The sequence below is a fragment of the Rhododendron vialii genome, chromosome 12a (assembly GCF_030253575.1).
Source record: "Rhododendron vialii isolate Sample 1 chromosome 12a, ASM3025357v1".
In the NCBI taxonomy this organism is placed as follows: domain Eukaryota; kingdom Viridiplantae; phylum Streptophyta; class Magnoliopsida; order Ericales; family Ericaceae; genus Rhododendron; species Rhododendron vialii.
In genome coordinates this window covers 16,140,827-16,209,505 of record NC_080568.1, presented here as the reverse complement: position 1 = coordinate 16,209,505, position 68,679 = coordinate 16,140,827, and the positions used below count along the sequence as shown (strand labels likewise).

General features: G+C 42.1%; 1 protein-coding gene across 1 annotated transcript; it reads right to left on the bottom strand.

Moving 5' to 3' along the window:
• Positions 1 to 38,080: 38,080 nt before the first annotated feature.
• LOC131309500 (uncharacterized) lies at positions 38,081 to 66,406 on the bottom strand. The gene is made up of 8 exons (XM_058336123.1): positions 66,393 to 66,406; positions 66,229 to 66,238; positions 65,856 to 65,999; positions 61,285 to 64,254; positions 59,774 to 61,200; positions 58,887 to 59,638; positions 50,015 to 50,722; positions 38,081 to 40,443 (listed from the first exon to the last, which is right to left on the bottom strand). The coding sequence occupies exons 1-8, from the start codon at positions 66,404 to 66,406 to the stop codon at positions 38,081 to 38,083; spliced, it is 8,388 nt and encodes a 2,795-aa protein (XP_058192106.1).
• Between the last annotated feature and the right edge of the window lie 2,273 nt (positions 66,407 to 68,679).

The following is a 68,679-nucleotide window of genomic DNA, read 5'->3' as shown; positions in this document are numbered from 1 at the left end:
CATCATTGTTTTAAAAGTCGGCCGTCTAATCGGTACTTAAGTACTAGGTGATTTTTTTTCCGCCCGACTAATGCCTAGGAATTTTTAAAATTGTCGGTTGGTCGATAATCCAACAATATTGAATGATTGATTTGTTGTACCAAGAAAATAGTAGTTGATTGTGGACGTACCATGTAATTTGAAAAGGTGAATGTAGTTACATAGTGGTTCGGAGTAAAAAAGGTATCACTAATAGGTTTTTTATTTTTGGAGTGTAAAAAATTCAATTCATATTCAAATAGTATACAGAAAACAAACTAAACACAAATAAAGTTACGGTGAAATAGAAAATCCTGCACTAGGTCTATGCAGGGCCGGCCCAAGGGATTTTAGTGCCCAAGGCCAATAAAAAAAAAGTGTGCCTTTAAAGAGATTAACTTAACAATTTTTACAGCAACAATCACAAGAAAGCCAAATCAATATAAAGCTCTACTAATCTTCCGTGGCAACACTAACCGGTATAGTCAAAAGCACTCTATACGCATTCCATGCATTTGGGAAAGAGTCCGCCATAAGTTTGATAAAATTGAGCACTTCAATTGGTTTATGCACTCCTCTTGGCAATACTTGTTTCAAGCATTTCGACTCCATAAACAAATCTCTCCCATCAATATTGGAAGCCCCGCCATGCTTTAAAACTTCTTCAAGATTGGTACAATGATTTTTCAAGCATTCATCACTCAAACTTGCCTTTTCCAAATCAAACAGGAAACCAAATTTTCGTGTTCTTCAACTGAGCTTTGTACATTTGCGTTACTTGAAAAGAACTTTTTAATAGCTCTTTTTTGAGAATTTATTAATGCTTCTGTCTTTTGCTTCTTTATTCTTTTTTGATGACCAGATAGTTGACGTCTAGGCATGAAACACCTAAGTAAGAATTTTTTTTTTTAAAAAAAAAGGCTTATAACATTATTATTAATGATGCACTAATTGGTAATCAGATAAATAAGATATTTTTAAATTTAAGCACACCAACCAATGTCAACTAAATCAGCACAAAACTAAGCACTACCAGTCAGAGCTCTGCATTTAACAACATATGTACAATTACAAATCTAAGCACCACCAGCAGGGCTCTGCATTTAACAACATATGTACAATTACAAATCTAAACACCACCAGCCAGGGTTCTGCATTTAACAACATATATATAATTACCAATCTAAGCACCACCAGCCAGGGCTCTGCATAATAAGAGAATACTTACAAATTTGAAGCCTCGCAAGTCGCAAGCGAATGGGAGAGAGATATTCTAAGACTCCACAGTGTGTAGTATACTAGTATATACTTGTTCTGCATTTCAATTTCCAATAAGCTTAAACATAAATCAAGTGGAGAATAAAAAAAAGCCATAATATCACTATCACTACTCAACTGAACTTAGAAATAATAAAAAAAAAAGCCTATAAAATTATTAATATATAAGCCTAGATAACAGTACAGCTTTATCTCGATAAGTAATTTAATTTAATTTAATTCCTTCCATCTAGAAAATAAATCCAATTACCAACGTAACCAACCACGTTAGTAGTCAGAAGCCTTAGATGTAGGAGTAAAATATTAGCTCTATCAATGGGAATCCAGACACATTAGCGGCTGACCACGGTTACCCAGTTCACTCATTCAGTCATTTGCCAATGATTCAATGAAGACTTGAGAGTTGAGACCATAGTTCTGAATACCGTTTCGGACAGAGTACCGGTTTTCTTACTGGTACGGTACGTACCGGTACCGGTCAGGTACCGGGTACCGTTTCGGATTTACCACAACTACAATATATATAATAATTATATATAATTATAATTCAAAAAAATTCCTCATACCATGAAATTCATCATAAAATATCTATATTAAGACAACAAAATTCACCATTTGGAGTCCAAAATCAAACATTGCAAGTGTATAAATCGCACAGAAAAATTCTATTAACAATAATACTTGTCATAAGACGTTGTTACTGATTCACGATCATAATAAATAAATTGTTGTTGGGATTTTGGTGTGAAGTCATAAAACATTGTGTTTGCCTTTTTGTTCCACATTGCTTAGTTACAAAACTCTTTTCCACCTTAAATGACTTTGCACACTAGTGAGCTTGTGAATGAAAACCCAAGGAGAGGTCTCGCGCGCTCGGGAAAATAGACCATGGCCGAATGCAATTTGGAAAAACTGATTTGGAAACCAATTAACCGGGAACGCGTCACGGGTTATTCGCGCGCAGGGGGGGTGCAAATCCGGGATTTTGAGCCTCGCGCACGTACTATAGATAAGCCCATGTTTTGCTAAATTTTTTTTTCCTTTTCCTGTTTTTCCCCTGCCGTTTTGGTTTTTTTTTTTTCCTTTTCCTTTTTTTCCCCTGCCATTCCTCCCGGAAAACAGCCTGCAAAATTTCGGCCGAAACTAGTGAAAACCACATCTCGTCCGGTATTTTCCGAGATTCCCGGTACCGACCGGTAAGGCCCGGTATTTACACCGGAACGGTATTGGGGGCTGGTGGTACCGGAATCTTATAAATCCGGGATGTACCGACCGGTACGGAACGAGATTCACAACTATGGTTGAGACCGACCGACAATCAACAGGACAAACTAAGACTTACCTCCTCCCCATCCCCAATCCCCATATAAACAAGTTCTTTTTCATGTGCAAAATTGCCAAAGAACAATATATATATATATAGAGTTAGGTTCCGGTGAGGGATCCCTCATTTTATTAAAATGCGGGACTCTCATTCCCGATTGAATTTCGATGATCCGAGCCGCTCAAAGTGATCAGAACGTGATTTTAAGGGTCCCCGCTAGAAATCAGCAAAAAAATGACCGGAAAGGGCTTCATTCGAGCAGTTTTCATTGAACGATTCAAAAAAAACTGTTCGGATGACGCCCTTCCCGGTCATTTTTTTTGCTGATTTCTCGTGGGGACCTTTAAAATTACGTTCTGCACACATTGAACGGTTCGGATTTTCAAAATTTGATCAGAAAATGAAAGTCCCTCATTTAAACAAAATGAGGGATCTCTCACTTGAAAATTTCTCTCTCTCTCTCTCTCTCTCTCTCCCTCTCTCTCTCTCTCTCTATATATATATATATATATATATATATACACACACACACACATACAGTCAGTTTCAAATGAGAGAGTCCTTATTTTAGTTAAAATGCGGACCTCCTCATTTCTCCCACTTTCCGATCGAATTTCGATGATCCGAGTCGCTCAATGTTAAAATACATACATACATACATATACATACATACATACATACATATACATACATACATATACATACATACATATATATATGGCGAAAAGAAGGGAGAGAAACCTGTGGACGGAGAATGAGCGATTAGGAGATGAAACGAGCGCAATCGAAGAACTGGATCAGGATGATGAGCCGATTTGGTGGTAGTTCTTCCAATCGTTCTTTTGAATCTTTTGTTCTTCCTTCTTCTTTTCTTCGTTTCTTTTTTTTTTTTTGGGCAAAACGTGAGACAGAGAGGAGAAAAGCGGATAAGGGTTTGAATTAAATGGACCATTTAAATATTTTATTTACAAAAATGCCACCGAGTGTTTTTTAGGCCTCATTGTATTCTGTGGGTCACAGCCGGTTTTAAATTGAAATGAGCCTTTTTTTTTCTTCTTTTGGGCCAAAAAAGATTTCTACTCAAGCCCAAATAAAAAAAATGGTAGCGTGCCCCTAAAATTAGGCCTTTTTGGGATGCCCAAGGCCTAGGCCTCTTGGGCCTTGGGATTGGGCCGGCCCTGGGGGTAATCATTATACCCCATGGCAAGTCATTCAAGCCCATACTTGTCATCTTTAATCCTTTACCCTTTGGTCCATAAATGCTAGGGAAATTTTTGACCATTGGTCATTGATTATTAAGTTGCCAATAAAGCTTTGATTTGACCATACAAATCATGGGTCAAAGAATCTCATCATTTTGCTTCCAAAACTAGTTAACCTAGCCATGCATGCATGCAACCCTAGGATTTTAGCTTTAAACCTAATAATCCTAGACTTACTTCCCTAGACACACACATATATACTCTTTTATATATATATATATATATATATATATATATATATACCAGAGAGAGAGAGAAAGAGAGGGAGAGAGTGTGTGTGTGTGCAAACTTTGGACACTTACACAAGCTACCTTATAGCCTTAAGCCTATTTATGACCATTTCTAGTCTTCCAAAGTACAAAGTTAGCCAATGATTTTGTGTTTCCTTGCAAGCAACCTCCCCATAGACTTGACAAGCCTTAAAACCCTTCGTAATTACCTAAGTCATGGCCTAAGATGGATGTGACATTGCTTGGCATGCTTGGAAGGCTTGCCATGCTTGAAATGACAAGTCCATGGAGCAAAACCCATGGGGTAAAGAGAGGAGAGAGAGGCCGGCCATGGGGGAGAAGGAGGAGCCCAAGTTTTGCTATAAATAGCACCCCCCATTCACCATTTCAACTCATACCTTCATCCTCCAACTTCTCCCTAGAAAAATCTTGTATTCTTACTTTGTTTTCTTAAGTTCTTGAGAGCTACCACCAAACCACCTCTAAAACCATCCATAGATCTTTAAGTAGTCTAGTTTTAGTAACAAAGTTGTTTCTAGGAAGAGAAAAGCCATCTCTCTTCCTTTCGAAGCACTTCGGAGCCGTTACGCCGCCAATCCGCAAAACCGACGATCAAATCTCAAAACCGACCTACCGCCAAGAAGAAAGGTAGAATCCCTAGTCTACTAACTCTACGTATAGTATAAAATCATATGTTGGAAGGTAGAATGTCCGTGAGTTCAAAGTATAACTTTCTTGATCGTTTTCTCTAGAATAGATAAGGTTATCTTTCGTTTATATTGTTTGAAATGCATGACAGTTAACGAACTTATTTTTGCTAATGGAGGTATAAGCACGTTAGAACAATCGATTGGTAACTCCGAATAAACATATGTTGTTTAGAATTTCTCAAAAAGTAAGATAGAACGATTTTCGAAAAAGAAGATTTTAACGCTTGATTTGAAGTATTCATATTTTGATCTTTTCAAGCATGCTTAGTAATATTGAGTTGGATGATCTTGTAAGTTTAGCTTCATGATTTCAAAGAATGATTTATGTTTACCTTTGTGAATGTTTACTTTTATGATAAGTCCTACCGCGGAGTCTATGCATGAAAACGAGACACGAAAATCGAGAAAGTTAGAAACATGACACCTAGGGTGTGATTAATAAAAAAGCGTGTTTTTGAAAGGGAGAAATGTTTTGGAAACCACAACGTGGCCGGACATGGTAGCCCATTGTGTGGTGTGTGTTTTGTGTGCCAATGGGACCCCAGTGCGGCGGAACCATTGTGAGGATACTCGGGAGACCGGAACGGCGGAACCGAGGTTGGATGTGTAGCTTGGTTATCCGCGGAGAGGAGCCAATGCAATGTGTGCCAATGGGAACCCGGTGCGGCGGAACCATTGTGAGGATACTCGGGAACTCGGAACGGCGGAACCGAGGTTGGGTGTGTTAAAAAACAGATTTTGAAAATGTTGATTTCGTAAACGGAAAGTGAAATGGTGACACGGTTTACGAGATGTCGCGTAGGAGGAACTCATAAATTTTGGACACCAATGTTAGTTCGGATAATGAATGCGGATGTGTCATTGTTTACTAGCTTGCTAGATATGCATGTTCTAAGTAGAAATTGTTGAATTTTATGGTATATTGTTGTTAAGTTAAGGTTAGAGGGTTAGGTTTTCTATTGAGCCTTCGTAGCTCACGGTGTTACCTTTGGGTGACCCTGGCATATTATATTGATGGCGACGCCGGTATAATGTGTCAGATCTTATAGATGAACATGGTGAATTTTACACCTTGGAAGCGTTTGGAGCCAAAGAGCTGGCCAGAATGGAAGAAGAAGCGGAGCAGTAGATAGAAACCCTAGTCTACCCTCCTTTTGTTTAATAAAGTACTCTTGGGAGAATTATGTTGTAATATTGAGCCAGAGTCTATTTAAATTTTCAATGAAAATGTCTTCTTTAACGTACCCAAAAATTGGGGGCGTTACAAAACTTAAATTTTTTTGCATGTTTTATAATTTATATAAACTATTATGTAGAAAATAAAATTTATTTGCAGTTTAAACCTATACGAGAGTGTAAATATCTATTCCCTCCGTTCCTAAATAAGTGTCCGATGTGCAAACTTAGGTCTTTAAAAAAATACATTTGTTTCGTTAAAAAAATTAATTTTTTTTCACAAATCAATAGATGGCAATAAATTCTATTAGATTGTGGAAAAAAATTAGATTTTTTAACGAAAAACATGCATCTTTTGTGAGGTCTAGGTTTGTGTGTCGGACACTTATTTAGGGGCGGAGAGAGTAATATTTTGATTTTGTTAAGACTCGTAAACAAGTCGAGTTTGAGTGAAATATAGGGAAGCATTGGCTCGTCAATTTTTTTTTTGAGCTCGAGCTCGACTCGAGTTCATTAAAGTACTTATCAAATGAACTTAACATTTTTAAGCTTGGCTGGATTCGGCTTGTTTACTGCCTCAAGTACTATCGCAATTGTTTTGACTTCCCCAAGAGTATTGGTAATGGGGTATTTAATCACAAAACCTTGTGACTTGTGAGGTCACATGTTTCATTTCTAAAAAACAAAATATTTCAAACTTTGGGGTTGTTAGAGGTTCACCCGATTGTTAACTTTTGGGCTACGAAATTAGTCGAAATGTGCTCAAACTAGCTTGGACATCTGATTACTAAGAAAAAAAAATCATTTCCCCCCCCCCCCCCCCCATGTGGTGGCCTCAAAACACAGCTTAGATATGGTTGGGTTGATGCCTTATTAGAGCATTCACAATGGAATAAGCAAAATAAAAAATTGTTAATGTTTGATAAAAAAAAATACTTATATTGGAATAATCAAACCTAGCAAAATCTTAAGAAATCATCAAATTTTGGCTTTTGAATAATCAAAACTAATAATATTTTGCCAATAACCAAATTAAGTGGACCCCACCCTACACAAGTTACTACAACCCGGAGGCCACCTACTCGGGCAACAAGCGCGTCATAATTGGTTGGCTGAAAAAATTGGGTGCACGTCCAACGCGCTTTCCCTCTCCTCTTTCCTCTGGGTTCTCTGCTTTCCTCTTCTATATTCTCATCGTTGCTTTCTCTTTCTACCACAAATTGAAGGTCGTCTCTCTTGATAGACGGGAATCCAACTCACCATTGCTTTCATTTTCCTTGTTTTCCTTCAATTTTCTGATTCCATTTGGGTTGGAGATTGTGAATCCATAGTTTGATTCTCTGTTTCCATTGAAGGATGAAAGAAGACAGAATAGCTGACAATGGTAGTAGGCGTGAATGAAGGGGAAAACAAGGGGACGAAACAGCGGGAAATTTTTTTGGGATGAAATAGGCGTGAATAATTTGGAGGGAAGGACAGCTGGCTTAGTTTTGATTATGGACAAAAAATAATTAGTGTGGAACTTAACATTGTTAATTTTAGCAACCTCTATAATAAAAATTCATAACATTTTATTTCGTATTGTAACTTTTATACTAAAAATTCGTAACTATATGCAAGCGCAACAATGAAATTACTACGGATAAATTTATTTACAGCTCAAAGAATTGTTAAGATTTCTGTTTGTAGCGGACTCGAACTACAGTATGTAGCAAAATGATGAACAACAAAACCATATGGGGAATTGGCAATAAAGCCAAGCCATTCCAATAGTTTCTCTCATTCCAGGCGCCATCCAAATAAAAGATTAACCAATCACTAAGGCTCAGCTTGAATGGCTAGAATCTTGAGGAGAAATGAGAATGTGACATTATACTTCTATAATTCAGACGTTTGGAAGGAATAAGAATATGAATGTGATGTCACACTCTTAGGATTCCCATGTTTGGGAGAGACATGAATAGGATTGTGATTCCTGACGACACATCTGTTCAGAAATTACATTACCGGATTGAGTGAGAATTTGATCCCTCCCTTAGCCCATGAGAATCTTTGATTCCTAGCTCAGTCCAAACTGGGCCTAAGGCTTACTCGGGGAATCGGGATATCCAGGGAAGTTTCCCATAGAAACTGATCCTTGAGACCCCATAACTCTCTCTATCCGAGAGAACCAAGAAAATACCTTTTTCCTTTTTGGTAGATGATTATTACAGTTGTTAACACAAATCATCTTTAACGGACTAGTTATAGTGATCTCAATTTACATAAGAGAATAAATCCTTTTCACTGGTGGTGTAAAAGCAGGGTTTTTCATCGCCGGTTTTTTTTTTATTTTACCGTGTTTTAATTGTTAATCTGAATTGTTCATTTTGTAGACTCCACATAATAATGTATTGACACAAAAAATGAACTTGATTGGACATTGATAGAGTATCAAAAATTGAACTTTGCTTTGCAAAATAGACAGTGTATCTTTATTATGATTGACAGAATTAAATCGTCCATTTTATAAATCAAAATTGAAATTTTGATAGTATATCTTTTGACTTCCGATCAAACTGATTTTTTGTATAGCAATACTAGACTACAGGTCTAAAAATATGAACGGTTCGGATTACAACAATAGACGCTCAGTGGGGTTCAGAATGGACGGTGGTGAAAAAGTGAAATTTTACACCGGCGATGAATAAAATTTATTCTCTTCATATAATAGTTAAATTTTACAAAAATTGCTCCAACAGACTGACGAGGAGATGTTTTGTTATTCTACTTTTTGGCTCTTTACATTTTGGTTATTGACTTTTTAGCTTTATGAATTTTGGTCATAATATGTCTTGAATACAATAAATTGTTTAGGAGACATGTGCAGAATAAATTCAGGTTTTTTTGTTAGTCAAAATAAAAAAAGTGGAAAATGAAAAGTCAAAAATCGCCTCTACCCCTACTTTTTTACTTATCTTCTCTAAACTCAAAATATAACAATTCATTTGCTAAAATGAGTTCTAAGCCAAACACTTAAAATGCAAAAATGGATTAATGAGAATGTGGAAATGGGGGAACCAAACAGGCCCAACCAACGATGGGTTGGTATCACTTTAGTTATAGTGGGTGTTTACTTTTTGACTTTTCATTTTTAACTTTTTTATTTTTTGGCTGTTTGAATTATGGTCAAAATGTATTTTGAATCTGATACAGTGTTTGAATGATATGTGCAGAATATGTTTTGCAACATGATTAGTATTTGGGAGATATGTGCAAAATCTATTATGTAGGTCTTTTTGTTAACCAAAATGAAAAAAAATTGAAAATGAGAAGTCAAAAAACTCCTCCTACCTTCTTTCTCACTTCTCTTCCCCTTTCTTCAAATCTGAAAAATCACTCTGGTGGAATGAGTTCTCTCGTTCCTGGCCAAATGGCCAAAATGCAAAAAGGAGAATCGGAAAATGGGATAACGAGGCGGCCAAACAGGCACTTAATAGGATAAATTTCACTTACCTCCCCTAAGGTTTCTAACAATGACAGATGTCTCCCCTTATGTTTTTGAAGTTGCACGTACCTCCCCTGTCAGTCTTGTTGGCGGGTAACTTCTGTTAATGAAACTATTAATTTACATTTGGGTTAAATACCTAGACACCCCTCGAAATTTACCTCTTTGTCTCACTCATCCCCTCTTAAAATTTCGCCTACTGCCAGACCCCTTCATTAAAGTTTTCTTTTGGAGGACCTAACTCCGTCGGACGGAAAAAATGAAAAGACCATTTTGCCCTCACAGATATATTCTACCCACATCCAAGCTCATTACACAATTCTCTCTCTACAAATTTTTCGTCCAAATCCCTAACTCCATTATCGACCTCCATTTCTGCATTAACGACCACCATTTCTAGAAACCCAACTTCGGCGACCACCACCAAGCCACTTCTCTCTCTCTCTCTCTCTCTCTCTCTCTCTCTCTCTCTCTCTCTCTCTCCGTTTGGTTTTGATTTCAAATAAAGGTGATTATAATTGGAATGGGTTTGTTAACGACTAATTTGTTGGTTTTGTGGCTGCCAAGGGAATGAGGATGTGGCTGGAAATGGAATCTTCTTGATTTTTTTTTAAAGTGGATTCACTAAATTTGTCGATTGGGTGTTTTAGCATATACATACATACACTTATATTTTGTATTATTATTACTGTAGCCTATAAGTGTATATCTATATATGTATTTATAGAAGCGTAAGGGGTTACAGATGAGATCGCTACTAGTAAGAAAGGTGAACCTTAATCATCAGCAGCGGCGGAGAGCTTATCTACACCGGCGTGGGTGATCGTGGTGGTTGCCGATGTGGTGATTTCGGGGGGAAGAGAGAAATAGGGGCAATTTCGAAATATTTTACAACTTTTAACTGAATCTAGGTCAAAATTTTAACTGTTCTACACGGAACCTTGATGGAAGGGGTCTACGGGACAAAATAACTTTAATGAGGGGGTCTTTCCGTAGGTAAAATTTTAAGAGGGTGTGAGTGAGACAAAGAGGTAAACTTCAAGTGGTATTTAGGTATTTAACCCTTTACATTTCTACCCCTTTATTGACCTCTCTCTCGAGGTTTTTAATAATAATAGATACCTCCCCTGGAAAAAAAAAAATACTCCATTCGTCCCTTTTTTAGAGTGCAATATTTCATTTTGGGTTGTTCCTTAATAAGTGTCCGTTTTGTAAAGTTAATGGGTAAAAGTTGGTGCATTTTCTATTTTGCCCCTAAAAGTGGATTCCATTTTGAAAAGTTAGTGAGTAAAAGTGTAATGATGGTGTCTCCATAGAAGGTAAATAGGAAAAGTGGAGGTAAAAGTTGATGTGAAAGGTGTAATGATGATATTTTTTTTAATAAGCTGGAGTTACGAAGCAGGACACTTAAAAGGGGACGGAGGGAGTAGTCTTTTCTTTTGTAATTTCTTACACTTATTTTATTTTTTTTATTTACTAACAAGTCAAAAAAATTGATCGAATATTGAACTAACATGTTATCAACTCTTATAATTAGACCCACACATGATTTATTTTTGTGAGAAGAAATTGATATTTTTAAATATTTAATAACTTAAACTACATATTAAGACATCTATATTATTGCAAATTAACAAGTTATGCACGGCATTATTTTTATTTTTGTCTAAAATGTGTTTCTCTTTTGTCTCATTTTCTTTGCCCGTGGCAACTAAATTGGTGCTCAAATGAACGGGTTCTATTTTTTCTTAGTTAAATCTTACAAATGGGGCCATAATACCTTTTTAACCAACTGCAAGTTGAATAAAGACTTCAAATAATTGCATTGTTTTGATTCAAGTATTTTGAAGGATTTTTCCCCATGGATATGCTTGTTCCCATGTTTTACGGGTAATATCAAAAAATAAATCAACAGGTGCAAAGAAAAGCATCAAAACTTGCTTATATGGGGCCAAAACATCTAGAAAAAGTCAAAAATTTGTATTTAGACCTACATATGCATTTGACTTTAAAAAATAAAAATAAAAATGGTAGAAAAAATGCTTATACATGTATATTTAAAATTAATGTATGTACTGTATGTGTTTAATTTTGAAGACACGCATGCAGGATATGTATAATAACTTAATCTCTTTTAAATACTTTTGATTAGGATTATGAGCGTCTTTTAAATTGAGTCTAGAAGGGCATTCATGTCATACCATCATTCTAAAGGGGTAAAATTGGAAATGATATGGATTTAATAGCTGATGTAAGTAATTTCTGTTACCGGGGGAGGAAGGTAAGTGCAATTTCAAAACGTGAGGGAAGGTGTCTATCATTGTCACAAAACTAAGGGGAGGTAAGTGGAATTTACCCTAGTTAATAAATAATGTTCACTACATGGAAATTGTGTTTCTTTCCCGGACTCGGGGGCTCTGCTGCCTGGTTAGGACAGCAGCCCCAACCCACCCCTCAAAACTACACCGTTTTGAGGAACTGGGTCGTTTGGTATGGAATGATGGAAATTTTCCCTTCTATAATTCTTTTAGGCCCCGTTTGATAAGAGGTTTGAGGGTTGGGATTGGAGTATTAATCCCATGGAAGTATTAATACTCTATTTGGTAATAAAAAAAGGTTCGGACTATTAGTCCATTGGGATGTCCAAGTTGGCCAATAGGGGGTATTAGGAATACCCTCGGGCCATGGTATTCATAGTCCAATCCCAACTCCTTCTCATTACCAACCATTTCTCATTACCAATTTCTTCTATCAATTCAATCCCATCATCTAATTCCATCTCAAACAAACATGATATTAATAATTCTATTATCTAATCTCATCTCAAACAAACATACTCATTATTAATCCCTTCTCATTAACAGTCACACCCTTGATTTTCAACATAAATAAGTATTCCATTCCAACAAAAGATCCTCGTATATCATAGATATTACCCAAAAGAGTTTTCATCTGTTTAGCTTTACAAATAAATTCCCAAGTTAAAGGAATGACAACATTGGCACACTGGCCCCAAAATAAACTTAAATACAAATATGAACAAGTTGTTAAGTTACAAACGGTTTAGTTAAAAGGAAATCATTGAATGAATAGTTACAAACCCATCTTTATCAAAAGAAAGTCAATTACAAAAATGATTAAGTAACTAATGAATTTAGCTTCCAAAAGTCTTTCATTTCCAATCATGCGATACATGCAAGCTATAGTCCAGCATTTGAACCTGAAAAGAAAGATTGGGTTGAGCTACACTAGCCCAGTAGAAATTTTTTTACCTATACTATGTGCAAATATGTTGATAAGTGCAAAGAAGATGAAGACAAGAAAGAAAGCTCAATCGCTGGATAATAATCGCTCAAGAGGATGCCAACATTTCAATACAATTGTTCTAAGACAAGCAATTATCACAATATGCCACATTTTTCACAAGACATTAACAACTCTATAACCTCGACTTGACTCACTATCACCAATCTTCACCATTTGTATTCCCACCCCTTGCATTACAATATAGCACCACGAGGGTTACCGTATTACCACCCTTGCGTTACGGTGAACCCTAACCATTTGGGTCACCGTATTACTACCCCTTGCGTTATGAGTCCCACTTGAGTTTACGTATTACCACCCCTTGCGTTACGAGACTTTCTAAACCAATCTCCGACCCAAAACAACTACTTCCTCACCCTATATGCAAATCAAGACTTCCCCATGATCTTACCCATACATGAGCCACCATGCGATATGCCAACAATGTCACATTTATGCTACAAACATTTCCAAGTAATCAATCAATCGATCGATAAAATGCATTTCAATACGGTTCTAATCAAGTAATCTCTTATTCGATCCTTACTAATGGGGAGGCCAATGGGACAAGGATATCATCGATTAATCATAGGGAATCAATTGAGCACACTTGAGATAGGTTAGGAGGTGTCAAAAAGGTGTTAGAAGTGTTCGGGGTTCAAAACAATCGACGCGGAAGCAACAGGAGCAAAACTGGACTTAAGGTTCCTGGTATCGATACACTTTAAAGTTGTATCGATACAACATAAGCTGTCCAGAAAGATAACCTTTTGGTATCAATACAACACATAATGTGTATCGATACCACAATGTTTCGAACAGCGATTCTGCAGATTTTCAAGGACAACCACAATACAACAACGGATGATCCGAGGCACAATTTATACACCAAATCAACATATAAACACATAAAGAAGGCAAAGAAATCCCTACCTCGCGACGAAAACCAAGATCTATGAGATTTGAGCGAGCCCTAGCCTCTTTGAACTTCAAAGCCTCGCACCAAGCTTGACCCAAGCATTTCCGAGCTCAAGAATGCGATGGGAAGGTCGAAGGGAGGTTGATTCTTGAAGTTCTTGAGAGAAGGAGTGAGGTTTTGAGTGAAGGAGCGAGAGAGAGAGAGAGAGAGAGAGAGAGAGAGAGAGAGAGAGAGAGAGAGAGAGAGAGAGAGAGAGAGAGAGAGAGAGAGAGAGAGAGAGGGAGAGCACGGTGGAGAGAGAGAGAGAGAGATACAAGGGGATATTTATCTCCTACCACTCACACCCACTATATATACTCACATATCTCTAAATCACACACACGCCATATTAACCACCAAACAAGTCATATTTTCTCAATTAGACAATTAATAAGCATTTCAATAATTAAAATTTTATGAGTCTCTACATTGACAATCCCTTCTCATTACCAATCTCAGTCCTAATCTCATCTTTTTACGAATCTCATCCATCTATTACTATTATCAAACGAGGCCTAAGGGTTCTCATTGAAAGCCTTAGAATCAAAAATTAATTATGACTCTTTAGAATAAAATGATCAGAAAAATAAGATCTTTGCACTGGTTCAAACGGATTAAAAATTGGAACACTTAAATTTTTTTAGACAGTTTATATATTAATAAATTAAGTATTCCAATTTTCAATCTTTTTGAACTAGTGCGAAGATCTTTTTTTTTTTGTTGTCATTTTATCCTAAAGGATCTTAATTAATATTTGTCTCTAGAGCTTTCATAATTAAATATCTGCTCTTTATTTCTATGATTCTCTTAGGGCTCTTATTGAAAGCCATAGAGTCAAAAATTAATAAATATCCTTTATAATAAAATGATCAAAAAAATAAAATCTTCTCACCGGTCCAAACGTATTGAGAATTAGAACACTTAATTTTTTAACCATATTTTTTAATATATAAACAGTCTAAAAAAATTAAGTGTTCTAATTTTTAATCCGTTTGAACTGGTGTGAAAATCTTATTTTTTTTTATCATTTTAGCCTAAAGGGTCATAGTGAATTTTTGACTCTTAAGACGTTCAATGCGAACCCTAAGAGAATGATAGAACAAAAAATTTATCTTGTTTCCATCGTTCTATATTTCAATGCCCAAACGATCCAGTCCCTCAAAACGGTGCAGTTTTGAGGTGTGGGTAGGGGTTGCTGTCCACAACCAGGCAGCAGAGCCCCCAAGTCCTTCTTTCCCTCTCTCGAAACGAAAGAGAAGCTAAGTTTTATAAGGAGATAGCTAAAAGAGTATTGTTTGTGGGTTTTTTTTTTGGTCAATCGATAGAAGAAATCATTTCATCATATATAAAGTACAGAGTATAAACTTGGAGCATTACATTAATTGTGAGAGTCCACGAGACAACCAAAACCAACAATTCAACAACAACAACAACAGAATTCATGTAATCCCCAACCATTGGGGGTATGGGCGAGAGAAGATTGGAGACAGACATAACTTTTGGCAATATGCTCAAAGTGGCTGCTCTCAGATTACCATTGAAACAGTGGCCCCCCTATACAATTCGACGAATCCATGAAATAAATGAGTCCATTATAGAGTAAAAACAGAGAAAGAAAAGAAAAGATTCGAACTTTTGACTTCTTAGTGAGATGCAAGAGTCCTGGCCAACTGAGTTAACTACAGTTGGTGTGTGCATTGAAAGAGTATTGTTTGTGTGTGCATTGATAAACCACTGAATATATGTAGTAACTTTCAAAAGAGCAATGTTACGGCTGTAGGGAGGTATTCCCGAACAGGTGCAAAATGAGCCCGAGCACGGTCAACAAAGGGTCAACGCACTGTGGACCACTGATATAAGAAGTCAATGGTCCAGAGAGGTTGTACGATTCTCGGTACAATAACATGAGACGTTATTGGACCAGATACAAGGAAAATGACATGAGATGCCACTATTCATAGAAACTTGTTCGGCAAGAGAGAGCCGAACAAGTGGAGAGTTCCTTACAAAGGATATGGTTCAAATTGTTTCCTTAGGACCAGTAACACGTGAGGTAATTGGTCCAGGCCATCTGTTCGGCCATGAGATGGCCGAACAGAGAGAGAAGTACTATTTGAGGGAACATTCCGGAAGAGTCCAGAAACAGTGGTATTCCGTTAAGGAATAAGATCCCGAGAATATAGGGTCTGAGAAAGATACCCAATAAGAATGGGATGTTCGGTCAGTAATGGAAAAGAATCCTAAAAGGACTCTTTTCCATAAATTGATAAAGGAAACGAGAATCCTTGATATCATGGGTTTCCTATACGAGTTGGGAATCCTATGGCAATAGGGATGCTTGGGCACCAAGCATCCGAATGTCTATATAAACAGAGCAAGCCTAGAGGTAAAAGGTACGCAATACACTGCAATCTTATTGCTTTCCTACTGATAATTAGGGTTTGATCATTAGTACGAAATACTAACAAAGGCATCGGAGGGCCTTTGCCACGAGAGGCAAAGGTGCGCTCACTCCTTGTCTGTTTTGCAGGATAAGGGTTTCTCTGACGAATTAGGGTTACGTTCAAGAGGCACGAGGAGCCGCTGCATTCCAGTGCTGTTCAAAGCACTACTTGAATTTATCCACCTACAATTGGCGCCGTCTGTGGGAAACGAAAGAGTTCCCTTTGAAATACGACCATGGTGGAAGTAGAGCCAGTAACGCCACACGACCCGAAGGATGTGCTAATTGGAGGAGGGGATAAGTCTCCACCCGGGGCTCCGAGAAAGCCCGAAGGAGGACACAGAAGGACCACGAGTAAGGGCCACCCCCTTACTATCCATGGCAACTCCAGAAATAGAGATGGAGAGACGGCATCGAAGTCCACGAGAAGGACTAAATCCCATCGAGGGGATGAATCGATTGCACACTCCAGGAGTATATACCGTAGCGAAGACGTTCTTGATAAGAAGAGACAAGAAATCGAGGAGTATGCTCGTTTGATCAAAAAACGAGAACATGAGATCAGAGAATTAGAGAAAATCAGAGAACATCCGGAGGACTCTGGACTATCTCGAAGAAATTCTAGAGGTAGTGAATACGCTCTGGTGCAGTATCAAAAGGCTCCTTCGCGAGGAAGGAGGAGCAGAAGCAGAAGTCTGACCCCGAGGCGACATAAGACTTCTCCATGAAAAGGGAGGAGCAGGATCCGAACACCCGAGCGAAGGAGGATATCTCCAAGAAAGAGGAGAAGCAGAGGTCGGAGTTCTACCCCCGAAGAAGAAAGGAGTAGAAAACATCATAGGGACAGGTACGAGAGACCTGATTCCGATTGGGAACGAATTAGGTCCAAGAAAGGACCAGAGGATGAAGCCATGACTGCACGGGAAGCAGCACGGAAAGCACTGCAGAATATAGCATCTTCCCCTTTTGCAAGAAAGTTACAGGAGGCTAGATTGCCGACCAGGGTAAAGCACGGGACATTCATCCTCTACGAGACAGATGCTGATCCCGTGGCCCATATACAGCATTACCAGCAAGCGATGTTTATGCATGAAGGGGATGATGCAATCATGTGCAAGATGTTCCCGTCGAGTTTGGGGAAGGTTGCTCTGTCCTGGTTCCACAAACTGGGCTCGCGCTCCATCCGAACATGGGTGCAATTGGCCGAGGAATTCACTGCACGGTTCTTGACGAGCAGGAAAGCTCCCAAAACCTTTGAGAGTCTTTCTTTTATGAAACAAGGAGAGGACGAGCCGATCAGGACTTATGCAAAGAAGTACTGGGAAACCTTCAACGAAATTGAAGGATGTAGTGAAGAGTACGCAATAGCCACGTTCAAAACGGGTTTACCTGTTCGGGGGGAACTGCGTAAGTCTCTAAACATGAGTCCCGTGCAGACATTGGCAAAATTAATGGAGAGGATTGAGCAGCACGCCAGGAACGAGGATGACATCCTACGAGAGGATGGAAAGTTGGCCGCCGAGCAAGTAAAGGGGCCTATAAAGAAAGTTGACAAGCCAGAGCCCAAAACTTATCGTGAAAGGAAAGATTATGGGCAGGCGAAGAAAGAGCAGTACAAGGATAAACAAGCCCCGGATCCCAAGTCATTCTTTTCAATAAACACGGTTTGGAAAGAGCCCATTTACAGGATTCTTTATCGAATAAAGAATCAACCATACTTCAAATGGCCCCCAACTCTTGGTGGGAATAAAGATGCAAAACGTGCTACGAATCAGCACTACAGTTACCATAAGGACTGGGGTCACATGACAGAGGACTGTGAGATGTTTAAACGACATCTTGATGATTTGGTCTCACGAGGTTACCTTAAAGAATTTATCCAAGAAGATTCCAAGGATAAAGACAAGGCAATGGAATTGGATTACGAACAGATTCCAAAAGGGGTAATCCATATGATACATGGATTAGCCGAACCTTATACGAGAAATGAGGTGAGATTGCTTCAGAGGCAAGTAAAACATGACCAACATGTAATGCAGTTGGGGAAGAAAAGAGGGCGCGACGAAAGGGCAAGTAACGAGGGCATAGTTTTTACAGATAAAGATCTGGGAGGAGTCCAGGTACCTCACAATGATGCTTTGGTCATAACCCTACGAGTTGGGGAATATGATATGGAAAGAATCCTGGTGGATTCAAGGAGTTGCACCGAAGTGCTGTACTATGATGCATTTAAGAAACTGGGGCTCACACAAGAAGATTTGGTACAATCAGTAACTCCATTGGTCGGATTTGGAGCAGGAGCAGTTTGGCCGTTAGGCAAGGTAACTCTGCCTGTTCGGGCTGGGACAGTGGTGCTACGAACCGACTTCTTAGTGGTGGATGTACCGTCTTCCTATAACGTGATTATAGGAAGGACATGGTTGCACAAGATGAGGGCAGTCTCTTCAACTTTCCATCAGATGGTAAAGTTCCCAGGGTCTAATGGGATTGAGCACATCAAAGGTAACCAAAAGATAGCTCAACAATGTTTGGTATCCATCTTTAAAAGAGTCCATAATGCCCACCATATTAATACTGTGGAAACTCCGGATCTGCCGACCATTGAGGATATCGGAAAAGACCCAACCGAGAGGGTGGTTGAGGATTTGAAGAAAACACAGATCAACGAGACTGATCCTGATAGGTATTTTCTAATTGGGGAATCACTGCCAGAAGAGGAAGAAAATGAACTGATTAGTTTTTTGAAAACTTATGTCGATGTATTTGCTTGGACACCAGAGGAGATGCCTGGGGTAAATGCAGATGTTATTTGCCATCACTTGAATATAGATCCACAGCATAAACTGGTCATTCAAAAGAAACGAAGGGCAGCCGTACAGCACGTTGACGCTGTAATCGAAGAAGTGGATCACTTGTTGGAAGCCAAGGCAATAAGGGAAGTTTATTATCCAGAGTGGCTATCAAATACTGTTGTCGTCAAGAAAAAGAACGAAAAATGGCGCGTATGTGTTGACTTCACAGATTTAAACAAGGCGTGTCCTAAAGACAGTTTTCCTCTTCCAAGGATTGACCAGTTGGTTGATGCAACAGCGGGATATGGACGGATGAGTTTTCTCGATGCATATCGAGGATACCATCAAATTGCAATGTTTGGGCCAGATCAGGAGAAGACGTCTTTTATTACACCACGAGGGTTGTACTGTTATAATGTCATGCCTTTTGGATTGAAGAATGCAGGGGCAACGTATCAGAGACTGGCGACCATCATGTTTAGAAAATTGCTCGGCAAAACTATGGAGGTCTACATAGATGACATGGTGGTAAAGAGTAAATCTGGGCAAGGCCATATTGCAGATTTGAGAGAAGCTTTCGAGATTTTGAGGAAATACAAGTTGAAACTCAACGCCTCGAAGTGTGCGTTTGGAGTCGGCTCTGGAAAGTTTTTGGGCCATCTTGTAACTCTAAGGGGAATAGAGGCAAATCCCGACCAGATAAAAGCCTTACAGAATCTGGAAAGTCCTCGGACAACGAAAGAAGTCCAACGATTAACTGGGATGGCAGCAGCTCTTAATCGATTTATTAGCCGATCAAGTGACAAGTGCAGACCTTTTTTTCAGTTATTGAAGAAAAGGGAAGGGTTCGAATGGGGAGCAGAATGTGAACAAGCCTTTCAGGATCTAAAGGGATATTTGGCCTCTCCTCCCCTTCTTTCGACTCCAGAAACAGGTGAGTCTCTGATTTTATACTTAGCTGTTTCTGAGCATGCTGTAAGTGCAGTACTTTTAAGAGATAAGGGATCCGAGCAAATCCCAGTTTATTATGTGAGCAAAACTTTGTTAGATGCCGAAACAAGGTATTTGCCCCTCGAGAAATTGGTCCTAGCACTAAGGACAGCAACTAGAAAATTGCCACATTATTTCCAGAGCCATAAAGTTGTGGTCTACACCGAGTTCCCATTAAAATCACTGCTCCGAAAGGCAGATTTCTCGGGAAGGATCTCAACTTGGTCCGTTGAGTTGAGCCAATATGACATCGACTATCAGCCGCGCACAGCAATCAAAGGCCAGGTGTTGGCAGATTTTGTGGCAGAGTTCTCACCTACGGTTGCACCTCTGCCTCCTACGAGAAAGGAGTGTGAAGCAAAGTCTCCTGTAACGAAGAAACAGGCGTTAGCCGAACAAGATCCCCTGGAATGGAAGCTGTTTGTTGATGGGTCAGCTTGCAACACCGGTTCGGGTATTGGAGTTGTGCTTTTACCCCCTGAAGGGTCAATGTTAGAATTATCTGTTCGGCTAGGGTTCAATGCATCAAATAATGTGGCAGAGTATGAGGCACTCTTAGCTGGTTTGAGAAGTGCAAAAACCCTAAAAGCTGAACGAGTTAGGGTGTATTCTGATTCACAGCTCGTGGTCCATCAACTGTCCGGGCAATATGAAACCCGGAGCGAGAAGATGGCGGCATATGTACAGGTGACCAGAGATCTACTTGATACCTTCGAAAGGGTGTATATTGAACAGATAAGTTTTGGGAAGAATGCTCATGCAGATTCATTGGCATGGTTAGCCGCAGCTGTGCCATCTGAGTTTAAAAGAAAAATAGCCGTAGAGTATTTGGCTGAGCCGAGCATTGGCAGAAGTGTAGAGATGGTCTTGGACGTGAACCAAGGACCAAGTTGGATGGACCCAATAGTGGAGTTTTTACGAGATGAAGTACTCCCTTTGGACAAAAAGGAGGCACATAAAATCAGGACCAAATCTGCTCGGTTCTGGTTATCCCCAGAGGGAAAACTATATAGGAAGTCTTTTACAGGACCCTACTTGCTTTGTGTGCATCCTGAGATGGTGCAAAAGTTCCTCCACGAAATTCACGAGGGGACTTGTGGAAGCCATGCTGGTGGTCGGTCCATAGCCCACCGAGCAATCACCCAAGGGTATTGGTGGCCGTACATGCAAGAAGATGCTAAGGTGTACGTAAAAATTTGTGAGAAGTGTCAGAAATTTTCACCAATGATTCGAACACCAGCCGAGGACTTGGTGCCACTGACAAGTCCCTGGCCGTTTGCTCAATGGGGAATGGACAAAGTGGGTCCACTACACAAAGCAACTGGGAATCGAAAATTCCTATTAGTTGCAACAGATTACTTCACTAAATGGATTGAGGCTGAGCCGTTGGCCAAGATTACTGAACCTATGATAGAAAGGTTTGTGTGGAAAAGCATCATAACTCGCTTTGGGGTACCCTATTCGTTGATTACAGACAATGGGTCGCAATTTCAGAAGAAATTCAAAACTTTCTGTGCCCAGTATGGGATAAGAAATTATTACTCGACTCCAGCCTACCCTCAAAGCAACGGACAAGCAGAGGCTTCGAATAAAACAATCCTTGATGGGATTAAGAAACGTTTGGATAAAGCAAAGGGGAAATGGCCCGATGAATTGCCATTGGTCCTATGGGCATACCGAACAACGCCTAGGAGGTCTACGGGAGAGACCCCCTATTCATTGGCATATGGAACGGAGGCTGTTATTCCATTGGAAATAGGTCTGCCGACCAACAGGACCACTTTGGTTGAAAGTGGAGGAAATGACAGAGCCTTGGAGATTGAGTTAGACTTTGCCGAGGAACGACGAGAACGGGCCTTGGTGCACTTGGCCTCATAGCAAGAGCAGCTCATCAAAAGTTATAACAAGAATGTACACCCACGAGAGTTTGGTGTTGGAGACCTTGTGCTACGAAAAGTGCTCGGCAATACTAAAGTGGCTAATGAGGGAAAGCTAGGGGCAAATTGGGAAGGCCCATATCGAGTTACAGAAATCGCGGGCATTGGGGCTTATCGATTGGCGGACTTGGACGGGAACCCAGTGCCAAGACCTTGGAATGTCCATAATCTGAGAAAGTTTTTTATATGAATAAATTTTTATTTTTGCACATCGTGATTGTGTGAGAGTTACGAATAAAACTCTCTTATGTTCTATTTTTGTTATTTTAGCTACAAAGGGTACGAGTAACGCCCTCTTGAGTTTTACAGTTTATGAATGATCGTTACTTTCTTAGTATAAACTGCAGTTCTCGTGGTATTTGTTTTAAATATGAATTACGAAATTGGTTTCCCTCATTCGTATTGGGGAGCAGGGTATAGGATATCCATTTAAAGTACGTGACACTTGAACACAAGTTCGAAACACTTGTGTAAATTTCAAACATTTAAGTACGTGAAACTTAAAACAAAAGTTTAAGTACGTGAAACTTAAACTCAAGTTTAAGTACGTGAAACATTAATCACTGCTTATCAACTTTTAAGTACGAGACACTTGAACGCAAACACAAGTACGAAACACTTGTGTGATGTTCTAAGTACGTGACACTTAGAGTGTGAGAACACTTGTTTGGAATTTAAGCCATGAAATATCCAAGTACGAGAAACTTAACATTGCATACGAATACATGCATACAAACATACGAATATATGCACAAACAGTCCACAGCATACGAAAATATGCACAAACTTGGAAAGCATACGAATATATGCATAAAATACGTGACACTTTAGCCGATAGAAATATGTGGATTAAGTATCTTGACAGGAATCATTCAAAACACAGATATAAAGAAAGGCAGAGCTCATTCATCTTCTGTGAGATCTTGGACAGCAGCAGGAGTAATTATAGGAGCTACTGGAGCAACCAGCTCTTCTATGGGATTTTCATCTCCAAGTTGACCATCACTGACTTCCTTTTGGCCAGGATTGGTCATATCAACTTGAGGCTCCACTTCAGACGCAGGTTGCTCAGCAGACACGTTCACCTCCTGCTCATCATTCATCTCTTCTGCAATATCCTCCTCTTGACTGGCAGCACTGGGTAGTTCAATATTGGTCCAGAGAGGAGATGATTCTGGAATCTCAGCTTTGGCAAGGTAAGCTGTCCAAGAAGCCACCCAGACTTGGTCTTGTATCCCAGGCATTTGGCTTGTGTAACTTTCCGTGGCCACCTTGATCCCTTCGTTGTATCCCTTCTCAAATGCAGCTTTGGTCTCATTCTGACTCGCCTCGAGTTCCTTCAGCGTCTGATTTAGGCTGTCCATAGTCCCCTTCAGTTGTCCCTTTAAACCATCAGCCACTCCCAAGGCTTGGTTTCTTTCTCTCTCAAGCCTGATGATGGTGCGTTGAAGCTTGTTGTTCTCACCGACCAGTTTGGCACGTTGGGGCTCAGATTGGCTGAGTTTTTGAGCCATGGCCACCATTTTTTGCATCACCTGGAAACGTTCAAAACAGTTAAACAAACGCTATGGTATACTATGGTTTACAAAAGTGAAATTTTACCTTGGCATTGTGAGACATGAATGAGCTTAGAAGGTTGTCAGGCGAGCTCGCCACCTCCTTCTGCATATCTCCTGGCAGCAGAAAAGCTTGAGACAAGGCAAGGGCAGTGCCTTCTGACTCAACACTGTCCCGAGCAGTGATAGCTCGGTTCCCGTGTGAGAATGGAGGAGCCCAGAGGGGAGCAGGTGATGAGGAGGATGTAGGGGGTCTTTCTTGAGTTTCCTCCACTCGTTGACGTTTCTCACGGTGAAGGGCTTCAATCTCTTCAAGGGAAAATCCTGGGGGAGCATCTGTTTGAGTTTGAGGGCGACGACCACGACCTTGAACACTTTGGCCCCGACCACGACCTCGACCAGGAATGGTGAGGAGGCTGCCCAAGTCAATCGGCTGGTTCATCTCTGAAGTTGAGAAGGTACGGCCGCTGGAAGACGAGTTGGATGTCGAACTGGAAGCTTCCTCAGCAAGAGGGATTGGTTCGTCAGAGATCGGAGGTGTCCGAGAACGCCTTTCTTCTTGTTCGGGAACTGGTCTTGAAGGGCCAGCTATTGCAGGGGTATCAGCTGCTCGGGTTCGCCGATCAATAAACCCACCGTATGAAGCTTTGTAGCTGAGAAGCACTTGAGCTGCTCTTGCTCGGCCTGCAAGGTATGTCCCTTCGCCGTTGAATGCAAGTACTCGTCTGATATCAGCTACGTGAACTTGTGGGGTTATGATGTTATAACCACGGTTGATATTTGATGCTGAAACAAAGCACAAGTAATTAGAAGCACGAAAAAGCTCTCCCTATGAAAAAGGACAACACATATGAAACTAGGGAAAAGCACTAACGTGGGCTCCCGAATATGTGAGGGGCATGAAAACCAATCACTTGGTCGTCCTCATCTCTGGGTTCGAAGTTGCCCGTAACGATCAGAAAGTCATCATCATCCCCTCGAGCAGAGTCAGGGAGTTCAAGGACTAGCTTTTTTCTAGAATCCCTACTTTTTAGATAATAAGTAAGGGCATCCCCAGTTCTGGAAATACTGTATAGATGGTGAATATCATACAGGCCTAGCGAAGTCCCTAACATTTGGTTTAAGGTATTTATGCCCATAACTACCCTGAAGAAATTAGCAGAAACCTGCATTGGCGAAAGCCTGTAATACGCTAAGACTTGGCGGAGCAGAGGGGCTAGGGGAAACCTAACTCCGCCTTCAACGACGGCTACTACTGGAATATGAAGGGTGTCAAAATCGAAGCTTTCACGAATGGCATCCTCAGGAGCCAAAACAGTAGCTACGTTGTCAGGAATCCCATATCGAGCTCTAAAACTAGCCATGGTTTGAGGAGTATTACAATGTCTACGAAATCTCCCCATTACCAGAAAACCTTTTGGGGTTCTTTGAAGTATAAAGAAAGGGGACGATGAAACCCTAACGAAAGATTGTGAACAATCTACCAAGAGAAAAAGAGCAGTAAGGAGAGGAATGATGACTTACGAAAAATAGTCGATTGAATCCCTAAAAGCAGAAAGGAGGAGGTCTTGAAATGATGAACAGAGCTTCAATGGCAGGTAAACCTTGAAATCGCCTCTTTCTGCTGAGGAAGTCTAAGAGAGAGATTGAGATTTTTGAAAATGGGACGAAAACCCAAAAATACCCCAAAAGTGGGTGGCGTACGTGAAACGTCATCCCAGACGCCGTTTGAGCGTTCCGTTTTCCCATAAACACGTCTGTTCGTATTTAATGAAACGCAATACGATGATCGACGCGTGTAAAGGTTAGGGCTAAAAGCCTGTGACGGCCACAAGAAAAGATGATTTTTTCTTAAGCAAAGTGATGAAACATTGCACCAATATGTGAAATAGGGTGCAGAAACAAAGTGAATTTGTTCGGTTAAAAGCTTTACTCGTCATCTGAGTAAAATATAAACGAGCAAAGCTGGGGAGCAATTGTAGGGAGGTATTCCCGAACAGGTGCAAAATGAGCCCGAGCACGGTCAACAAAGGGTCAACGCACTGTGGACCACTGATATAAGAAGTCAATGGTCCAGAGAGGTTGTACGATTCTCGGTACAATAACATGAGACGTTATTGGACCAGATACAAGGAAAATGACATGAGATGCCACTATTCATAGAAACTTGTTCGGCAAGAGAGAGCCGAACAAGTGGAGAGTTCCTTACAAAGGATATGGTTCAAATTGTTTCCTTAGGACCAGTAACACGTGAGGTAATTGGTCTAGGCCATCTGTTCGGCCATGAGATGGCCGAACAGAGAGAGAAGTACTATTTGAGGGAACATTCCGGAAGAGTCCAGAAACAGTGGTATTCCGTTAAGGAATAAGATCCCGAGAATATAGGGTCTGAGAAAGATACCCAATAAGAATGGGATGTTCGGTCAGTAATGGAAAAGAATCCTAAAAGGACTCTTTTCCATAAATTGATAAAGGAAACGAGAATCCTTGATATCCTGGGTTTCCTATACGAGTTGGGAATCCTATGGCAATAGGGATGCTTGGGCACCAAGCATCCGAATGTCTATATAAACAGAGCAAGCCTAGAGGTAAAAGGTACGCAATACACTGCAATCTTATTGCTTTCCTACTGATAATTAGGGTTTGATCATTAGTACGAAATACTAACAAAGGCATCGGAGGGCCTTTGCCACGAGAGGCAAAGGTGCGCTCACTCCTTGTCTGTTTTGCAGGATAAGGGTTTCTCTGACGAATTAGGGTTACGTTCAAGAGGCACGAGGAGCCGCTGCATTCCAGTGCTGTTCAAAGCACTACTTGAATTTATCCACCTACAACGGCTCAAGATGTACTGTACTCGGAAATGATTCTATACACATCTGTATCCGCATTTATATTTGAATATTTATGTCGGTATCATTTTTGCTTTCAAAATGGTACAAGATAATGTGACTTTCATGAGTCAATTAAATCCCCCCAGATGGTAACTTAAAGGATTTTTGTTAGCATGAAATGGATAATATAAACACTCGTTTTGTTGCAAAAGGGGTGGGGGATTAGGTCTAGGTCCTTTTCACATTCAGCTGGCCGACAGAAGTGTTGGAAAAATGTATGCATATTAATTTGTTGGAAAATTATATGTATTACAATTATATATTTATTTTGATGATTGTCAGAGAATCAGATTAATTATTTTGATGATGTTTTTATATTTATCGCCAAGTCATTTTCGGACTAATTTTCTCAACCTTGTAAAATTGCTTTAAGTCTCCTGAATTCAAAGTTTAATATCTTCAAAGACTTAGTAAGCTCAATACATGCTTTAAACGGAATTATTCAGATGAATTTTTGAGCTACAGGTTGACGAACAGGATGACAGGCCGGCTGTCTGAACAGAAGAGGTTGTCAACCGGACTTCACTGGATGACAGACTGGTTGAGAAAGTGGACGACCTTCCGGACGACCGGCAGTATATTTTTTGCAGATTTTTGCAGATCAGTAAAATCCCAATGGCTATATTTTTCCAAAATTTGCTCTCCAACGGCACCAGTAATTTACTAATGGCTAGTTGGTGGATGGATCACTATATAAGGATTGAAGAATACATTGATGAGTACCAAGTCAAGCACAATCAATTCATATCATTCCAAGAGCAAATTCTCCAAAGATCAAAGCTTACAAATCTCCTTGTTCTTCCATTTTCATATTTTTCTTGAGAGAAATTGTGTACAAGTTGTGAGCGATAATATTTCATACTTTCTCCACAAACTTGTAAATCCTAAGTGAGTGTTTGAGTCAAACACTTGAAAGCTTAGAAGACCAAATTCGGATTGAATTTGGGTGTTATTGTTTTTGAGAGCTTTCGGAGAAAACTCTTGCGGATGCACTAGCTCCTCGGGAAAGCTAGGGGATAAGGTTGTTGTAAGCACCCGCAAGACTTACTACTTGTAATCTTTTTGAAGATTAGTGGAACCTTCAAGTAGTTGCTTGAGGAGAAGTGGACTAGGCCGGACCGTGGATAAATCCGGGCCGAACCACTATAAACGGGTTCTATCTCTCTAACTCTCTCTTTTACTTGCTTGTATTATCTTGAATATATTGTTAGAGAATAATTTTTAAATTGGTAATTTCTTTTACAACCCTATTCACCCCCCCCCCCCCCCCCCCCTCTAGGTTGTCTTTTTGGGTAACAAGAAGATTTTGGAGATCCCATAAACATGATCAACTTTGGTGTAGACACCCTATTCTGGACTGTCCAGATTAGTTTACTTACGGTCTTTGATTTTCCAATGATGATTAAGGTCAAGAACATCCCGAGGTTGTTAGTGTGTTTGAACTTTGAGCGTTCCGAACCTCATTTAAACCCTTTCGAACCCCTTTTCAAATCCTTCAAGCCAGAACTGAATGGCCTCAGTAAAACCCTATTGGCTTAAGTTGGCACTGTGTTGGCGTGCGCTGGTAAACTGCTACGTGTCAGTCATCGACCATTGACCGGGTTTTCACTGGCGCATGCAGGTACAGGAAGGGCATACGCCCGGTCAAAGCCAATCAAATCACATTTATTCAACCACGTGCATAAGACTTTTGAGTCACCCCAGTACGCTGTACATTCCTCTGATGATTGTACACGGGCAAAGGATGTTCCCCCCTCTCTCTTACACCTTCCATCAATTAGTCCCATGCATTTAATGCATGTGATGCTCCCTCTCTAACCCAACTAGCCCTAAACCAGTCTTGTGACCACACCTCCTCTCTAACCCCTTTGGCCTATATATACCCCCTTGCATTTATATGCAAGGGGTGAACCACCATAAAATCTTTAAGTCTTTCTTTTTCTCATTTTTCCTTAGTTCTTTGCTTCCTCTTTCTTTCATCCATTGAAAGAGCAAGCAAGGGTCTTTCTCTTATATACCACAGCATCCTTACACTCATCATCCACCTCTCAAACCTCAAGTTCAAAGCTCAACCCATCATCAAACTCAAAACCAAAGGTATACCACATTTTGTAAGCTTTTTGTTCTGACCCCTGAGGGGGGCTGGCAGGGTCAAGGCTGGTAATCAATACCAGTCCTGGCCCTAAAGCTAGTAAGGTTTCAAAGATCGTGCATAGCCAACATTGGTGCACGCCAGTAAGTTCAAGCCGTACGCCAGTTATGGCAGTACGCGCAGTACTGGCGTGTGGATCAATGTTTAACTATTTTCTGCTTTTCTTTCTATTTTATCACCTTACTGCATGTTAAAAAACCAATTTATTGCTTTTTGTATTTAGAACTGTGTAGTTGTTTATTCATTTATTTTGCTTTGGAATGTCACTGGGGTCCTTCTGGTCATGTTCCAGAGCCCAGAAGATGCAAAGCCAAGCATTGGACAAAGAAGTATAACTAGCATACGGTCACCATTGACTGGCGTACGGCAGTAAGATCTAGTCCAGTGGCTGGCCCTTGCATGGCAACTAGGCCTTGGCCTCTGTTTACTTCCCCACACTGTTTATGGGGTGTTCTGTTCATTTTATGTCTCTAAATATATTTCTGCTATCTGTAACTACTTAATATCTGCTTTATAAACTGCATGGTTTGTCCTGGGTGTGCACTGGTCCTTTCTAGAGCCCAAAGGGGTTGAAAATTGAAGCTGTGGGTTTAGGTTTACCGGCACATGCCAGTCCGGGTGTGGTGTACGCAGGTCATCTCTGTATGCAGTGGCATGGCCAGTGCATACAGGTTTATTCCTGTGTGCATTATTCCGGATCAGCGTGTTCTAGTTTGTTTAAAATGCTCACAGGTGCTTATTCTCAATCTATTGTGTTTTTAGATAAATCATCCATTACATTCTATCACATTACAAACTTGTCATCATTTTAATTCCCTTTAATTGTTCCCCGCCCTAATTGGCTAAAAAAATGATTAATGAGAGAAAAATGCAAACGTTTTTATAAAATGCCCGAGTAGAGACCGATCTTCGGATTGGGCGAAAGGGAAGCCATAAAACCCTTCCCCTCTCGTAACTTGGCTCCCGAACCTCAGATATCGAAGGTGACGACGGTCCAGTCTGCAAAGCCTTTTTCAAATCAAAACGTAACAAACGTTTCAAGTTCGGTTCCTTGGGTGCTTCACCGCTAAAACCCGAGTGGCGACTCTGAATTGTAGCGTTTCGTCGCGCTTTTCCAAAAAAGGTGCACTCGATTTTATACATAAATAAAATTTCAGGGGCTTGTGCCCACATTTGGGTTGTTCCTTTCTCGTATGTTTTAACATTAAAAAAGCACTCCAACTGATAAAATTTCCAACAAAATTTTGTTTAAGTCAGCAAAACCAGCTATTCAATAGTCTGGTGTTAATCGGCATTTATAATGTCAAGGTGACAAATTTTGGACTTGTATTAAAAGGGAACTAGCATAAAACCCGTGCTATGCATGGAAAAGATCCATGAACCCGTGTTATATTAGTGATTTGATTGATAGAACCATTTTCATTCTTAAGTGAAAATCTTGACATATTTGAACTCGTGCTATACTAGTGATTCGATTAATAAAGCCATTTTTATTCTTTAACTAAATGGTACCTAAAAAAGAAAATCTTGAATGAAAAATATTGTGGGATAATGGTATATGAAAATGTGATTATGTCATATAACAAAAAAATGCACGTGCAAGCACAAACTTTAAAACTGTTTTTCCATCTCCAAATTTTAGTCCAGCAACCAAAATTGTGTACTTGAAAATTAGAATAAAGTAGTTTTATGCTTAAATTTTGAATTTCCTTCTAACTAATTAAGGATCGGAATTGCAGCACAGTGATGTAAGCTCGTGCCCACCCACCACTAATATCAAAAAAGATTAAAAACTCTATTTGTTCTTTAAATTGGTGCAAAAATATTTGAGACATTAGGCACATTGTTCGTGAACGAATTTGCCCATTTCATCAAGCTAGTGATTTTGTGTGCTCAAAGAGTTTACTTTTATTTTCATGACTTTTTTTTTTTTTTGCAAATCATTGTAAATGTATATGTAAACGTGTTTCGGCTCCGAAATGGCTCAAAGACTGAGCGGGCGTGCCAGGACTTGTCGCGTCCAACGTAAAGGACTGAGTGCCCCTTTTCTGGCTTCTCAACCGTGAAGGCGATAGTGCTGCAACCTAAGGGCTGGATTGCAGTGAAGGTCCGTGGTTTTGCCTCTACAAGCGAGGACTTATTAATTTCCTTACCGTGTAAGAAAAGAAGTAACAACGTAAGAATAACTTTATTATATCGTAATAATAAAGTTGGGGGTACAAGAGAGATAGGAATAACTTTGTTATGTCGTAATAACAAAATTGGGGTACAAGAGAGATAGAAATGAGGGAGAAATAAGATAGTTGTTTCGCTGAGAAGGTGTTGGTATCAAGCGTTGAGCTTGATTGGTGTGTGAACTTTTTTTTCTTCTTTGCTTCTAGTATTTATCGGCCACGGCATTGCATGCAAAAGGATTTGCTGGCCTTGTTCTCGTGATGACACGTGTCCCATGTAACTCCTCCACTTGTGCATTTTATGGGATAATGGGCAGTTGCTGTAAGTTGCCCATGTAATTCTCTTTATCGTGGGAAGTTACTGGGAGTTGACAAAGATCATGGGCCACCTCATTCTCTTTTTCTGTGGGCATTAACGAATAATAGGCTAATTTGACTACGTCAAATAGCCATGTGGCAGCCACTCCCATTTCTTCGTTCTTTTGCTCCTCATGGGTCTTTATCAGATTCAAAACAAATGATAATGGGCCTTGTGAATACAAAGCCTAATTCACTGATTGGGCCTTGACTTGAACTTATAATTAATACGACCCATGGTCCCTGATTTCAAAGCATAACTAGATTGGATTAAAACTAATCGGGTGTAGGGAGGTATTCCCGAACAAGTCCAAGAAGAGCCCGAGCACGGTGAAGTAAAAAGTCAACACACTGTAAACCAGCGACATGAGAAGTCAATGGACCAGAGAGGTTGTACGATTCTCGGTACAGTAACACGAGACGTTATTGGACCAAATACAAGGAAAGTGACATGTGATGCCACTGTTCAGATACATTGTTCGGCAAAGAGCCGAACAATGAGGAAAGCATATGGTCTCCATTGTTTCTTAAGGACCAGTTACATATGAAGTAACTGGTCCAGGCCATCTGTTCGGCCATGAGATGGCCGAACAAAGAGAGAAGTCCTATTGAAGGGAACATTCTAGAAGGGTCCAGAATCACCGGTATTCTGTTAAAGGGTGAGATCCCAAGAATATAGGATCTAAGAAAGATACCCAACGAGTATGGGATGATTGGCTTGTTATGGAAAGAGTCCTACAAAGATTAAGGAAATAAACTGATAAAGGAAACGAGAATCCTTGATATCCTGGGTTTCCTATTCGAGTTAGGAATCCTAGGGTAACACGGATGCTTGGCCAGCAAGTATATGCAAATCTATAAATATGAGGTAAACCTAAAGGCAAAAGGTACGCAATACATTATTTTCTGATTGCTTTCCTACTGACAATTAGGGTTTGATTGCTAGTACGAAATACTAACAAAGGCATCGGAGGGCCTTTGCCACGAGAGGCAAAGGTGCACTCACTCCTTATCTGTTTTGTAGGACAAGGTTTTCATTGACAAAATAGGGTTACGTTCAAGAGGCACGTGAAGCCGCTGCATTCCAGTGCTGTTCAGAGCACTACTTGAATTTGTCCATCTACAATTGGCGCCGTCTGTGGGAAACGAAAGAGTTCCCTTTAAAATACGACCATGGTGGAAGTAGATCCAGCAACGCCACACGACCCAAAGGATGTGTTAGTTGGAGGAGGGGATAAGTCTCCACTCGGGGCTCCGAGAAAGCCCGAAGGAGGACACAAGAGGACCACGAGTAAGGGCCACCCCCTTACTATCCACGGCAACTCCAAAAATAGAGATGGAGAGACGGCATCGAAGTCCACGAGAAGGACTAAATCCCATCGAGGGGATGAATCGATTGCACACTCCAGAAGTGTATACCGTAGCGAAGACGTTCTTGATAAGAAGAGACAAGAGATTGAGAAGTATGCTCGTTTGATTAAAAAACGAGAACATGAAATCAGAGAACTAGAGAGAATCAGAGAACATCCGGAGGACTCCGGACTATCTCGAAGAAATTCTAGAGGCAGTGAATACGCTTTGGTACAGTACCAAAAGGCTCCTTCACGAGGAAGGAGGAGCAGAAGCAGAAGTCTGACCCCAAGGCGACATAAAGCTTCTCCACAAAAAGGAAGGAGCAAGATCCGAACACCCGAGCGAAGGAGGGTATCTCCGAGAAAGAGGAGAAGCAGAGGTCGAAGCTCTACCCCCGAGGAGGAAGGGAGTAGGAAACATCATAGGGACAGGTACGAGAGACCTGATTCCGATTGGGAAAGAATTAGATCCAAGAAAGGACCAGAGGATGAAGCCATGACTGCACGGGAAGCAGCACGGAAAGCACTTCAGAATGTAGCATCCTCCCCTTTTGCAAACAAGTTACAGGAGGCTAGATTGCCGACCAGGGTAAAGCACGGAACATTTATCCTCTATGAGACAGATGCTGATCCCGTGGCCCATATACAGCATTACCAGCAAGCAATGTTTATGCATGAAGGAGATGATGCAATCATGTGCAAAATGTTCCCGTCGAGTTTAGGGAAGGTTGCTTTGTCCTGGTTCCACAGATTGGGCTCACGCTCCATCCGAACATGGGTGCAGTTGGCCGAGGAATTCACTGCACGGTTCTTGACGAGCAGGAAAGCTCCCAAAACCTTTGAGAGTCTTTCTTTTATGAAGCAAGGAGAGGACGAGCCGATCAGGACTTATGCAAAGAAGTACTGGGAAACCTTTAACGAGATTGAAGGATGTAGTGAAGAATACGCAATAGCCACGTTCAAAACAGGCTTACCTGTTCGGGGGGAACTGCGTAAGTCTCTAAACATGAGTCCCGTGCAGACATTGGCAAAATTAATGGAGAGAATTGAGCAGCACGCCAGGAACGAGGATGACATCCTATGAGAGGATGGTAAGTTGGCCGCCGAGCAAGTAAAGGGACCTATAAAGAAAGCTGACAAGCCAGAGCCCAAAACTTATCGTGAAAGAAAAGATTATGGGCAGGCGAAGAAAGAGCAGTACAAGGATAAACAAGCCCCGGATCCCAAGTCATTCTTTTCCATAAACACGGTTTGGAAAGAGCCCATTTACAGGATTCTTTATCAAATAAAGAATCAACCTTATTTCAAATGGCCCCTGCTTCTCGTCGCAACCTAACCTCTTAGAAATAGGTTTGCACCCCAAGCGTAGGGCTAGGTCGTTGATAGCATATAAACCGGAAGACCGGATCGTTCCTACAGAGAAATCTTCTTTAGCGAATTTGGAATAGAAGTTGCTTAAAGATTGCGGCGTTCAAGCGGCCAACTTTAGAGTTTGGATTCGATTGACGAAATTAAACTTGGAAATAAACTAGGTTAAGATGGTCGAGTCAAAGGGATTGATTTACCCACGACTTAGCCATCAAACGGTTTCCTCATCAAACTCATGAATGGACCGAAACCGTCCGGATCCACTAGACGAATTAAAAGCTGAAGACTACTTATAACTTAATTCAAAGCTCTAATTCAAATTGAACTCATTTAACGCAAGTGAGAGACGAAAAAAGATCGTTCGCACGCGTAGGATTATCAAGCTCGTAGCACAAGGCGATAGACTTCATTGATCAAAGAAGCCACCAATCCCCATGATCAAAGCTAGAAATCATGGGTTTAATTCATTCAAAACCTTGAGATTAAGCTAAAGTTAAGAGAAACCATTTAATGGACTAATCCATAGGGTGAACCTCACCCCATGACCGAACCGATTATCTACTCACTCATAATAAAAAGACTAGAAAGCATGCTAAGAAAGGTAAACATGATTAACCGATAGAATTGAAAACAAACTTGATTTATATAGAGATCTCACTAGTGGCTACAACATTAACAAACGAGAATTAATCATCCAACCACTACTTACTTGAGTTGTTGAGGAATTGAATGCAAGAACTTGAAGGCAATAACTAAGGAGCTCTAGAACATAAAAGACTTAAAGTGTAAAAGAGTACATAATGGCCAAATATGGCATAAAAAGCTATTTATAGGCCTAAACAATCAGCCATACAAAGGACCAAAAGGCCCCCAAAATATCCCAAAAACAAACTAGAAGTAGAAACTTTCTATTAATAGAAGGTTGAAATGTTCAGCACAAAAAGCTGCTGGCCGAAGGGCATTGGTACCAATACCTAAAAAATGAGGTATTGGTACCAATCCAACTGTCTTCTAATTCGGCATGATGGTACCAATACCTAAAAAATGAGGTATTGGTACCTCTGTGTGAAAACAGCAGAACAGGGTCAGCTTGGGCCATCATGCCTTGTCGTGCCCCGACGGCCTTCCAATGCTTCATTACATGATCAACGAGACTTGGCGGAGGTATGCCATGTGGCCTTGGTCCCACGGATGTCCTCGGAACCATCATTGATGCGTTTGCCTCATTTGATACACTTTGGCTCACTCCTCGCCAACCTTGTCCTCCGGCCAATCTCCGAGGCTTCTTGTGGCACCGTTAGGCTCCGGTGACAATGACCATATGCCGCCGGGCACTTGAACTCTTGGTGACATACCGGAACGTTCCTTGGCGTACAAAATCACCTTATTAGCACGTTTTTCCTGAAATACACACAAAAATACCTTACGTGCAATATCGCATAAAAACGATTACTTAAACATATAAAAGCTACAAATTAGAGGATTAAAGCCCCAAGATTATACAATCTTGGGTGCTAATCACACCCCCCAACTTGAACTTTGCTAGTCCCTAGCAAACATAATATAAAAACTTAACAAACTTAAAACTTAACAATCCTTCCGATAACACAACTAAGGAACATGCTCATACCTTATCCAAACTAGCAAGAGTTCAAAAATCATAGTTCATCTATACCACAACTCGCAGCTAGATACAAAATGAATAACTAAGTACAAAGCATGTCCCAAGCAAGTAACAAAAGGCTTGTATTTACATCCAAAGAGAGGATACGCCAATATTGCAAACACACGCACCCACTAGCAGCCATATCCCACAAAAAGTGCTCGAAAAGTAGGCGATAGTGAACAAAAATGCTATGCCTCATATGTGGAGAGCACTTTGATACCGAAGTAATAAATAAGCAACTAACAACTATATTAACGAAAGGAAACATGCCACAAGCTAACTATGCTAAACATCAAATATTGAATCAACAAGGAATCAAGGCGTAATAAGGATCAACGGAGGACTTCATTAGCATATAATGACCTTGGTTAACAAAGAACGGTTAGCAAAATGGGTGGCGGCCATATCTAGCTTGGTTATCTACCCTTAACCGCCACCGATACCAAAAATTTCCAAGTCAAAGGCCACACGCCGGCCTAACAAAAACTTGCATATCTTTCTAGATAAAGTTCAACTAAAACAAAGACAATAAAAAAATAAGACAAGAGGTGGGATGTCAACCACCGTACACCCCGACCAAGTAGAGGGATTTTCTAACTCTAGAACCACCGACACTAGTCCTCATCCTCACCACTGTCAACCACAGCCTCATCCGGTGGTGCCTCATAATTCACCTCATCATTTGAGTGTTGGGTATGCCAATTTAGCTCGTGTCTAAGCTTCCCAACCTCTCTAGCCAGCTGCCTTCTCTCCTTCTTATCCTTGATTTTGATGGGTTAGGGCTTGAACCTTTGAAAACCCTTGTGATTTGTTGAAGAACCATGGTAATTGATGGAGAAGATGCAAGATTTGGGAGTGTTTATGGAAGATTTGGTGGTGTTTGGAAGTATTTGGGCCTTTTGATCTCCTGGAAATGTCAAAATACCTTTGGTACCAATACCACAGAATTAAGGTACCAATACCAAACCAACTGTCTTCCACTGGATAGAGATGGTACCAATACCAGGTTTTTGAGGTACCAATACCTTTTGCTGGTTTTCTGCAGAAACTACTTCCTTGGCCATTTCATGTTCCGACTCCTTGTAACTCACCCGAAACACCTCCAAACCATATGCAACATAGTAATACACCTTCCGAACCACCCTCCGAACATCCGGATCCCTAGGTTAATGAGAAAAATGTAGGACACGGACTAGGATACAAAATAGGACGAGGGGACACTTTTGTGGTTTAATCAATCAAAGAATGCCTTGAATCACTTCCAAAGTACGCCATAGATTCCATAACCGATTCAACATAGATATCAAACACAACCAGGCATGAACATGAGATTATAAACCTAACTAAGAGTTTAAGACCAAAAATGATGGGATATGGGTAAAACTTACTTAAAAACACACTCAACACCTAGATCACTCATCTTTTAATCATGCAAATGAGTTGAGATGTAGATAAACACTCAAGATCACATAAAACTCTTGCCATTTAAGAACTCAATGAGCATGCGCCTAGTTATGTTATACCAAAAATTATGTACCACGGAAGGATTGCACTAAAAAAAAAAAAATGAAAAATTTTAACCAAAATAATAAAAGCATATATATAGAATATATATATCTCTCCCCCCAACTTAAAATGAGCTATGTCCTCATAGCATGGAGAACAACAGTATTGAGAGAGAAAGAACAAAAAAATCATACCTCCGGGGGAATGTCAACCCCCGTATACCTCGACCAAGTTGGAGGCTTTTGCGTCATCGTCTCCTTTTGTCATACGAACAGCTTCCAAGGTCGACTCCTTCGGCTCTTCCAACGGAACCACAGCTAGTCACACAGGGTCATGGTCAAAGCTTTATTGGACTAACAACCGCGACACGTAATCGCACCCATGCTTAGGGCTCCTGAATGCCGCATTCACTCCAACTTTAGACCCAATCCACCAAGGCTGGTGTGGTAGCATGTTCACCCTGCAAAAGACTTAAGCTCGAACTACCTACTAAGAGACAAATGACATTAGAACCGCCCGGCTCGTGTTATCCGGGCGCCAACAAACATATATACAAAAGAAAAATTAAGAAACACCACCCGATTTTCACGCAATCTTACGAGTCATACTTTTCTTCCCGTGTCTCACCGGCGAGGTAAGACACGGGTGGCTATACTAGACCGTCACATTTGTTACATCAACGCCCGAAGTAAAATTTACCGCCTGACCTCGCCAAGCAATTAAGCCCAGCGTTCCCTATGACCGAAACAAAGTGAGACAAGACAGAGCCTAGCGCCAAAGCACGGGAATATCAAGTCTCACCCAAAGACCTAAACTGCCCCCGATAGGGACATATCTAGTGAGCATGGATCGTTAACGGCAAACTACTACAAAGAAGGACTAATTAAAGCCCGATACAATGATGCATTGATGAAATCTCTTAATGAGAAAAAACCAAAACTAAACAAACATGCAAATATGTACAAGAGACGAAACATTGCCCTTACTAACCGGAGCTGGGCACACGATCCTTTTTTTAGTAGCGGCGTGCGGAGCTACAAATACCCAAGTCAATGGAGGGTACCCCCTACCCGGGGGCCGGGTCCGACAAACAGTTAAGTTCAGCGGTTACGCTTGCGCTCCCCGTGCAAAGTTAGTTCAAAACAAGCTAAGAAACAAGAGCATCAGAATAAACGGGATCGCCCAATTCCTCATCAGGCTCGCCAATTTCAAAATGACCAAGAAACGGCTTAAGCCGTTGGCCGTTAACCTTAAAAACATTCCCACTGGATTCATTCTCAATCTCTATGGCCCCGTGAGGGGCGACAGATTTAACAACATAAGGACCAGCCCAACGGGACCTTAACTTGCCTGGAAACAGATGCAATTTAGAATTGTACAAAAGCACTTTTTGGCCTATTTCAAAGTTCTTTCTAAGAATTGTTTTATCATGCATAGCTTTGACTTTGGTTTTATAAGAACTAGAGCGATCATAAGCATCAGACCTTATTTCTTCGAGTTCATTGAGTTGAAGCTTCCGCTTAGCACCAGCAAGCGGCATGGAGGCATTCATTTTCTTGATCGCCCAATAAGCTTTGTGCTCCAATTCCACCGGAAGATGGCAAGGCTTTCCATAAACGAGCCGATACGGCGACATTCCCAACACGGTTTTGTAAGCAGTACGATAAGCCCACAAGGCGTCGATCAGCCGAAGTGACCAATCTTTGCGGTTTGGATTAACCGTTTTCTCAAGGATGCCCTTGATCTCCCGATTAGCTAGCTCAGCTTGTCCATTAGTTTGGGGATGATAAGCCGTCGATACCTTGTGCACAATGGCATATTTCCTCATCAAAGCCGTAAACGACCTATTACAGAAATGCGTGCCTTGGTCACTGATTATAGCTCTTGGCATCCCAAACCGTGCCAAAATGTACTCTCGGAGAAATTCGACTACAACCTGAGCATCATTGGTACGAGTAGGGATTGCCTCCACCCACTTGCTGACATAGTCGACGGCAAGCAAAATGTAGAGGTAGCCGAATGATGTAGGAAAAGGCCCCATAAAATCGATGCCCCAACAGTCAAAGACTTCAATGATTAGGATGGGATTTTGGGGCATCTCGTTGCGTCGGGTGATCTTGCCCAAAGCTTGACACCGGTCACAAGACCTAGTATACTCGAACGTGTCTTTGAACAAAGAAGGCCAATAGAAACCGCATTGCAAAATTTTAGCCGCGGTTTTCTTGAAAGAGAAATGGCCACCACAAGCCTCCTTGTGGCAAAAGTTTATAATACTCTGATGCTCAGAATCCGGAACACATCGCCGAATAATCTGATCTGGACAGTACTTAAACAAATAAGGATCATCAAAAGAAAACCTTTTCACCCTTGAAAGAAACTGCTTCCGCTCTTGAGAAGTCCAATGTGTCGGAAGTAACCCCGTTACCAAATAGTTGACAATATCTGCGAACCACGGGGTACTTGAGACACCAAAAAGTTGCTCATCCGGGAAAGTATCGATGATTGGAAGTTTAGATGTACGATCCTCAAACTCCAATCGTGATAAGTGGTCGGCCACCACATTTTCCACTCCCTTTTTGTCCTTGATGGTAAGATCGAACTCTTGGAGCAAGAGAATCCATCGAATAAGCCGAGCCTTAGCGTCTTGCTTGGTGAGCAAGTACTTGAGGGCAGCATGATCCGTGTAGATGACAATAGGCGAACCAATCAAGTAGGAGCGAAATTTATCCAAGGCAAAAACTACCGCGAGCAGCTCCTTTTCAGTGGTGGAGTAATTCATTTGAGCATCGTTCAATGTTTTGCTCGCGTAGGAAATAACGCAAGGCTGCTTCTCCCTCCTTTGGCCTAAAACAGCCCCGACGGCGTAGTCACTCGCGTCGCACATAAGTTCAAATGGGAGGTTCCAATCGGGACTTTGCACAATAGGCGGAGTAGTAAGGCGTGACTTAAGCTTCCGAAAAGCTTCCTCACAATCATTCGTCCACTCAAAAGGGACGTCTTTCGAAAGCAGATGGCATAATGGCCGAGAAATAGCACTAAAGTCCTTGATAAATCTCCGGTAGAAACCGGCATGCCCGAGGAAGGAACGGACATCCTTGATGCATTTGGGAGTAGGGAGGTTGGCGATGAGATCAATTTTTGACTTATCAACCTCAATGCCCTTCGATGACACGATATGGCCCAACACGATGCCTTGCGTTACCATGAAATGGCATTTCTCCCAATTTAGAACAAGGTTCTTCTCCTCGCATCGTTCCAACACCTTATCAAGATTGGCTAGACACGACTCAAAAGAGTCCCCAAATACCGAGAAATCGTCCATAAAGACCTCAACAATCTTCTCCACCATGTCACTAAAAATACCCATCATACACCTCGAAAAAGTGCCGGGAGCATTGCACAAGCCGAATGGCATGCGCCTATAAGCAAAGGTCCCAAACGGGCAAGTAAACGTAGTCTTTTCTTGGTCAGCCATGGCGACCTCAATCTGGTTATACCCTGAGTAGCCGTCTAGAAAGCAATAGAAGGCATGTCCAGCTACCCTTTCCAAAATCTGATCAATGAACGGGAGAGGGAAATGATCCTTACGGGTTACCGCATTTAGCTTGCGGTAATCAATGCAAACACGACACCCGGTGATAGTCCGGGTTGGCACAAGCTCATCTTGGTCATTCTTTACAACTGTTACCCCCGACTTTTTAGGCACCACCTGGATAGGACTCACCCATTGAGAATCAGCAATTGGGTAGATTATCCCCGTATCCAACAATTTCAACACCTCCGCACGCACTACATCCTTCATAATAGGATTCAACCGTCGTTGTGGTTGGCGCGATGGCTTCACATTATCGTCAAGATAAATGTGATGAGTACAAAGGGAAGGAGAAATCCCTTGTATATCGGCTATAGTCCACCCAATAGCCTTGCTACGCCGCCGTAATAATGCAAGCAACTCCAACTCTTGAAGATTCTCAAGAGTTGAGGATATCACCACCGGAAAAGTTTTGTTGTCGCCAAGGTAGGCATACTTCAAATGGTCAGGTAGGGGCTTCAAATCAAGCTTAGGCGGCTCGACACTAGATGGCAAAGTTTTTCCCTCAATTAGTGGCAACTTCTCAAAGGTAGGAATCCACGGTTCCGCCCCACAAACTTCCTCCTCGTCTAGCAAGGAACAAAGATTCGCAACTTCCGGCGATTCCAAAAAATCGGCTTCCTCGGCGGTAAGACATGCCTCCAAATCATCCTTGGATAAGAGTTCATCCACATGATCTTGAACTAATGAATCGATACAGTTGACACCTTGAACATCATCATCATCTCCCATTTGACTCCCAACGTTGAACATATTGACCGCCATCTTCATATTGCCGAAGGACATGTTCAATAGCCCATTCCGACAATTGATTACAGCATCCGAGGTTGCTAGAAACGGCCGCCCAAGAATAACAGGAGTAGACAATGGCGATGAAGACGTCGGGCAAGTATCCAATACAACAAAATCCACCGGATATACAAATTGATCAACTTGGACCAATACATCTTCCACCATACCACGAGGAATTCGGACACTCCTATCCGCCAATTGAAGAGTAACCCGTGTAGGCTTCATCTCCCCCAAACCCAACTCTTGATACACCGAATAAGGTAGCAAATTGACACTCGCACCCAAATCCAAAAGAGCTTGCTCTACTCTCTTACCCCCAATAGTAATTGCAATTGTAGGACATCCGGGGTCTTTGTATTTAGGTGCAAGATCTGTTTGGAAAATTTGGCTAACTTGCTCGGTGAGAAGCACCTTTTTGTGCACGTTGAGCTTGCGCTTCTGAGTGCATAGATCTTTCAAGAACTTGGCATAAGAAGGAATTTGCTTGATAGCATCCATTAACGGGATGTTAACATTTACCTTTTTGAACACGTCAAGAATATCGGCATCCTTGGATGGGTGAGCCGGCTTTTTCAGTCGGGAAGGATAGGGCGCAGGAAAGGGAGAGACTTGTGGGCTTGGAGTGGTGTCGGCCTCATTTGAAACTTGAACGGGAGATTCCCCGTCTTCCTCCGGAGATGACTTGGGAGATTCCCCAAGCGTTGTAGAACTTGTTGATGTCGAAGCTGGTTCTAAGATAGGTGTAGCCGGCGGATTGACAACGAGATTGTCAACCGCCTTGCCACTCCTTAGAGTGATAATTGCTTGAGCTTGCTCGGGCGGTGGTATGGAAGAATTACCAATGAGAAGTTGACCTTGTGGATTGGCTTGTGGCTGGGTCGGAAACTTTCCCTTTTCTTGTTGGAGAAGCCCTATAGATGTGGTTATCTTTCCCATTTGGTTCTTCAACTCCCCCATCATTTGGGTGTTACTCTCATTGTAATTCGATTGAGCTTGCATGAAGGATTGGAGAGTGTCCTCCAAAGATCGCCTTGGCGGGGGTTGATATTGGTTAGATCCTTGAAACGGGCCGGATGGTGCGAAACCTGGCGGTCCTTGTGGAAAACGAGGCTGCCCTTGGCCTTGAGCAGACCACCATGGTTGCATTTGAGAACCGGGAGGTGCTTGAGATGGTCCGCCTTCAATCTGATTGTTCCAACGGAATCCCGGATGTTGTCGTTGACTTTGGTTGAAGTTTTGGGGAAAAGATTCAAACCGTTGGTTTACCGCACTAACTTCTTCGAGCGGAAGGTTGAGGTTACCGTAATGATGTCTGAAAGTGGGAATAGACAAGCAATTGTCAGTGGAATGGCCCGATGTTTCACATATAGCACACATCTCCTCTACCGCTTGCACTGCCTTAACTTCCTTTACCCCTTTCAACTCCAACTTCTCCAACTTTTGTGCTAGTTGCTCCATCCGTGTTTCGATAGCATTGTGCTCATTTATGGAGAACTTTCCGGAGCCACCGGGACCTTGGCTAGCCATAGCTCTATCACCAGCATCTTCATAATTCCAAGTCAAAGACTTCTTGGCCAACTCATCTAAGTAATCCCAACCGTCATCGGGTGACTTATTCATGAATCCTCCGGAGCACATGGTGTCGAGCAGTTGCTTGCTTTGTTGCGTGCAGCCCATATGGAAGTAGTGAATCAGTTGATACAAGGCAAAGTTATGGTGAGGAACCGCAGAAAGCAAATCCTTGTAACGCTCCCAATACTGATGGAAAGCTTCTCCCTCACGTTGCTTGAAACCCTGGATTTGATCCATCAAGAGCTTTGTTCGGCTCGCTGGGAAGAATTTCTTATGAAAAACATCTTGCACTTCCCCCCATGTGTTCAAAGATTGAGGCTTCAAAGAGTGAAACCATGTCTTAGCCTTATCCTTCAAAGTGAAAAGAAAAAGCCTCAATCTTGCTTGGTTGAGAAGCACCTCCCCGCTAACAAACGATTGGAGAACTTCCTCAAATTCTCGGATATGTTGGTACGGATCCTCGCGCTCCATACCATGGAAGAATGGAATGCAACGATGATAGTCTGATTTGAACACGAATGTGTTTGCAACAGTGGTGGGCCGTGGAAAAACTATCGGTGACAATTGAGTGACCCGTTCCGGATTCAAATAGTCCTGAAGAGTCCTAACCGGAGGAGCTTCCTCATCTGCCATTGATGTTCTTGGTGGAGAGTACGGTTGAGAATATCTGCTTGGTGGAGAGTAAGCTCGAAGATTGCTTCGAACACGAGGTGGAGAGCTAGATCGATGCAGCCGGTTTGAGCGAGGACTACGATATACCACAAGCATGAACCTTCGCTTTGACCGATTAAGAGCTATGGAACCGCTCTGCAATAAGAAAAACAGACTGGAGGGGCTATGCCGCCGCCTCTCTCTCAAGACAAGTCTGAGGGGCTATGCTGCCTCCTCAATATATATGTATGCAAGAAAAGAAAACAAAAGGCAATAGATACCAACACTAGCTTCGTTACACCTCAATTTGATAGTGTGATCGGTTAGAGGTATCCACTAGAATTAGTATGCAATGCACAAAGGAAAATTAAATGGAATACTTACAATGGTTTGTCAAACCTCCCAATAAGCCATATAAGAAAGATATCCCCGGCAACGGCGCCAAAAATGCTTCTCGTCGCAACCTAACCTCTTAGAAATAGGTTTGCACCCCAAGCGTAGGGCTAGGTCGTTGATAGCATATAAACCGGAAGACCGGATCGTTCCCACAGAGAAATCTTCTTTAGCGAATTTGGAATAGAAGTTGCTTAAAGATTGCGGCGTTCAAGCGGCCAACTTTAGAGTTTGGATTCGATTGACGAAATTAAACTTGGAAATAAACTAGGTTAAGATGGTCGAGTCAAAGGGATTGATTTACCCACGACTTAGCCATCAAACGGTTTCTTCATCAAACTCATGAATGGACCGAAACCGTCCGGATCCACTAGACGAATTAAAAGCTGAAGACTACTTATAACTTAATTCAAAGCTCTAATTCAAATTGAACTCATTTAACGCAAGTGAGAGACGAAAAAAGATCGTTCGCACGCGTAGGATTATCAAGCTCGTAGCACAAGGCGATAGACTTCATTGATCAAAGAAGCCACCAATCCCCATGATCAAAGCTAGAAATCATGGGTTTAATTCATTCAAAACCTTGAGATTAAGCTAAAGTTAAGAGAAACCATTTAATGGACTAATCCATAGGGTGAACCTCACCCCATGACCGAACCGATTATCTACTCACTCATAATAAAAAGACTAGAAAGCATGCTAAGAAAGGTAAACATGATTAACCGATAGAATTGAAAACAAACTTGATTTATATAGAGATCTCACTAGTGGCTACAACATTAACAAACGAGAATTAATCATCCAACCACTACTTACTTGAGTTGTTGAGGAATTGAATGCAAGAACTTGAAGGCAATAACTAAGGAGCTCTAGAACATAAAAGACTTAAAGTGTAAAAGAGTACATAATGGCCAAATATGGCATAAAAAGCTATTTATAGGCCTAAACAATCAGCCATACAAAGGACCAAAAGGCCCCCAAAATATCCCAAAAACAAACTAGAAGTAGAAACTTTCTATTAATAGAAGGTTGAAATGTTCAGCACAAAAAGCTGCTGGCCGAAGGGCATTGGTACCAATACCTAAAAAATGAGGTATTGGTACCAATCCAACTGTCTTCTAATTCGGCATGATGGTACCAATACCTAAAAAATGAGGTATTGGTACCTCTGTGTGAAAACAGCAGAACAGGGTCAGCTTGGGCCATCATGCCTTGTCGTGCCCCGACGGCCTTCCAATGCTTCATTACATGATCAACGAGACTTGGCGGAGGTATGCCATGTGGCCTTGGTCCCACGGATGTCCTCGGAACCATCATTGATGCGTTTGCCTCATTTGATACACTTTGGCTCACTCCTCGCCAACCTTGTCCTCCGGCCAATCTCCGAGGCTTCTTGTGGCACCGTTAGGCTCCGGTGACAATGACCATATGCCGCCGGGCACTTGAACTCTTGGTGACATACCGGAACGTTCCTTGGCGTACAAAATCACCTTATTAGCACGTTTTTCCTGAAATACACACAAAAATACCTTACGTGCAATATCGCATAAAAACGATTACTTAAACATATAAAAGCTACAAATTAGAGGATTAAAGCCCCAAGATTATACAATCTTGGGTGCTAATCACACCCCCCAACTTGAACTTTGCTAGTCCCTAGCAAACATAATATAAAAACTTAACAAACTTAAAACTTAACAATCCTTCCGATAACACAACTAAGGAACATGCTCATACCTTATCCAAACTAGCAAGAGTTCAAAAATCATAGTTCATCTATACCACAACTCGCAGCTAGATACAAAATGAATAACTAAGTACAAAGCATGTCCCAAGCAAGTAACAAAAGGCTTGTATTTACATCCAAAGAGAGGATACGCCAATATTGCAAACACACGCACCCACTAGCAGCCATATCCCACAAAAAGTGCTCGAAAAGTAGGCGATAGTGAACAAAAATGCTATGCCTCATATGTGGAGAGCACTTTGATACCGAAGTAATAAATAAGCAACTAACAACTATATTAACGAAAGGAAACATGCCACAAGCTAACTATGCTAAACATCAAATATTGAATCAACAAGGAATCAAGGCGTAATAAGGATCAACGGAGGACTTCATTAGCATATAATGACCTTGGTTAACAAAGAACGGTTAGCAAAATGGGTGGCGGCCATATCTAGCTTGGTTATCTACCCTTAACCGCCACCGATACCAAAAATTTCCAAGTCAAAGGCCACACGCCGGCCTAACAAAAACTTGCATATCTTTCTAGATAAAGTTCAACTAAAACAAAGACAATAAAAAAATAAGACAAGAGGTGGGATGTCAACCACCGTACACCCCGACCAAGTAGAGGGATTTTCTAACTCTAGAACCACCGACACTAGTCCTCATCCTCACCACTGTCAACCACAGCCTCATCCGGTGGTGCCTCATAATTCACCTCATCATTTGAGTGTTGGGTATGCCAATTTAGCTCGTGTCTAAGCTTCCCAACCTCTCTAGCCAGCTGCCTTCTCTCCTTCTTATCCTTGATTTTGATGGGTTAGGGCTTGAACCTTTGAAAACCCTTGTGATTTGTTGAAGAACCATGGTAATTGATGGAGAAGATGCAAGATTTGGGAGTGTTTATGGAAGATTTGGTGGTGTTTGGAAGTATTTGGGCCTTTTGATCTCCTGGAAATGTCAAAATACCTTTGGTACCAATACCACAGAATTAAGGTACCAATACCAAACCAACTGTCTTCCACTGGATAGAGATGGTACCAATACCAGGTTTTTGAGGTACCAATACCTTTTGCTGGTTTTCTGCAGAAACTACTTCCTTGGCCATTTCATGTTCCGACTCCTTGTAACTCACCCGAAACACCTCCAAACCATATGCAACATAGTAATACACCTTCCGAACCACCCTCCGAACATCCGGATCCCTAGGTTAATGAGAAAAATGTAGGACACGGACTAGGATACAAAATAGGACGAGGGGACACTTTTGTGGTTTAATCAATCAAAGAATGCCTTGAATCACTTCCAAAGTACGCCATAGATTCCATAACCGATTCAACATAGATATCAAACACAACCAGGCATGAACATGAGATTATAAACCTAACTAAGAGTTTAAGACCAAAAATGATGGGATATGGGTAAAACTTACTTAAAAACACACTCAACACCTAGATCACTCATCTTTTAATCATGCAAATGAGTTGAGATGTAGATAAACACTCAAGATCACATAAAACTCTTGCCATTTAAGAACTCAATGAGCATGCGCCTAGTTATGTTATACCAAAAATTATGTACCACGGAAGGATTGCACTAAAAAAAAAAAAATGAAAAATTTTAACCAAAATAATAAAAGCATATATATAGAATATATATATCTCTCCCCCCAACTTAAAATGAGCTATGTCCTCATAGCATGGAGAACAACAGTATTGAGAGAGAAAGAACAAAAAAATCATACCTCCGGGGGAATGTCAACCCCCGTATACCTCGACCAAGTTGGAGGCTTTTGCGTCATCGTCTCCTTTTGTCATACGAACAGCTTCCAAGGTCGACTCCTTCGGCTCTTCCAACGGAACCACAGCTAGTCACACAGGGTCATGGTCAAAGCTTTATTGGACTAACAACCGCGACACGTAATCGCACCCATGCTTAGGGCTCCTGAATGCCGCATTCACTCCAACTTTAGACCCAATCCACCAAGGCTGGTGTGGTAGCATGTTCACCCTGCAAAAGACTTAAGCTCGAACTACCTACTAAGAGACAAATGACATTAGAACCGCCCGGCTCGTGTTATCCGGGCGCCAACAAACATATATACAAAAGAAAAATTAAGAAACACCACCCGATTTTCACGCAATCTTACGAGTCATACTTTTCTTCCCGTGTCTCACCGGCGAGGTAAGACACGGGTGGCTATACTAGACCGTCACATTTGTTACATCAACGCCCGAAGTAAAATTTACCGCCTGACCTCGCCAAGCAATTAAGCCCAGCGTTCCCTATGACCGAAACAAAGTGAGACAAGACAGAGCCTAGCGCCAAAGCACGGGAATATCAAGTCTCACCCAAAGACCTAAACTGCCCCCGATAGGGACATATCTAGTGAGCATGGATCGTTAACGGCAAACTACTACAAAGAAGGACTAATTAAAGCCCGATACAATGATGCATTGATGAAATCTCTTAATGAGAAAAAACCAAAACTAAACAAACATGCAAATATGTACAAGAGACGAAACATTGCCCTTACTAACCGGAGCTGGGCACACGATCCTTTTTTTAGTAGCGGCGTGCGGAGCTACAAATACCCAAGTCAATGGAGGGTACCCCCTACCCGGGGGCCGGGTCCGACAAACAGTTAAGTTCAGCGGTTACGCTTGCGCTCCCCGTGCAAAGTTAGTTCAAAACAAGCTAAGAAACAAGAGCATCAGAATAAACGGGATCGCCCAATTCCTCATCAGGCTCGCCAATTTCAAAATGACCAAGAAACGGCTTAAGCCGTTGGCCGTTAACCTTAAAAACATTCCCACTGGATTCATTCTCAATCTCTATGGCCCCGTGAGGGGCGACAGATTTAACAACATAAGGACCAGCCCAACGGGACCTTAACTTGCCTGGAAACAGATGCAATTTAGAATTGTACAAAAGCACTTTTTGGCCTATTTCAAAGTTCTTTCTAAGAATTGTTTTATCATGCATAGCTTTGACTTTGGTTTTATAAGAACTAGAGCGATCATAAGCATCAGACCTTATTTCTTCGAGTTCATTGAGTTGAAGCTTCCGCTTAGCACCAGCAAGCGGCATGGAGGCATTCATTTTCTTGATCGCCCAATAAGCTTTGTGCTCCAATTCCACCGGAAGATGGCAAGGCTTTCCATAAACGAGCCGATACGGCGACATTCCCAACACGGTTTTGTAAGCAGTACGATAAGCCCACAAGGCGTCGATCAGCCGAAGTGACCAATCTTTGCGGTTTGGATTAACCGTTTTCTCAAGGATGCCCTTGATCTCCCGATTAGCTAGCTCAGCTTGTCCATTAGTTTGGGGATGATAAGCCGTCGATACCTTGTGCACAATGGCATATTTCCTCATCAAAGCCGTAAACGACCTATTACAGAAATGCGTGCCTTGGTCACTGATTATAGCTCTTGGCATCCCAAACCGTGCCAAAATGTACTCTCGGAGAAATTCGACTACAACCTGAGCATCATTGGTACGAGTGGGGATTGCCTCCACCCACTTGCTGACATAGTCGACGGCAAGCAAAATGTAGAGGTAGCCGAATGATGTAGGAAAAGGCCCCATAAAATCGATGCCCCAACAGTCAAAGACTTCAATGATTAGGATGGGATTTTGGGGCATCTCGTTGCGTCGGGTGATCTTGCCCAAAGCTTGACACCGGTCACAAGACCTAGTATACTCGAACGTGTCTTTGAACAAAGAAGGCCAATAGAAACCGCATTGCAAAATTTTAGCCGCGGTTTTCTTGAAAGAGAAATGGCCACCACAAGCCTCCTTGTGGCAAAAGTTTATAATACTCTGATGCTCAGAATCCGGAACACATCGCCGAATAATCTGATCTGGACAGTACTTAAACAAATAAGGATCATCAAAAGAAAACCTTTTCACCCTTGAAAGAAACTGCTTCCGCTCTTGAGAAGTCCAATGTGTCGGAAGTAACCCCGTTACCAAATAGTTGACAATATCTGCGAACCACGGGGTACTTGAGACACCAAAAAGTTGCTCATCCGGGAAAGTATCGATGATTGGAAGTTTAGATGTACGATCCTCAAACTCCAATCGTGACAAGTGGTCGGCCACCACATTTTCCACTCCCTTTTTGTCCTTGATGGTAAGATCGAACTCTTGGAGCAAGAGAATCCATCGAATAAGCCGAGCCTTAGCGTCTTGCTTGGTGAGCAAGTACTTGAGGGCAGCATGATCCGTGTAGATGACAATAGGCGAACCAATCAAGTAGGAGCGAAATTTATCCAAGGCAAAAACTACCGCGAGCAGCTCCTTTTCAGTGGTGGAGTAATTCATTTGAGCATCGTTCAATGTTTTGCTCGCGTAGGAAATAACGCAAGGCTGCTTCTCCCTCCTTTGGCCTAAAACAGCCCCGACGGCGTAGTCACTCGCGTCGCACATAAGTTCAAATGGGAGGTTCCAATCGGGACTTTGCACAATAGGCGGAGTAGTAAGGCGTGACTTAAGCTTCCGAAAAGCTTCCTCACAATCATTCGTCCACTCAAAAGGGACGTCTTTCGAAAGCAGATGGCATAATGGCCGAGAAATAGCACTAAAGTCCTTGATAAATCTCCGGTAGAAACCGGCATGCCCGAGGAAGGAACGGACATCCTTGATGCATTTGGGAGTAGGGAGGTTGGCGATGAGATCAATTTTTGACTTATCAACCTCAATGCCCTTCGATGACACGATATGGCCCAACACGATGCCTTGCGTTACCATGAAATGGCATTTCTCCCAATTTAGAACAAGGTTCTTCTCCTCGCATCGTTCCAACACCTTATCAAGATTGGCTAGACACGACTCAAAAGAGTCCCCAAATACCGAGAAATCGTCCATAAAGACCTCAACAATCTTCTCCACCATGTCACTAAAAATACCCATCATACACCTCGAAAAAGTGCCGGGAGCATTGCACAAGCCGAATGGCATGCGCCTATAAGCAAAGGTCCCAAACGGGCAAGTAAACGTAGTCTTTTCTTGGTCAGCCATGGCGACCTCAATCTGGTTATACCCTGAGTAGCCGTCTAGAAAGCAATAGAAGGCATGTCCAGCTACCCTTTCCAAAATCTGATCAATGAACGGGAGAGGGAAATGATCCTTACGGGTTACCGCATTTAGCTTGCGGTAATCAATGCAAACACGACACCCGGTGATAGTCCGGGTTGGCACAAGCTCATCTTGGTCATTCTTTACAACTGTTACCCCCGACTTTTTAGGCACCACCTGGATAGGACTCACCCATTGAGAATCAGCAATTGGGTAGATTATCCCCGTATCCAACAATTTCAACACCTCCGCACGCACTACATCCTTCATAATAGGATTCAACCGTCGTTGTGGTTGGCGCGATGGCTTCACATTATCGTCAAGATAAATGTGATGAGTACAAAGGGAAGGAGAAATCCCTTGTATATCGGCTATAGTCCACCCAATAGCCTTGCTACGCCGCCGTAATAATGCAAGCAACTCCAACTCTTGAAGATTCTCAAGAGTTGAGGATATCACCACCGGAAAAGTTTTGTTGTCGCCAAGGTAGGCATACTTCAAATGGTCAGGTAGGGGCTTCAAATCAAGCTTAGGCGGCTCGACACTAGATGGCAAAGTTTTTCCCTCAATTAGTGGCAACTTCTCAAAGGTAGGAATCCACGGTTCCGCCCCACAAACTTCCTCCTCGTCTAGCAAGGAACAAAGATTCGCAACTTCCGGCGATTCCAAAAAATCGGCTTCCTCGGCGGTAAGACATGCCTCCAAATCATCCTTGGATAAGAGTTCATCCACATGATCTTGAACTAATGAATCGATACAGTTGACACCTTGAACATCATCATCATCTCCCATTTGACTCCCAACGTTGAACATATTGACCGCCATCTTCATATTGCCGAAGGACATGTTCAATAGCCCATTCCGACAATTGATTACAGCATCCGAGGTTGCTAGAAACGGCCGCCCAAGAATAACAGGAGTAGACAATGGCGATGAAGACGTCGGGCAAGTATCCAATACAACAAAATCCACCGGATATACAAATTGATCAACTTGGACCAATACATCTTCCACCATACCACGAGGAATTCGGACACTCCTATCCGCCAATTGAAGAGTAACCCGTGTAGGCTTCATCTCCCCCAAACCCAACTCTTGATACACCGAATAAGGTAGCAAATTGACACTCGCACCCAAATCCAAAAGAGCTTGCTCTACTCTCTTACCCCCAATAGTAATTGCAATTGTAGGACATCCGGGGTCTTTGTATTTAGGTGCAAGATCTGTTTGGAAAATTTGGCTAACTTGCTCGGTGAGAAGCACCTTTTTGTGCACGTTGAGCTTGCGCTTCTGAGTGCATAGATCTTTCAAGAACTTGGCATAAGAAGGAATTTGCTTGATAGCATCCATTAACGGGATGTTAACATTTACCTTTTTGAACACGTCAAGAATATCGGCATCCTTGGATGGGTGAGCCGGCTTTTTCAGTCGGGAAGGATAGGGCGCAGGAAAGGGAGAGACTTGTGGGCTTGGAGTGGTGTCGGCCTCATTTGAAACTTGAACGGGAGATTCCCCGTCTTCCTCCGGAGATGACTTGGGAGATTCCCCAAGCGTTGTAGAACTTGTTGATGTCGAAGCTGGTTCTAAGATAGGTGTAGCCGGCGGATTGACAACGAGATTGTCAACCGCCTTGCCACTCCTTAGAGTGATAATTGCTTGAGCTTGCTCGGGCGGTGGTATGGAAGAATTACCAATGAGAAGTTGACCTTGTGGATTGGCTTGTGGCTGGGTCGGAAACTTTCCCTTTTCTTGTTGGAGAAGCCCTATAGATGTGGTTATCTTTCCCATTTGGTTCTTCAACTCCCCCATCATTTGGGTGTTACTCTCATTGTAATTCGATTGAGCTTGCATGAAGGATTGGAGAGTGTCCTCCAAAGATCGCCTTGGCGGGGGTTGATATTGGTTAGATCCTTGAAACGGGCCGGATGGTGCGAAACCTGGCGGTCCTTGTGGAAAACGAGGCTGCCCTTGGCCTTGAGCAGACCGCCATGGTTGCATTTGAGAACCGGGAGGTGCTTGAGATGGTCCGCCTTCAATCTGATTGTTCCAACGGAATCCCGGATGTTGTCGTTGACTTTGGTTGAAGTTTTGGGGAAAAGATTCAAACCGTTGGTTTACCGCACTAACTTCTTCGAGCGGAAGGTTGAGGTTACCGTAATGATGTCTGAAAGTGGGAATAGACAAGCAATTGTCAGTGGAATGGCCCGATGTTTCACATATAGCACACATCTCCTCTACCGCTTGCACTGCCTTAACTTCCTTTACCCCTTTCAACTCCAACTTCTCCAACTTTTGTGCTAGTTGCTCCATCCGTGTTTCGATAGCATTGTGCTCATTTATGGAGAACTTTCCGGAGCCACCGGGACCTTGGCTAGCCATAGCTCTATCACCAGCATCTTCATAATTCCAAGTCAAAGACTTCTTGGCCAACTCATCTAAGTAATCCCAACCGTCATCGGGTGACTTATTCATGAATCCTCCGGAGCACATGGTGTCGAGCAGTTGCTTGCTTTGTTGCGTGCAGCCCATATGGAAGTAGTGAATCAGTTGATACAAGGCAAAGTTATGGTGAGGAACCGCAGAAAGCAAATCCTTGTAACGCTCCCAATACTGATGGAAAGCTTCTCCCTCACGTTGCTTGAAACCCTGGATTTGATCCATCAAGAGCTTTGTTCGGCTCGCTGGGAAGAATTTCTTATGAAAAACATCTTGCACTTCCCCCCATGTGTTCAAAGATTGAGGCTTCAAAGAGTGAAACCATGTCTTAGCCTTATCCTTCAAAGTGAAAAGAAAAAGCCTCAATCTTGCTTGGTTGAGAAGCACCTCCCCGCTAACAAACGATTGGAGAACTTCCTCAAATTCTCGGATATGTTGGTACGGATCCTCGCGCTCCATACCATGGAAGAATGGAATGCAACGATGATAGTCTGATTTGAACACGAATGTGTTTGCAACAGTGGTGGGCCGTGGAAAAACTATCGGTGACAATTGAGTGACCCGTTCCGGATTCAAATAGTCCTGAAGAGTCCTAACCGGAGGAGCTTCCTCATCTGCCATTGATGTTCTTGGTGGAGAGTACGGTTGAGAATATCTGCTTGGTGGAGAGTAAGCTCGAAGATTGCTTCGAACACGAGGTGGAGAGCTAGATCGATGCAGCCGGTTTGAGCGAGGACTACGATATACCACAAGCATGAACCTTCGCTTTGACCGATTAAGAGCTATGGAACCGCTCTGCAATAAGAAAAACAGACTGGAGGGGCTATGCCGCCGCCTCTCTCTCAAGACAAGTCTGAGGGGCTATGCTGCCTCCTCAATATATATGTATGCAAGAAAAGAAAACAAAAGGCAATAGATACCAACACTAGCTTCGTTACACCTCAATTTGATAGTGTGATCGGTTAGAGGTATCCACTAGAATTAGTATGCAATGCACAAAGGAAAATTAAATGGAATACTTACAATGGTTTGTCAAACCTCCCAATAAGCCATATAAGAAAGATATCCCCGGCAACGGCGCCAAAAATGCTTCTCGTCGCAACCTAACCTCTTAGAAATAGGTTTGCACCCCAAGCGTAGGGCTAGGTCGTTGATAGCATATAAACCGGAAGACCGGATCGTTCCCACAGAGAAATCTTCTTTAGCGAATTTGGAATAGAAGTTGCTTAAAGATTGCGGCGTTCAAGCGGCCAACTTTAGAGTTTGGATTCGATTGACGAAATTAAACTTGGAAATAAACTAGGTTAAGATGGTCGAGTCAAAGGGATTGATTTACCCACGACTTAGCCATCAAACGGTTTCTTCATCAAACTCATGAATGGACCGAAACCGTCCGGATCCACTAGACGAATTAAAAGCTGAAGACTACTTATAACTTAATTCAAAGCTCTAATTCAAATTGAACTCATTTAACGCAAGTGAGAGACGAAAAAAGATCGTTCGCACGCGTAGGATTATCAAGCTCGTAGCACAAGGCGATAGACTTCATTGATCAAAGAAGCCACCAATCCCCATGATCAAAGCTAGAAATCATGGGTTTAATTCATTCAAAACCTTGAGATTAAGCTAAAGTTAAGAGAAACCATTTAATGGACTAATCCATAGGGTGAACCTCACCCCATGACCGAACCGATTATCTACTCACTCATAATAAAAAGACTAGAAAGCATGCTAAGAAAGGTAAACATGATTAACCGATAGAATTGAAAACAAACTTGATTTATATAGAGATCTCACTAGTGGCTACAACATTAACAAACGAGAATTAATCATCCAACCACTACTTACTTGAGTTGTTGAGGAATTGAATGCAAGAACTTGAAGGCAATAACTAAGGAGCTCTAGAACATAAAAGACTTAAAGTGTAAAAGAGTACATAATGGCCAAATATGGCATAAAAAGCTATTTATAGGCCTAAACAATCAGCCATACAAAGGACCAAAAGGCCCCCAAAATATCCCAAAAACAAACTAGAAGTAGAAACTTTCTATTAATAGAAGGTTGAAATGTTCAGCACAAAAAGCTGCTGGCCGAAGGGCATTGGTACCAATACCTAAAAAATGAGGTATTGGTACCAATCCAACTGTCTTCTAATTCGGCATGATGGTACCAATACCTAAAAAATGAGGTATTGGTACCTCTGTGTGAAAACAGCAGAACAGGGTCAGCTTGGGCCATCATGCCTTGTCGTGCCCCGACGGCCTTCCAATGCTTCATTACATGATCAACGAGACTTGGCGGAGGTATGCCATGTGGCCTTGGTCCCACGGATGTCCTCGGAACCATCATTGATGCGTTTGCCTCATTTGATACACTTTGGCTCACTCCTCGCCAACCTTGTCCTCCGGCCAATCTCCGAGGCTTCTTGTGGCACCGTTAGGCTCCGGTGACAATGACCATATGCCGCCGGGCACTTGAACTCTTGGTGACATACCGGAACGTTCCTTGGCGTACAAAATCACCTTATTAGCACGTTTTTCCTGAAATACACACAAAAATACCTTACGTGCAATATCGCATAAAAACGATTACTTAAACATATAAAAGCTACAAATTAGAGGATTAAAGCCCCAAGATTATACAATCTTGGGTGCTAATCACACCCCCCAACTTGAACTTTGCTAGTCCCTAGCAAACATAATATAAAAACTTAACAAACTTAAAACTTAACAATCCTTCCGATAACACAACTAAGGAACATGCTCATACCTTATCCAAACTAGCAAGAGTTCAAAAATCATAGTTCATCTATACCACAACTCGCAGCTAGATACAAAATGAATAACTAAGTACAAAGCATGTCCCAAGCAAGTAACAAAAGGCTTGTATTTACATCCAAAGAGAGGATACGCCAATATTGCAAACACACGCACCCACTAGCAGCCATATCCCACAAAAAGTGCTCGAAAAGTAGGCGATAGTGAACAAAAATGCTATGCCTCATATGTGGAGAGCACTTTGATACCGAAGTAATAAATAAGCAACTAACAACTATATTAACGAAAGGAAACATGCCACAAGCTAACTATGCTAAACATCAAATATTGAATCAACAAGGAATCAAGGCGTAATAAGGATCAACGGAGGACTTCATTAGCATATAATGACCTTGGTTAACAAAGAACGGTTAGCAAAATGGGTGGCGGCCATATCTAGCTTGGTTATCTACCCTTAACCGCCACCGATACCAAAAATTTCCAAGTCAAAGGCCACACACCGGCCTAACAAAAACTTGCATATCTTTCTAGATAAAGTTCAACTAAAACAAAGACAATAAAAAAATAAGACAAGAGGTGGGATGTCAACCACCGTACACCCCGACCAAGTAGAGGGATTTTCTAACTCTAGAACCACCGACACTAGTCCTCATCCTCACCACTGTCAACCACAGCCTCATCCGGTGGTGCCTCATAATTCACCTCATCATTTGAGTGTTGGGTATGCCAATTTAGCTCGTGTCTAAGCTTCCCAACCTCTCTAGCCAGCTGCCTTCTCTCCTTCTTATCCTTGATTTTGATGGGTTAGGGCTTGAACCTTTGAAAACCCTTGTGATTTGTTGAAGAACCATGGTAATTGATGGAGAAGATGCAAGATTTGGGAGTGTTTATGGAAGATTTGGTGGTGTTTGGAAGTATTTGGGCCTTTTGATCTCCTGGAAATGTCAAAATACCTTTGGTACCAATACCACAGAATTAAGGTACCAATACCAAACCAACTGTCTTCCACTGGATAGAGATGGTACCAATACCAGGTTTTTGAGGTACCAATACCTTTTGCTGGTTTTCTGCAGAAACTACTTCCTTGGCCATTTCATGTTCCGACTCCTTGTAACTCACCCGAAACACCTCCAAACCATATGCAACATAGTAATACACCTTCCGAACCACCCTCCGAACATCCGGATCCCTAGGTTAATGAGAAAAATGTAGGACACGGACTAGGATACAAAATAGGACGAGGGGACACTTTTGTGGTTTAATCAATCAAAGAATGCCTTGAATCACTTCCAAAGTACGCCATAGATTCCATAACCGATTCAACATAGATATCAAACACAACCAGGCATGAACATGAGATTATAAACCTAACTAAGAGTTTAAGACCAAAAATGATGGGATATGGGTAAAACTTACTTAAAAACACACTCAACACCTAGATCACTCATCTTTTAATCATGCAAATGAGTTGAGATGTAGATAAACACTCAAGATCACATAAAACTCTTGCCATTTAAGAACTCAATGAGCATGCGCCTAGTTATGTTATACCAAAAATTATGTACCACGGAAGGATTGCACTAAAAAAAAAAAAATGAAAAATTTTAACCAAAATAATAAAAGCATATATATAGAATATATATATCTCTCCCCCCAACTTAAAATGAGCTATGTCCTCATAGCATGGAGAACAACAGTATTGAGAGAGAAAGAACAAAAAAATCATACCTCCGGGGGAATGTCAACCCCCGTATACCTCGACCAAGTTGGAGGCTTTTGCGTCATCGTCTCCTTTTGTCATACGAACAGCTTCCAAGGTCGACTCCTTCGGCTCTTCCAACGGAACCACAGCTAGTCACACAGGGTCATGGTCAAAGCTTTATTGGACTAACAACCGCGACACGTAATCGCACCCATGCTTAGGGCTCCTGAATGCCGCATTCACTCCAACTTTAGACCCAATCCACCAAGGCTGGTGTGGTAGCATGTTCACCCTGCAAAAGACTTAAGCTCGAACTACCTACTAAGAGACAAATGACATTAGAACCGCCCGGCTCGTGTTATCCGGGCGCCAACAAACATATATACAAAAGAAAAATTAAGAAACACCACCCGATTTTCACGCAATCTTACGAGTCATACTTTTCTTCCCGTGTCTCACCGGCGAGGTAAGACACGGGTGGCTATACTAGACCGTCACATTTGTTACATCAACGCCCGAAGTAAAATTTACCGCCTGACCTCGCCAAGCAATTAAGCCCAGCGTTCCCTATGACCGAAACAAAGTGAGACAAGACAGAGCCTAGCGCCAAAGCACGGGAATATCAAGTCTCACCCAAAGACCTAAACTGCCCCCGATAGGGACATATCTAGTGAGCATGGATCGTTAACGGCAAACTACTACAAAGAAGGACTAATTAAAGCCCGATACAATGATGCATTGATGAAATCTCTTAATGAGAAAAAACCAAAACTAAACAAACATGCAAATATGTACAAGAGACGAAACATTGCCCTTACTAACCGGAGCTGGGCACACGATCCTTTTTTTAGTAGCGGCGTGCGGAGCTACAAATACCCAAGTCAATGGAGGGTACCCCCTACCCGGGGGCCGGGTCCGACAAACAGTTAAGTTCAGCGGTTACGCTTGCGCTCCCCGTGCAAAGTTAGTTCAAAACAAGCTAAGAAACAAGAGCATCAGAATAAACGGGATCGCCCAATTCCTCATCAGGCTCGCCAATTTCAAAATGACCAAGAAACGGCTTAAGCCGTTGGCCGTTAACCTTAAAAACATTCCCACTGGATTCATTCTCAATCTCTATGGCCCCGTGAGGGGCGACAGATTTAACAACATAAGGACCAGCCCAACGGGACCTTAACTTGCCTGGAAACAGATGCAATTTAGAATTGTACAAAAGCACTTTTTGGCCTATTTCAAAGTTCTTTCTAAGAATTGTTTTATCATGCATAGCTTTGACTTTGGTTTTATAAGAACTAGAGCGATCATAAGCATCAGACCTTATTTCTTCGAGTTCATTGAGTTGAAGCTTCCGCTTAGCACCAGCAAGCGGCATGGAGGCATTCATTTTCTTGATCGCCCAATAAGCTTTGTGCTCCAATTCCACCGGAAGATGGCAAGGCTTTCCATAAACGAGCCGATACGGCGACATTCCCAACACGGTTTTGTAAGCAGTACGATAAGCCCACAAGGCGTCGATCAGCCGAAGTGACCAATCTTTGCGGTTTGGATTAACCGTTTTCTCAAGGATGCCCTTGATCTCCCGATTAGCTAGCTCAGCTTGTCCATTAGTTTGGGGATGATAAGCCGTCGATACCTTGTGCACAATGGCATATTTCCTCATCAAAGCCGTAAACGACCTATTACAGAAATGCGTGCCTTGGTCACTGATTATAGCTCTTGGCATCCCAAACCGTGCCAAAATGTACTCTCGGAGAAATTCGACTACAACCTGAGCATCATTGGTACGAGTAGGGATTGCCTCCACCCACTTGCTGACATAGTCGACGGCAAGCAAAATGTAGAGGTAGCCGAATGATGTAGGAAAAGGCCCCATAAAATCGATGCCCCAACAGTCAAAGACTTCAATGATTAGGATGGGATTTTGGGGCATCTCGTTGCGTCGGGTGATCTTGCCCAAAGCTTGACACCGGTCACAAGACCTAGTATACTCGAACGTGTCTTTGAACAAAGAAGGCCAATAGAAACCGCATTGCAAAATTTTAGCCGCGGTTTTCTTGAAAGAGAAATGGCCACCACAAGCCTCCTTGTGGCAAAAGTTTATAATACTCTGATGCTCAGAATCCGGAACACATCGCCGAATAATCTGATCTGGACAGTACTTAAACAAATAAGGATCATCAAAAGAAAACCTTTTCACCCTTGAAAGAAACTGCTTCCGCTCTTGAGAAGTCCAATGTGTCGGAAGTAACCCCGTTACCAAATAGTTGACAATATCTGCGAACCACGGGGTACTTGAGACACCAAAAAGTTGCTCATCCGGGAAAGTATCGATGATTGGAAGTTTAGATGTACGATCCTCAAACTCCAATCGTGACAAGTGGTCGGCCACCACATTTTCCACTCCCTTTTTGTCCTTGATGGTAAGATCGAACTCTTGGAGCAAGAGAATCCATCGAATAAGCCGAGCCTTAGCGTCTTGCTTGGTGAGCAAGTACTTGAGGGCAGCATGATCCGTGTAGATGACAATAGGCGAACCAATCAAGTAGGAGCGAAATTTATCCAAGGCAAAAACTACCGCGAGCAGCTCCTTTTCAGTGGTGGAGTAATTCATTTGAGCATCGTTCAATGTTTTGCTCGCGTAGGAAATAACGCAAGGCTGCTTCTCCCTCCTTTGGCCTAAAACAGCCCCGACGGCGTAGTCACTCGCGTCGCACATAAGTTCAAATGGGAGGTTCCAATCGGGACTTTGCACAATAGGCGGAGTAGTAAGGCGTGACTTAAGCTTCCGAAAAGCTTCCTCACAATCATTCGTCCACTCAAAAGGGACGTCTTTCGAAAGCAGATGGCATAATGGCCGAGAAATAGCACTAAAGTCCTTGATAAATCTCCGGTAGAAACCGGCATGCCCGAGGAAGGAACGGACATCCTTGATGCATTTGGGAGTAGGGAGGTTGGCGATGAGATCAATTTTTGACTTATCAACCTCAATGCCCTTCGATGACACGATATGGCCCAACACGATGCCTTGCGTTACCATGAAATGGCATTTCTCCCAATTTAGAACAAGGTTCTTCTCCTCGCATCGTTCCAACACCTTATCAAGATTGGCTAGACACGACTCAAAAGAGTCCCCAAATACCGAGAAATCGTCCATAAAGACCTCAACAATCTTCTCCACCATGTCACTAAAAATACCCATCATACACCTCGAAAAAGTGCCGGGAGCATTGCACAAGCCGAATGGCATGCGCCTATAAGCAAAGGTCCCAAACGGGCAAGTAAACGTAGTCTTTTCTTGGTCAGCCATGGCGACCTCAATCTGGTTATACCCTGAGTAGCCGTCTAGAAAGCAATAGAAGGCATGTCCAGCTACCCTTTCCAAAATCTGATCAATGAACGGGAGAGGGAAATGATCCTTACGGGTTACCGCATTTAGCTTGCGGTAATCAATGCAAACACGACACCCGGTGATAGTCCGGGTTGGCACAAGCTCATCTTGGTCATTCTTTACAACTGTTACCCCCGACTTTTTAGGCACCACCTGGATAGGACTCACCCATTGAGAATCAGCAATTGGGTAGATTATCCCCGTATCCAACAATTTCAACACCTCCGCACGCACTACATCCTTCATAATAGGATTCAACCGTCGTTGTGGTTGGCGCGATGGCTTCACATTATCGTCAAGATAAATGTGATGAGTACAAAGGGAAGGAGAAATCCCTTGTATATCGGCTATAGTCCACCCAATAGCCTTGCTACGCCGCCGTAATAATGCAAGCAACTCCAACTCTTGAAGATTCTCAAGAGTTGAGGATATCACCACCGGAAAAGTTTTGTTGTCGCCAAGGTAGGCATACTTCAAATGGTCAGGTAGGGGCTTCAAATCAAGCTTAGGCGGCTCGACACTAGATGGCAAAGTTTTTCCCTCAATTAGTGGCAACTTCTCAAAGGTAGGAATCCACGGTTCCGCCCCACAAACTTCCTCCTCGTCTAGCAAGGAACAAAGATTCGCAACTTCCGGCGATTCCAAAAAATCGGCTTCCTCGGCGGTAAGACATGCCTCCAAATCATCCTTGGATAAGAGTTCATCCACATGATCTTGAACTAATGAATCGATACAGTTGACACCTTGAACATCATCATCATCTCCCATTTGACTCCCAACGTTGAACATATTGACCGCCATCTTCATATTGCCGAAGGACATGTTCAATAGCCCATTCCGACAATTGATTACAGCATCCGAGGTTGCTAGAAACGGCCGCCCAAGAATAACAGGAGTAGACAATGGCGATGAAGACGTCGGGCAAGTATCCAATACAACAAAATCCACCGGATATACAAATTGATCAACTTGGACCAATACATCTTCCACCATACCACGAGGAATTCGGACACTCCTATCCGCCAATTGAAGAGTAACCCGTGTAGGCTTCATCTCCCCCAAACCCAACTCTTGATACACCGAATAAGGTAGCAAATTGACACTCGCACCCAAATCCAAAAGAGCTTGCTCTACTCTCTTACCCCCAATAGTAATTGCAATTGTAGGACATCCGGGGTCTTTGTATTTAGGTGCAAGATCTGTTTGGAAAATTTGGCTAACTTGCTCGGTGAGAAGCACCTTTTTGTGCACGTTGAGCTTGCGCTTCTGAGTGCATAGATCTTTCAAGAACTTGGCATAAGAAGGAATTTGCTTGATAGCATCCATTAACGGGATGTTAACATTTACCTTTTTGAACACGTCAAGAATATCGGCATCCTTGGATGGGTGAGCCGGCTTTTTCAGTCGGGAAGGATAGGGCGCAGGAAAGGGAGAGACTTGTGGGCTTGGAGTGGTGTCGGCCTCATTTGAAACTTGAACGGGAGATTCCCCGTCTTCCTCCGGAGATGACTTGGGAGATTCCCCAAGCGTTGTAGAACTTGTTGATGTCGAAGCTGGTTCTAAGATAGGTGTAGCCGGCGGATTGACAACGAGATTGTCAACCGCCTTGCCACTCCTTAGAGTGATAATTGCTTGAGCTTGCTCGGGCGGTGGTATGGAAGAATTACCAATGAGAAGTTGACCTTGTGGATTGGCTTGTGGCTGGGTCGGAAACTTTCCCTTTTCTTGTTGGAGAAGCCCTATAGATGTGGTTATCTTTCCCATTTGGTTCTTCAACTCCCCCATCATTTGGGTGTTACTCTCATTGTAATTCGATTGAGCTTGCATGAAGGATTGGAGAGTGTCCTCCAAAGATCGCCTTGGCGGGGGTTGATATTGGTTAGATCCTTGAAACGGGCCGGATGGTGCGAAACCTGGCGGTCCTTGTGGAAAACGAGGCTGCCCTTGGCCTTGAGCAGACCGCCATGGTTGCATTTGAGAACCGGGAGGTGCTTGAGATGGTCCGCCTTCAATCTGATTGTTCCAACGGAATCCCGGATGTTGTCGTTGACTTTGGTTGAAGTTTTGGGGAAAAGATTCAAACCGTTGGTTTACCGCACTAACTTCTTCGAGCGGAAGGTTGAGGTTACCGTAATGATGTCTGAAAGTGGGAATAGACAAGCAATTGTCAGTGGAATGGCCCGATGTTTCACATATAGCACACATCTCCTCTACCGCTTGCACTGCCTTAACTTCCTTTACCCCTTTCAACTCCAACTTCTCCAACTTTTGTGCTAGTTGCTCCATCCGTGTTTCGATAGCATTGTGCTCATTTATGGAGAACTTTCCGGAGCCACCGGGACCTTGGCTAGCCATAGCTCTATCACCAGCATCTTCATAATTCCAAGTCAAAGACTTCTTGGCCAACTCATCTAAGTAATCCCAACCGTCATCGGGTGACTTATTCATGAATCCTCCGGAGCACATGGTGTCGAGCAGTTGCTTGCTTTGTTGCGTGCAGCCCATATGGAAGTAGTGAATCAGTTGATACAAGGCAAAGTTATGGTGAGGAACCGCAGAAAGCAAATCCTTGTAACGCTCCCAATACTGATGGAAAGCTTCTCCCTCACGTTGCTTGAAACCCTGGATTTGATCCATCAAGAGCTTTGTTCGGCTCGCTGGGAAGAATTTCTTATGAAAAACATCTTGCACTTCCCCCCATGTGTTCAAAGATTGAGGCTTCAAAGAGTGAAACCATGTCTTAGCCTTATCCTTCAAAGTGAAAAGAAAAAGCCTCAATCTTGCTTGGTTGAGAAGCACCTCCCCGCTAACAAACGATTGGAGAACTTCCTCAAATTCTCGGATATGTTGGTACGGATCCTCGCGCTCCATACCATGGAAGAATGGAATGCAACGATGATAGTCTGATTTGAACACGAATGTGTTTGCAACAGTGGTGGGCCGTGGAAAAACTATCGGTGACAATTGAGTGACCCGTTCCGGATTCAAATAGTCCTGAAGAGTCCTAACCGGAGGAGCTTCCTCATCTGCCATTGATGTTCTTGGTGGAGAGTACGGTTGAGAATATCTGCTTGGTGGAGAGTAAGCTCGAAGATTGCTTCGAACACGAGGTGGAGAGCTAGATCGATGCAGCCGGTTTGAGCGAGGACTACGATATACCACAAGCATGAACCTTCGCTTTGACCGATTAAGAGCTATGGAACCGCTCTGCAATAAGAAAAACAGACTGGAGGGGCTATGCCGCCGCCTCTCTCTCAAGACAAGTCTGAGGGGCTATGCTGCCTCCTCAATATATATGTATGCAAGAAAAGAAAACAAAAGGCAATAGATACCAACACTAGCTTCGTTACACCTCAATTTGATAGTGTGATCGGTTAGAGGTATCCACTAGAATTAGTATGCAATGCACAAAGGAAAATTAAATGGAATACTTACAATGGTTTGTCAAACCTCCCAATAAGCCATATAAGAAAGATATCCCCGGCAACGGCGCCAAAAATGCTTCTCGTCGCAACCTAACCTCTTAGAAATAGGTTTGCACCCCAAGCGTAGGGCTAGGTCGTTGATAGCATATAAACCGGAAGACCGGATCGTTCCCACAGAGAAATCTTCTTTAGCGAATTTGGAATAGAAGTTGCTTAAAGATTGCGGCGTTCAAGCGGCCAACTTTAGAGTTTGGATTCGATTGACGAAATTAAACTTGGAAATAAACTAGGTTAAGATGGTCGAGTCAAAGGGATTGATTTACCCACGACTTAGCCATCAAACGGTTTCTTCATCAAACTCATGAATGGACCGAAACCGTCCGGATCCACTAGACGAATTAAAAGCTGAAGACTACTTATAACTTAATTCAAAGCTCTAATTCAAATTGAACTCATTTAACGCAAGTGAGAGACGAAAAAAGATCGTTCGCACGCGTAGGATTATCAAGCTCGTAGCACAAGGCGATAGACTTCATTGATCAAAGAAGCCACCAATCCCCATGATCAAAGCTAGAAATCATGGGTTTAATTCATTCAAAACCTTGAGATTAAGCTAAAGTTAAGAGAAACCATTTAATGGACTAATCCATAGGGTGAACCTCACCCCATGACCGAACCGATTATCTACTCACTCATAATAAAAAGACTAGAAAGCATGCTAAGAAAGGTAAACATGATTAACCGATAGAATTGAAAACAAACTTGATTTATATAGAGATCTCACTAGTGGCTACAACATTAACAAACGAGAATTAATCATCCAACCACTACTTACTTGAGTTGTTGAGGAATTGAATGCAAGAACTTGAAGGCAATAACTAAGGAGCTCTAGAACATAAAAGACTTAAAGTGTAAAAGAGTACATAATGGCCAAATATGGCATAAAAAGCTATTTATAGGCCTAAACAATCAGCCATACAAAGGACCAAAAGGCCCCCAAAATATCCCAAAAACAAACTAGAAGTAGAAACTTTCTATTAATAGAAGGTTGAAATGTTCAGCACAAAAAGCTGCTGGCCGAAGGGCATTGGTACCAATACCTAAAAAATGAGGTATTGGTACCAATCCAACTGTCTTCTAATTCGGCATGATGGTACCAATACCTAAAAAATGAGGTATTGGTACCTCTGTGTGAAAACAGCAGAACAGGGTCAGCTTGGGCCATCATGCCTTGTCGTGCCCCGACGGCCTTCCAATGCTTCATTACATGATCAACGAGACTTGGCGGAGGTATGCCATGTGGCCTTGGTCCCACGGATGTCCTCGGAACCATCATTGATGCGTTTGCCTCATTTGATACACTTTGGCTCACTCCTCGCCAACCTTGTCCTCCGGCCAATCTCCGAGGCTTCTTGTGGCACCGTTAGGCTCCGGTGACAATGACCATATGCCGCCGGGCACTTGAACTCTTGGTGACATACCGGAACGTTCCTTGGCGTACAAAATCACCTTATTAGCACGTTTTTCCTGAAATACACACAAAAATACCTTACGTGCAATATCGCATAAAAACGATTACTTAAACATATAAAAGCTACAAATTAGAGGATTAAAGCCCCAAGATTATACAATCTTGGGTGCTAATCACACCCCCCAACTTGAACTTTGCTAGTCCCTAGCAAACATAATATAAAAACTTAACAAACTTAAAACTTAACAATCCTTCCGATAACACAACTAAGGAACATGCTCATACCTTATCCAAACTAGCAAGAGTTCAAAAATCATAGTTCATCTATACCACAACTCGCAGCTAGATACAAAATGAATAACTAAGTACAAAGCATGTCCCAAGCAAGTAACAAAAGGCTTGTATTTACATCCAAAGAGAGGATACGCCAATATTGCAAACACACGCACCCACTAGCAGCCATATCCCACAAAAAGTGCTCGAAAAGTAGGCGATAGTGAACAAAAATGCTATGCCTCATATGTGGAGAGCACTTTGATACCGAAGTAATAAATAAGCAACTAACAACTATATTAACGAAAGGAAACATGCCACAAGCTAACTATGCTAAACATCAAATATTGAATCAACAAGGAATCAAGGCGTAATAAGGATCAACGGAGGACTTCATTAGCATATAATGACCTTGGTTAACAAAGAACGGTTAGCAAAATGGGTGGCGGCCATATCTAGCTTGGTTATCTACCCTTAACCGCCACCGATACCAAAAATTTCCAAGTCAAAGGCCACACACCGGCCTAACAAAAACTTGCATATCTTTCTAGATAAAGTTCAACTAAAACAAAGACAATAAAAAAATAAGACAAGAGGTGGGATGTCAACCACCGTACACCCCGACCAAGTAGAGGGATTTTCTAACTCTAGAACCACCGACACTAGTCCTCATCCTCACCACTGTCAACCACAGCCTCATCCGGTGGTGCCTCATAATTCACCTCATCATTTGAGTGTTGGGTATGCCAATTTAGCTCGTGTCTAAGCTTCCCAACCTCTCTAGCCAGCTGCCTTCTCTCCTTCTTATCCTTGATTTTGATGGGTTAGGGCTTGAACCTTTGAAAACCCTTGTGATTTGTTGAAGAACCATGGTAATTGATGGAGAAGATGCAAGATTTGGGAGTGTTTATGGAAGATTTGGTGGTGTTTGGAAGTATTTGGGCCTTTTGATCTCCTGGAAATGTCAAAATACCTTTGGTACCAATACCACAGAATTAAGGTACCAATACCAAACCAACTGTCTTCCACTGGATAGAGATGGTACCAATACCAGGTTTTTGAGGTACCAATACCTTTTGCTGGTTTTCTGCAGAAACTACTTCCTTGGCCATTTCATGTTCCGACTCCTTGTAACTCACCCGAAACACCTCCAAACCATATGCAACATAGTAATACACCTTCCGAACCACCCTCCGAACATCCGGATCCCTAGGTTAATGAGAAAAATGTAGGACACGGACTAGGATACAAAATAGGACGAGGGGACACTTTTGTGGTTTAATCAATCAAAGAATGCCTTGAATCACTTCCAAAGTACGCCATAGATTCCATAACCGATTCAACATAGATATCAAACACAACCAGGCATGAACATGAGATTATAAACCTAACTAAGAGTTTAAGACCAAAAATGATGGGATATGGGTAAAACTTACTTAAAAACACACTCAACACCTAGATCACTCATCTTTTAATCATGCAAATGAGTTGAGATGTAGATAAACACTCAAGATCACATAAAACTCTTGCCATTTAAGAACTCAATGAGCATGCGCCTAGTTATGTTATACCAAAAATTATGTACCACGGAAGGATTGCACTAAAAAAAAAAAAATGAAAAATTTTAACCAAAATAATAAAAGCATATATATAGAATATATATATCTCTCCCCCCAACTTAAAATGAGCTATGTCCTCATAGCATGGAGAACAACAGTATTGAGAGAGAAAGAACAAAAAAATCATACCTCCGGGGGAATGTCAACCCCCGTATACCTCGACCAAGTTGGAGGCTTTTGCGTCATCGTCTCCTTTTGTCATACGAACAGCTTCCAAGGTCGACTCCTTCGGCTCTTCCAACGGAACCACAGCTAGTCACACAGGGTCATGGTCAAAGCTTTATTGGACTAACAACCGCGACACGTAATCGCACCCATGCTTAGGGCTCCTGAATGCCGCATTCACTCCAACTTTAGACCCAATCCACCAAGGCTGGTGTGGTAGCATGTTCACCCTGCAAAAGACTTAAGCTCGAACTACCTACTAAGAGACAAATGACATTAGAACCGCCCGGCTCGTGTTATCCGGGCGCCAACAAACATATATACAAAAGAAAAATTAAGAAACACCACCCGATTTTCACGCAATCTTACGAGTCATACTTTTCTTCCCGTGTCTCACCGGCGAGGTAAGACACGGGTGGCTATACTAGACCGTCACATTTGTTACATCAACGCCCGAAGTAAAATTTACCGCCTGACCTCGCCAAGCAATTAAGCCCAGCGTTCCCTATGACCGAAACAAAGTGAGACAAGACAGAGCCTAGCGCCAAAGCACGGGAATATCAAGTCTCACCCAAAGACCTAAACTGCCCCCGATAGGGACATATCTAGTGAGCATGGATCGTTAACGGCAAACTACTACAAAGAAGGACTAATTAAAGCCCGATACAATGATGCATTG

Excerpts from the sequence above, each read along its gene's own strand:
- LOC131309500 (XM_058336123.1), bottom strand. Across the intron at positions 59,639-59,773 it reads CGATGTGTTCCGGATTCTGA|GTCTTGTGACCGGTGTCAAG; the intron begins GCATCAGAGTAT and ends CGAGTATACTAG. Across the intron at positions 50,723-58,886 it reads TAGAAAGAACTTTGAAATAG|ACGGCTACTCAGGGTATAAC; the intron begins GCCAAAAAGTGC and ends ATTGCTTTCTAG.